The 72,089-nt window shown below is 39.5% G+C and overlaps 1 protein-coding gene across 1 annotated transcript; it reads left to right on the top strand.

Moving 5' to 3' along the window:
• The first annotated feature begins 39,913 nt into the window (after positions 1–39,913).
• LOC121954615 (sprouty-related, EVH1 domain-containing protein 2-like) lies at positions 39,914–68,922 on the top strand. The gene is made up of 6 exons (XM_042502245.1): positions 39,914–40,405; positions 57,714–57,906; positions 57,997–58,165; positions 58,348–58,412; positions 65,465–65,623; positions 65,767–68,922. Exons 1-6 carry the CDS (start codon positions 40,380–40,382, stop codon positions 66,553–66,555), a joined length of 1,401 nt encoding a protein of 466 aa, XP_042358179.1. The 5' UTR covers positions 39,914–40,379; the 3' UTR covers positions 66,556–68,922.
• The last annotated feature ends 3,167 nt before the right edge of the window (positions 68,923–72,089 follow it).

Below are 72,089 nucleotides of genomic sequence, written 5' to 3'. Positions count from 1 at the left end.
AAAGGGATTCAGCTAAACCATCTATCCACTCACTCACTCTCTTCTTCACTCTACTTCCATCTTCTTTCCTCTCCCTCACACACACACACACACACACACACACACACACACACACACACAAGTGATGGCATTGCCCCCAAAGAAAATAGAGTTGTGTGTACCATCCAATTATCTGTCAGGGGTGAATAATGGCCCCAATAATATATTCACATAGCCGTTGCCGATCAATTTTTAATCAAGCTGAGAAATATGGAGGAAGTGAAGCTAAAATGACCCACCAGGAACTCTCCCATAATGCCTCGGCAGAGGAGTCCCTAATTTTGCTCCAATCAAATTACCTTCTCCCCAGACCCCTCCAGCTCCCCCCAACCCACCGCCGTCCTCGGAGCGATAATGGTGCCTCCCAGTGTGGGGCAGACTAATAACTAAAACTCTGCTGTTCTTTTATAAGGGCAGAGGTCAGGGGGCAGTGACCTTATTAAAGACATTTTCACTGATGATAAAGAGATTAGCTGTTACTAACCGGTTACTAACATGTATACAATGGCACAAAATGAAAATAGGAAAGCATGTACCAGCTTTTTATTCCCTTATTATGTCTAAAACCTTTTGGTTCCCTTATTTGTTTTTAAAATGTTACAGAGTTTTGTTCAAGAACAAATTAGTTTTTCAGGAGAGCGCTTAAGTATTTATCTTTTTTTCTCCACCCATCTGTTTTTCTTCCCCATTTCCCCCTGGGGCCTTCACAAAAAATCCTAAATGCAGTGAAAATCCAATTGGACTAAGAAGGTCAAAAGTCTGTAGCAGGTCAAGTGTACCAACATAAATACACAATAGTTATGTTCATTCCTTAATTCTTATGTATAATAAAACAGTAACACATTTAAACCTGCATTTAAAACTGATTCTTTTTTGTGCTATTTAATCGCAGTGCCAAAAAATGTCAACACAACATTGATGCTTAGCAAGCTGATGCCTCTGTACACGTCCAGCAGACGATATTCAATATTCAGGCTCTTTTAGCTCTGTTTTGGTGTCCATCCACTACAAAGCTAAATATCTAAGTCTGTAATTCCAAAATATTCCACTATGTCACGAATTGTTTTGTGTTTGTTGCTGGGTTAGATAACAAAGAGTTGGCTGAAAACTGCTGACTGCCACAGCTACACTTAAAAAGCACTGATGAGAGAGGTGACAGTGAACCAAAACAATTAAGCTGTGAGCCATAAAACCAAAACAACAAGCTGAAAGATGCTAAGAATCTCTACAGCCGTGAGGGGAAGTGCAGAGTTGCGCGAGTTGCGTGATCAATTTTTTCTGGGTTTGTCACCATGAGCTATCCTTATCACATAGTGATTTCATCCTCTGTTCATGGATCGATCAATGAACAGGTATGGCACAAGCCCAGGGCACCAAAATGTAAAGGCCCCGACTGGCCTTCGTCTGCAAGATATCATTCAATCGGTCAGGGAGAGACTCAAAATTACCACATAGAGATGCATAGGACACACAGGCAAAACCACCACAAAGACAGACCAAATGATTAAAAAGGGACACAAAATAACCAACAAAAATTTAAAAAATACAACAACAGAAAAGAGGCAAAACCACCTCAAAGCCTTGCTCTTGTGTTGGAGAGGTGGTGGGTACTTTCGCACATCTGTGCCCTTGGAGCCCATTGTATCACAACCCACCCATGCCTTTGTTAAAATTAAAATATTAACAACAAATGCATCTACAGCGACTCTAATTTTGTTGTTTTTTTTCATATTCTGGTTTTAAATGAGCTGAGTAAAACTCATCCACATCTTGCAAACAATAAAATACTCACATTTGGTTGTTTTAACTTAAAGCAATGGGCTTCAGTTACTATATTATGGGCCATAGAAAATTGTAAAATCAAGCCCCTTTAGCTCTTCCGGTATCTTTGGAGACATGCTCCATGCATGTTCTTGATGTGCAATTATAAAAATGTTGATTAAAACAAAAATGTCTTTGTTACATCAGATAAAAACTCATGCACGCTTAATATAAACCAGCTCATTGGTTACCAAAGTACCGTAGTGAAAGCATATGGATGCATAAACCATTATAAACATATTTCATTGAGCGCTGTACAAACACACTTTTCTCACAAAAGTTTCAACCCACATCATAGCAACTCAAATAAACACATTACTCAAACGTATTTTCCACATGCATACGTCCACAAACACAATCAGCGTCTTGTGCACTCTGTGAGTAAATTCAACCCCTACAGAGCCGACCCCAGATGCCTGAGATGGGTCACGTACCTCTACGCAGCGCTGGGGCAATCTGCAATGAAAGCTTTCCCATTTGTAATAAACTGCAGCCTCTCAGAAGAGCAATCCTTAGGAGAATCCACCGCACTCTCTCCTCACTATAACAACAGCGTCTGTAAAACAAATGAGCGGGGAGGTAATTGCAGACAAACAAAAATTACATTTCCAATAAAGGTTCTTGTCTCTTTGGGCTCCCAGAAGCCCCCAGCCCTCCTCAACTGTTTAACAGCCTTAATATACCCTCTCATCAGCCTTCCTGTTGAGAAGCCGCCTGAGAGAGGTTATCAGAGCACAAACAGAGCTCTTCTAAAGTGAACAGGTTGAGGGTTTAGTGGTTGAAGTGTTTTAGGCAATTAAAAAGGGGAAAGTGATGGTGGGATAGATGGATGAGAGCATTAGACAAAACACTTAAAGTTTACATGACCCATACTTCATACTTGAAGGCGTTTGTGGCACAGTGGTGGAAGTCTCATAATAAGAAGCACTTATGAGAAGATGAGCAATTCAAAATGTTATTATAAACAACCCGAAAACACACACAGTTTCTCCATTGAGCTGAAGAAGTTGTTTTCAGATTATAAAGAAAAGCACTTAGTGGTCGAAAGATATTTGGCATTTTGCCGATTATCTGTATCAGCGTTTTATTTTAATGATCGCTGATAAAATGAATGAATTAAAACAAAAACAAAAGTGTCATCATGGGAGGAGCTTTTACTCTGTAAAACCTCAGGGAGCTATTTTTATTTTTTAATTTAAATTTTCACTTGGCTTTTTTTTTTTTTTTTTTTTTTCAGTGGCTGGGAATTTGCTGTATATAATGTTTAACATTTCAACTTGATTACACATTTGCTAAAGGCACTTAGACTAAGTTTTGTTTTGGAGTTACAAACAAAGATAGCTTTTGTGAGTTTTATTAGTTTCTGATGACTCTGAAGTGTGTTTTATGATGATAAAATTACTGTTTATTTAAATGGAGTTTAAGGAGTTTGACAATAGTGATTTTGGGGCTGTTTCTGATTAAACAAAAAAAATCTTTACTTAAGAAGTCTATCTCAATAGGGATCCTTTACATAAATTGTCAGACACTTAAAATAATAATCTGAGCATATCAGTGGCAAAAACTTTTTGATGGACATAAATTAATGGTGCAAAGATGCCCTGAATTGTTAAATTGAAGCCTATTTTGCCGCTGCCATCTGCGCTGGTCTCACTCAATACTCACTGTTCCCATTAGTCATTCAGACACAAAAACATGGGACATTAGAGTCCAAAACACCAAACTTGCCATTTAACTTTCATATGTGTTTGCATACATACACACACTTTTGCACTGTTAAACTCACCTACAGAGAAACAAACACACGAGCCAACTGTTCATCACACACACACACACACACACACACACACACACACACACTCCCACATAGTAAAAATTCCACTGAGTGCAGCAGCAGTCATCTCCTCCCTGCAGCACTGAGATCAAATCAGTCTGTTTATCTGATGGTGAACCTGACATTAGGCCAAACTAAAGGTCCCTGCTCGGCTTCCTCTTATCAAACCCTGCAAACAGTGAACTCCGTGGCCCGGCCCCCTCACAAGGGGAAATTGATTACAGCCTCGGGCCAAAACGGCAGCAAGTCCACAGCTCTGTTCATTCCATTATGAGTCCCGGAGCCGAGCGGGGCGAGGTGGCTATTAGCTACAGGTTCTGGATCAGATCCTCAGATATTATTTGATCTCCTAACAGTGATGGGTTGAACGAGAGGTGGTGTAATGTGAGCTCCGATTAAGGGTTAAGGGTTCATATGACCTCACTAAAGAGTCGCGGTCAGAGCTTTTAACGAGAGGTCTCCGGAGTTCATATTGGTTAGACATATTTTATTTAAAATGGATGTATTGACTGCAGTGAATGTGAAACAGACCACAGCATGCACGCTCTGTGAAACGCTCTTTTAAAGAGGCCGGGTGTCTGCATGCATGGCTCTACAGTGTATGTGTTTGTGCACACATCTGCCCATGTTTACTACCGTTATATTATTCTGTTTAAATTCGTGTGCAAGACTGAGATGGAAGATGGAAACAAACAGAGCGAGAAAGTGTGTGATGGTGTAAGAAAGACGAAGAGCTAATAGTTTTAGGGCATTCCTGTCAGTGCTGCTGTATGATTGCAGGTCCTGTGTGGCTTCCTGCAAACTTTAACGCTTAGACGGGTTTGATGTAAACACTCAGAGGAGACAAAGATGGGAAAGTCCCTGAGATATTTAACTGACTAATTCCTCCGCCGCTTTTTCTCTCTCTTTGTTCGCCTCTATCATTCCACTGTGGCGGAAGAATCTGGGAATCCGGGACATGCAAAGCAAACATGCCCTTTTTACTTCATCATCAAAACATAAAAGAAAAAAGTGTGAGTATGTGTGCTACAGACATGCAGGCGTGCACACACACACACACACACACACCTCCATCTCACAAACAAACACACCTTTTTGCTAAAACTTTGCTCGAGGCACTTTATTTCTCCAATTAGACTTGTCAAGGGCCTGACAAGTCTCAACTTTGTTCGCTCCTCCAGACAGGAAATTAAAAATTGTATTCAGTTGTCTTCCAACTAAACCAAAAGTATGACTGCTGTTTGGCACAGAAACACACACTTTTTCATCATAGTTCATACTGTAAAATTTAACTGTGCATTTCTAATTCACTTCTGACTTTTGCAGTTTAGTAAAACCTTTAACTTCTCTTACATAAAATAATCGTCTTATTAAATTTTGTAGAATTTGGTCAAGGCTCAGCTGCCAAATGAGTAAGGTTTGCTAATAAATGTTGGGAAAAACATAACTTGGGGCACTGGTTCCCAACCTGGGGGTCCCGACCCCAACTAAGCATCAGTAGTTCGGATTATTATTAAAGTTAAACACTTGCATCACAGGATATGTGCAAAGTAAAGACTTGAACACAAGCCCTAATCACAGGGCCTTCACTTTGTTAAACAGCATCTTGCATAATAAAAAAACAAAGTCAATTAAAAAAAACAAATAGCTTTTCTAGAAATAGCAGAAAACTCATCTCTGATGTAATATTCACTCGAAACAATCTCCTCAAAGCTCATGCATATCACTTCTTTTAGACAAACGTCCTGCAATTACAATTTGGAGTAATTGCACAATTTACCAGTTGTACTTTACTTTAGGGCTCATTTATACTTTCTTTTTACACAAAAATAGATACACGTTGGCATAATCACAGAGGACAGAGTCAAAAGGTCCTGACAAGAAACGAGGCGGTAGAGGAAGTTGTAATAATGTACCGTTTAATAACAGAGACAGCTTTGTAAACAGCTACACTACATTTCCACTATGTTACTGATTTGTTCCATTCTGGCATTTTTGAAATGCCTTTGTCTTTGTCGTGTCCTGTAGTCGTATCTCACAGAAATACGAACAACATGAATGCAGAATAAGGACAGAAGGCTCCATCTGAGTCCGTATCCCACTTGACATGACAAATGATCTCCAACTATTTCTACACATGGGCCTGATTTTGTTTTTAATCATAAATAAAACTGCAGTGATATAGTTTTGTTATAAATTTCTATTTGTTTTACAGTATTTTTTTAGTGCTCATGGAACTGATTCTTTTAATTAATCTGTGCAAGCCGCCAAAAAAAAGTAGTGCTAATGTATTGAAGTATATATTTTTTTAAAAATCTGATCAAAAACATAGATATATTAAAAAACTATTTTTAAGACTTCATTAATAAGAAACAAACAGAAGTAAATGTTATGAATTTACAAGGTCTACAGCTCTAAATGGCAGTAATGTGATTTGTCACCTCCTGAGCAGAGAAATGAGCATACCTGATACTATTTCACTTTAGCAAAAAGTTTTAATATATCTTATTGCAAATCTCTTCACAATCGCAGCCCCTGACAGGTTTATTCATACGTTTCATTTTTCCCGGTTAGAGATTGACGCCTCCTGTCTCTAATCCATCACGCAACATGCTGAGGTGAGAGGGTCCCTCTGTACGTAAAGAATAAACATGTACAGTGGATGCAACTTAAAATCTAATTAAATTTTGAAACCAGATGCGAAATGTACTCTCTCTGAACTGTTTTCGCTTCATCCGGAGAAAAAAACACCGCGCGGTAAATGAAACTGTGACCCACATCATTTGTACATGCAGTCATATCATGCAGTGACAGTGCAAAGTGAGACGTATCGGCCACATATCTGCGTTCCCGTGCGTGCACACCCCCACAGGCCGCTGGCCCCTCCCTCCTTCCTCCTCTCTGATGTGTTTTTCATGTTAACACTTTGCAGTGCCTTAGGTACATCGTGCGGCTTCCCGCCATACACAGCCCGACCAAGCCCACTTAGAATGTTTTTATGGGATAACATCGTTTTTATTTTTCAATTAATTTTTTATACTTTTGTGTTTTTCCCCTTTTCTTCTTTTAAGGGTTGCTATTTTTCCTCATACAGCTTCCTTATGTGTTGTTTCCTCCTCTCTGTTCTCTTTGTCCTGGAAAAAAGCCGGTTGCTTACTCTGCTTTGGTCCCGAGCAGAAACCTTGGTTTTCAACACCAAAAGAAGACAAGAATGAAAGAAACATTTCACAGCAAAAATAATACTGGAAAATTTTATGCAAACTGTTGACCAGAGTTTGAAGCATTATTATGGGCTTCACTCTCCTCATGGTGCTTAACAAATAATAAAATTGCTTTCCAGTGATGGTGGTCAGAAAAAAAAAAGTTAAAAAAGTTTCAAAAAGAGAATGAGAATCAAACACTTCCTTTCCTGCATTCTTGTGAATTTACCTTTTTTCTTTTCTGCATTAATTTATGGTAGAAATGTCTTTTTTTCTGATTCAACCACACAGTTAGTTGCGGTAGTTGCTTCTTTCCATTTTATAGTAGATTGCAACTACTGCTTCTGAGGTTGCACAAATGCACTTGTTTGCAAAGGTCTCTTAACACTTAAGTGACTATTACTGCTAACACTTTTTAGGGTTTAGAAACCCCTTTGATGACTGAGACTGCCACTGTCAAGCGGTCGTTTTTTTGTGGGGGTTTTTTTGCTTGTCAGTGTGCTCTACGGTGTATATCTGTTTTGCTCCCCAGATTTTGCTGCAGAGTGAGCACTCTTCACTTTTATGCTGCTCTTTGGTGCAGACAGCTGCAGACAGGATGCAGCAGGCCAGAGGAAGAGAGGCTTCTCTCTGAAAGGTTGTATATGGGAAAACAATTAGGCATGAATATCTGTATTGAACAGCCAAATCTGATTCAACGTTTCCTATAGCGCCTCCATGAGGTTGGTTTTGAATGTTGGCTGGATTGTGATGAAATGTGGTCCAGATATTCATATTCCCCTCCTTTAATACTAACTCTGAAAGTGTTAGTGTGCTAACATGCTAAACTGAGATAAAAAAATATGGTATATGTGCTAGACAGCAGCATGTTTGCATTTTTACTTTGAGCATGTTTGCATGATTTAGCGCAGAACGTAGCTTTTTCCACGTATAGCAAGAGTCGCTAGTTTCAACAGCGCCATGTCAGCGCTAAAGAAAGATCTGGAAGCACCCATTATCATTCTGATTGTGGGAAAAAAAGCTTTTGGTTGTTGGTATTTCACTTAATCAACAATTATCAATAATATCAATTTTTTATCAACAATAATCAACAATTATCTCAAACGTTAAATCCAAGATGCAGTAACGGTGCCCTTGCAAAATGGAAGCACAGAGAGAGGAAGGGAGTGAGAATGGCAGCTGAAATCGCCGGCCAATGGCAGCGTCACACACACAGTCTACATCCGGTGAGTCAGACTACAGAGCAGCTAGCGCGGCGGATTCATATTTGACCGGTCCCAAACCACAGCACTATTGTAAATATGTTGGTGCTCCCAAATCTCAATAATAGAGTCACTTTTTACTGGTTGCATGCAGGAAGTGTGTTTTATGTTTCCTTACAGCAGCTGTTTCTTTGAAGCAGTTTTTATGAACGCTGACGAACTTTTTCAACAGGAAATCCGGTAAAGTAAAATCACAGAACATTTCACACTGATATGAAGTCCAGTTTAGAAACACCACCGCCTAAAAAAAAAAGGTGGAGACGAAATAAAAAGCACATGCATCACAAACACACTTGACAAATTATCGCCTCACCAAACAAACTCTGTAAGCAACAACAAATCAATGGAAGATGACTGTACCAATCAAACGAGCTTCTGAAAACAAAAGAGAGCAGACAGCTTCAACCCCTCTCATCTCTTTCCCTCTCATCACCTCGCACCAATCTGAATCTGGATTTGAATGGGTCGACTGATGAGGAGAACCGAAAGCTTTGAACCATCAGTCAGGCCGGGCTCCTTTAAACGCCACCCAGCCAAAGTGATGCCATATCACATTTGACACCCCAAAGACTGAGAAATTGATCCCCCTGTATGGCCATTGATCGGGTTGGGGTTTGAACACGCGTTCGGGCCGAGCAGGGAGGGAAGGGTCAGGAGCGAGATGTGTGCCTGGCTCGGGTCTTTTGTTACGGGAATCGATGATCTCCCACCATGGGGGAGATTAGAGCAGTCAGGTCATGCAGAGCACAGCATGAGCTCATATTATCTTCTGTTTTTATATATGTCTGTCCAAAATATGTTAGGTGTGGGTTTTGTTAAGTTATTTGTGTGTCTTCTTGTCATCCCTGTGACAGCAAAATTTAAACCTTTCAGTGAGAACAATATTGTAAAAACAGATCTTTCCGAGGGTCAGACCATGTGACTTTACTTAGATGCAAAAAACATTATATATTATTATTATAATCATTATTTGAATATTAATTCAGTTTTTTGTTTGCTTTTGTTGTTTCTTTTTCCTATGATGTGTATTGGTGACTTAAGTTTTTTGTTTGTTTGTTTGTTTGTCTTGTTTCTATGCAACATGACACAAGTGCTTTTAAGATTTGTTGGTCTCGACAACAAGAGCAGTTATTGTTTTTGAGGGAAAAAAAATAAAAACTGTATTAAGTGTGATATAATATGGATGCTATATGTTCTAAAAATATAACATATTTTATAATACAAATATATTTGTACAAGTAAAACATTAAATGAAATGAAAAATGAATGAAAAAAAAACAGATCAAGCTCCAAAAGGACTAGTTCGACCACACTGGAAGACACAAGTGTTTGGACCATTTTCAACAGTCCAACTCCAAGACAGAGTGAAAAGTCGTCCAACATAAAAGAGACCAAGAGATGCATCTGTTGTTTAAATATGGGGTGACTGAAATGGTGTGTGTAAAGACTGAAAAAAAGAGCGCTTGAGGGAGAAGTAAATCTTGTCTCTTTTCTGGCCTCTGCACAGTTGGTCTATCTCATCGTTAAGTGGGTATGAAAATCAGATCTGGAAAGTTACAGGAATTGTCGGACACAGACCCCCAAATTACGACTTCAAAAAGATTTTTGGAGAGGGGGTTTCCTAAATTATTCCAGGAACTTTTCCGAAACCACCGACAATCAGTTAAGCTGTATGCATGTGTTTGTTTGCGAGATGTTTTCTGGAGGAGAAATGCGTCCCTGAGACAGCTGCTGATTGGCTTTACTAAAAGGTGAGACACACAAACACGTCCACGTGTTCCCTGAGGCCAAATAAAAAAATGTCTGCACCATTTATCTCAACTACAAGTTCACACACTGACACTTAACAGTGCAGGCATTGTTTGAACGGAGAGGGCATAACAGAGCATAAAGTCCAATAATGTGCACGCATCTCTGAAACACAGTCTCGTCTCTCCAAAACAAAGATGTGTTTGTTCCTTATTGCTTAAAATCATTTCCTTTTCTGGGGTGTATTTTCCTCGTTAAAAAAAATATATTACATAAGTTGCGATGTTGACTCATATTCAGTGTTATTGCAACACTCGTGTTTACCAAACAAACTGGGTAGTGATGCTTTAAACCAAAGGAAGTGTTGGGAATTACACACACCGTGCTGTCAGCAGGATGCTGGAGTCAGCCGCAGCCAGTGAGCCCTGCTGTCCAGAGCTTACCGGTTGCTGTTTAGAAGACTGTTTTTATTTCACTCTGCTATTTAGATTTGTGCATTTTTGTGAAGCTTTCCTACCAATGTCCAAACAATAAAAGTTTAATTCAGGCAAATGGTTTGAATTCTAGCTAAACTGGATCATTGAGGTTGATCAGTAATCGCGAGTTGTAGTAATTTTTTAAAAATTTACACAAAAAATAGTTCAGCATGGGGCACCTGGTGGCTCAGTGGATCGAGCAGGTGCCTGATGTATGGAGTCTGGGTCCTCGCCACAGCGGCCGTGGGTTCGACTCCGGCCTCCCCTTTACCGCATGTCATCTCCTCTCTCTCCCCCTTTCACGCTCAACTCGTCCTATGGAATAAAGGCATAAAAAGCCCAAAAAAATATCTTGAAAAGAAAAAATAGTTTAGCATTTGGGGAAGACTCAAGACACAAAATAAGGATATACTATGGAGGATTGTTGGTTACTGTTTGTAAACACACTCACCAAGATTCACTCTGATTTGGTGTTTTGCGTCGCTATACTTGCATTTCTGACCCGACCTCACCTGAGAGCTGTGGGGATACCCACACATAAACGTCCTGACCAAAGAAAATAAGAAATCAAAGAAAAAATAACGGCGCAGGGCAGAGTCTCTGCAGAAAAATACACTGAAAGTGGGTCACAATGACTGAGAGGGATTACCTTCGTATACAATGTTTTTTTTGGGGGGAAATCCTGATTACTATATTTCTAAGATGAGAAAGTTGATAACATTAAGTTTAGCATAAACAGTTAACCGAGCTCTATCTAAAGTAGAGCTGTGCGATATGACGAGATATATCAATAAAAAAACATCTATCGTTTTATATTATGCTATATCTTTTATTTTGTTTCGTTTCGTGTGGTCAAGGGGGCGTCTACACAATACGCTGCACCAAAGGAAACTGGAAAGTGAAACAAAACATTGACACCAACCAGCCGAGTCAAAACCAGGAGGAGCTCATACCCAAAAAGACGGGATACTAAAACCACAGTTACTGTTTAACTGTCTGCTATCGCTAACATCCAACCCGAGATGAGCCAGGTCCTTCAAAATAAAAGCACCATGGGTTCCGCTTTGATTTATTTAATTAGAACAATACTTTAACTTTATACTTTACTTTGTTTAACATTATCACAATATCGTATTACACCTCATTATGACAGTAGTTTATGTAACTTTATTGTATGGCAGTAGCTAATTTTGTATCTTAATAGTTTACAGCAGTTTAGAGGAGATTTTAAAATATTGAGATATGATGTGTGTCACAATATAGCCTAATAACAATGTGATATTATTTAAAGCCAACTGCCAAGCCCTAGAAAGTACCTAAAAATCAATAAGTTTTATGAAACATGCTATATCTACTTTAAATTATCAAAAAAAAACTAAAGTGCAAAAATGACAAGTTGCAGTTACATCTTTCAGAAAGAAAGACCCTAAGACTGAAATGCAACACAGAAAATTATAAGTAAAACAAAAGTGAAAGCCTAAGCAGAATCCTGAAGTAAAAATAATAAAAGCAGGAGGACTGAAGGAGAGTAGAGAGCAGAGGAGGTGAGAGCTGAAGGTTTTGGCAGGGCCAAAGCAGGCCACAAACAGACCAGTGCTAAAGGGCCCAGGACAAGTGTTGCCATGTCCCCCTGAAACCGCGGAGGCCGCTGGGTAATGAATAAATAAACACCCCCTCCAACCATCTAGCCTCTTCCTCTTCCTGCTCTCCACGTTTGGCAGCCAACACACACACATGCATATGCATACACATACACAAACTGGCACATGCACATAAACAACGCACACAAATGCATACATGCATGATTGCCATCGGCCTGACAGACTCACAAACATGCAGTTTTGTGCAGCAGCGTCTCTGTGATTGTGTGTGTGTGTGTGTGTGTGTGTGTGTGTGTGTGTGTGTGTGCCGGTGGTGTTCTATACATCCACCTGTCCATGTGCCAGAATATACTCCCTGCATTGCCGACTTCACACAGTTCATCTGTATGCGTTTCATTTGCCAATCCACATTCATCTGAGGCTGCGTGGAGACATTTTGCTGGCTGAGCCAAAGCCGAACAGCCTCAGTACATTCCCACACTCGTGCCATGTATAACCCAACTGAGAAATCACCCGCACGCCAACGTAGAGGCATGCGGCAACGCCATGTCAGAGCTTAAGAAAACAAGAGACAAGAAGCTGCGAGACTCACAGGGATGGTGCCTCGGCTCCACTTCTCGGGGCCTGACAGTCAGTGAAAATATTTTCAATTATTCAACTTGGCGGATTGAGAAGCCAAAGATGGAGCAAAGGCCTTTTCACATGTAACTTGTTGTGACAACGCTAAACGGCCGCCACCACCGCCTGATGAAATATAGATATTTTGTTTTGTTTTCGAGAGGATTAATTTGTCATTACCAAGTTGTTGCTTTGGAGGAGGCTGAAATCCACTGCTGTTAAATGTCAGCAGGAAAGTGAGAACAAGGAGGATGATGGGCAATGGTAAGCGAAGGACAGAGGCAGCAAACATCAAGATATGATCTAATGAACCCGGAAACAAGGAAGGAGGGACACAGACGTAAAAAAAACACATACAGTTCTCTCGGGTTTGATTGATATGGGTTTTTAAAGGGTAATTTCACAATTATTCAAGTCTATAGCCATTATACTGTTCATCTCTGCCTTTGCACTTTCAAGGTAAGAAGTAGGTAGAAAATAAGAAAAATAATATAAATATATAAATATTATCTGAAGATAATATGAGCCGGGTTATTTTTTATATTTATATATATATATATATATATATATATATATATATATATATATATATATATATATATATATATATATATATATATATATATATATATATATATATATATATATATATATATATATAAATTTTATTTTTTTAGTATTATTATTTTTTTAATTTTGGTAACTATCCTACAGCTCAAAAGGAAGATTGGTTAAATTTGTTCAATTTGACACCAAATTTTTCATGCCATGTTTAGTGTAATTAAAAGGATAATGTTTGGCACCCAGATTTATTAGATTTTGTGACAATAAGCCTCAAAAAAGTAATTTATACCAGCAGAGTTCTCCAAAACACCAGACTACTTGGATGGTTTTAGGTGGAGTGATGTCTCTTTAGGTGAAGGTGAGCCAAATGTCATTACGGGTTTGTTTTTTTTAACTGTCAGTCAAAAGGCTATTAAGTGAAATAACATCCCCTCGTCAATCGTAACAACAGCATTTATATTAAATAGTCAATCAATGTAACTGCACTGTCAATGCCAGCGCCAGAAATTAAGAGTTCTCGTCTAAAACGTTTCCTTTTCAGTTAGAAAAAATGCCTGTGAAATGAAATGTAATGGGATTTGACTTGAACTAAACTTGAAACCTGTTTTGGCTTTTTAGGCAATTCTCACATGGAATTAAACATTATGATAAGATTTGTGTTGTCTATTCCCAGGTGCTGTCTTTTGATGGGAAAAAAATTGCCGTTTCATATCAAAAAGCAAGAGATTGCACAGTTTAAAGCAAAGAGACTTATTCAGACTACTAAAACAGAAATGCTTACTTTCAACAAACGAGCAATCATACTTTTATTTGTAGACACACACACAAAAGCTTGTATTTTTTCAGCCTTGGGGTGTAACCATATCGAACAGGGGTCCCTCCGCCAGAAAATTTTGAGCATTAAACACTTGATTTCTAGCATTCTGTTTTCGTTTTGGAGGGTTTTGCACAAATTTGTGCCTTTTCTGCATCAATTTATGGTGTAAATGTCTCTAATATGGTGAAGATAAAGTCCTCTGCTACTTCCGTGGGATGGCAAATGCACGTCCTAAATAGTGAGGTGGCTGTGTCCCCTGCGTCCTTGCCGAAATCTACACCTATACACACACATGTCCTTACACCATCTACTTACAGTACCACACACACACACTTAATACTCTCCATCAGACAGAAGATTACACGGCAACCTTGACCTGTCTGCCCATCGTAAATTACCACACAGCCTCCGCTGGCACCTCATTCTGGTGTGTCATCAGCTCGCGCCCACAACCGCCATTAAACTACATCAGTGCCTTAGTGGGTCCGTTTGTATGTATTACACCATGTTTTGCAATGTAAGTGACCTCCTGGTGTATCTGCAGCTGGAATATAATTCTGTACTGAGAGACTTTAAATGTTGATCACCAGGAAATCATTGATCAGCCAGAAGAAAGACACTGGCACTGTGCATTTCTGCAAACCATGACTATGTTACGTGTGCACGCTTCATATGTAACAAAACAGCATTTCGAAAGTGCTGACTATGAGCTATGTTTGGTAGAGGGTTTGTAACCTACATGAGACGCCTGCCAAGCTGAGGACCACTGACCCCAACAAACAACAAAACCAGAACAGTTTTAGCAGCCTGTTGTGTTTCCAGCAGCTTTTTAGGCCCCTAATGGAGGTGTTTTCTAGCAACCCACCGGTGTTTTCTAGCCAGGATAGTATCATTTTTTCCCCATTCAAGGGGCTTTTTGGGGGATTTTTTTCTTATCCGCTGTGGTGGTCGAAGGACAGAGAAAGGTCAAATGTTGTAAAGCCCTCAGAAGCAAATTGAGAATTGTGATATTGGGCTTTATAAATTGAATATATATATTGAAATTTAACTGAAATTGAACAAAATGTTTTCTTTACTGAGACGCCACTATCTTTTTCCTGCTGGGAAAGTGGTGCGAATAGAAGTTGATTTTTACCAAGATGTTGCTGCCATTCCAGCTGGGATTGTGCCCCAACAACACGTTTTTTTTTTGTTTTTGTTTTTTTAAGACAAAACATGATCTTTTCCTAACCATTACCAAGTGGGTTTTGTGCCTAAACCCAGGGTTTCCACACATATTTACCAACAAATATGTGTGGAAACCATCTCTCAGAGGGCCAAGATAACTTTTCCATAATAATTCATCCCATTTCCATGACTTATTTTAAAAGGGTAGGGACTAAAAACACCTACCTTTGAGGGATTTGTGAATAAGCAAACTGTTAGCGCTTATTATCTTTACTCACATATTAGACGTTCCCGTCACTATCTAGCTTCATATGCAAAAGACCAGACCAGCAAAGTCAGGTACTTTGGTAAACATCAAGGCCATGCTCTTATTCGGGCGATAGATGGAGAACAGTTTTTCTAATTTCATAACTATTCCAGGAATTTCATGAGTGTGGGAACCATGCTAAACCGAACCACACGTTAACTACAGCACTGTTGAAATGTAAAGTTTCACAGTATCTGCTAAATAATAATGTGCAAATGTAAAACAACATCTGTGGATTGCAGGAAAGTACAATGCCACATTTTTTCTGGTGACAAGGTTGACATGCATTATGCATATGCTCAGGATAAAATGGCAGCAAGTGAGCCTGATATTACTAAAAATAGATTAGACAGAATTCCTATACATGATTTAAACTAGCCAGAGACAACAGAAATGTTAACTTCTGTAACTGATGTCACCTTATAATATTGTTGTACGTGTTTGGAAGTGCTGCAGCTAAAACCACAGCTACATGTTCCCACAGTACTGGGATAGACAGCAAGATGGAAAACAGGCGTTTCCAGGTCATGAAGGAAAGCAGGAGATAATGAGAAAATAAGAGCGTAATGGGAGCCCCACTTTATGATTCAACCCGATAAGACTGGTGCATCTTCACAACAATAAATTGTAACCCCAAGCAGCTTTAATTGAACTCGGCAATTAAAGTGATTCAGATGCTGATCATTAGACCTCAGCACCGGCTACACTCACTCAATCTCAAACATAACGGGTGTGCAGGTACAGTAACAAATATGCACTCACAACTTGATCCAAAAGACAAAACAATTAAGGTGAAAAATACACCCGCGCGCTGCGTCGATGCTCTTTGATGGGTTTATTCGTCAATGTTTTGACCTCCGCTGGCCTTCATTAGGTCATCAGCAGATAATATTATCAACACTTTGGTCAATGTGAGAAGAGCTGTCACTGTAATTGCATGTCAAGTAAACAAAGTAGAGCGTCAAATTTTCCAAAAGAGAGACATGAATCATGAATTAAATGTTTCACTTTAACCTTGAGTGACTGCAAAAGACATGTGAGTGTTTGTCTGTATTCAGTGCATGCATATGTGTCTCTCTGTGTCCTACACTTTATATGGATGTAAATGAGGACCTGACTGTTTATATGGATGCATACAGACATGGAAAAGTGTGTGTGTGTGTGTGTGTGTGTGTGTGTGTGTGATATCAACGTGTGTTCTCTCTGCTCTCCATGCTGCTCTGCTCCCACAGTGCCCCTGGGACCCATCTGCCTCCCTGTTATTAATTCATCAGGCTTAACCATGCAGCGCTTTATGACTCTGTTTGGACTGACGAACTATCACACACCCCTATCTCTCTCTGCCTCACTCTCTCTCAGGAACACGGTATCGAAAAACAATATCTGTCACCGGATGCTGAACCTACACTTGCAGCTTGATATGCCCATTGCGCTGTCTCTTATATGCCCTGCCTTTTGGCCTTGATATGCAGTTCTGTTGTCTCGTCAATATAGTGAGTGCAGATTGGGCTCCGTCTCGGCCACCAAGAGAAATGTCTGTATTGTTTTTTGTGAGTTCCTGAAGCAATTTTCCATCTTTGTGTCAATTTTACAGTGTCAAAATATATCTTAAAGCTGCCCTGTGATTCAGAAAGTACTCTCAAAATCACTAAATCACTCAAAAATGATTAAGCTGAATAAAAACCAACAAAATAGAATATCTTGTTACACTTAAGAGCCCATGAGAGGGCCAAAAATAATTTCTCAAAAAGGCCACAAACCTTCTTTGGGCAGCCCTGAACTCCCGAAACTAAATTCACTCTACTTTGACTGTGGAGCTAATTCCCATCACGGAAACTATTTTGTCTGAAAACACAGCTGATCGTGACCATGTTCAAAAATAAACCCTTTTAAAGAACAAAATCTAAACTTTGCATTGAAAGATAATCTAAGAATCAATCAATGCCCTTCACGTGAATACGTCTTGATTGCCATGTCTAAACCTATTCCCATCAAAGACACAGAGAGGAGATCTGAGATTGCGGTACATCAAAAGAGTTTATCTAGCTAGTATTATGTGGCTGTAAATAGCTGCAGAGAGATACGAGACGCACTCGCTGAGAACTGAGAAAGTAAAAGTGGAGAGGGAGGAAGTGAGGAAAGAGAATAAAGAAGGGAAAGTCTTAAAGTGGAAACTCCAGAAGCTCAAAACTAGAAGATGCATTCCTCAAAAAGATACAAAAATCAACATAACATGACCTTGACCAGGTCTGATCTGTTAGTTTCTCTGAGTTATAAGTTAGTATATGTTGCACCTAGTATTAAAATCTATCTGGCTCTTTTATCTTTCCCCTCACATTTCACTGTCGACTCACTAATAACACTAATAAAAGCGCCATAAAAACAATATTCTGGATAAAATACATCAATAAACTGGACTTGGACTAATCTACAGTGAACAAAACAGACTATTTTACAATTCTCTCCATTTCACAGAACTGCAATAATTTATTTTTTGCAGAATTAATGTAACTTACAGGTCTGATGGCCTTTATTCCTTTATTAGAGCTTTCACTCAGATTTTTTTTTAACAAATAAAAACGTTGACACACTTGGTGTAAGTGACTTTTCCCTCCACTGCGTCCCTCAGAGGTTAACACTAATCCTGAGGGCATCCAGGGGGAGTTCTTGTGGGCTCACCAGTGACTTTCTACTGGGGTTATACTGCCCCCCAGTGGACATGATGTGAACACAACTCTCTGAAACAGGAAGACAATCAGCATCATAGCATCATGCATAAGTTAAAAGCGTGTTCAGTGTCATGTCAGAAGTAATCAGAGGGGAGAGGTGTGCTAACACTGGAGCAGGTTCAGTGTGTTGCTCAAGGAAACTTCAGCACTGAGGAGTCGGTGGGTCGGGTGGAACGAGAGAGACCAATTATCGTTATTACCCACAGGTCACAGAGTTTGTCCAGCATATATCAGGGACAGTAGGGCTTCCAGTACGGCTGGGCAATATGGCTTTAAAATAATATCACAATATTTTTAGGCAATATCACGATACACAATATATATCTCAAGATTTTAAAATCTCCTCTAAACTACTAAAGTACATTATTACATGAACCACTATTGCAAATAAAGTAGCTACTGCCATAACATAAAGTTACATAAACTACTGTTGTAATGAAGTTTAATTAAATACGCACTGTTTGACTGTAAGTTGAAAAGTTTGACGAACGTGTCAACATCGCAAACAAAGGTGCAAATTGGTTCAGCTGACAAATAACCAGATGAACCTGAACAAAAAACAAAAAGGAAATTTGTGGAGTCTCTCTGAAGTCTTGCAGTGACTTTCTGGATTCATTTTTTTAGGAATCTGTGAATAACATAACAGCTGCACTATATCCAAAAACACGAAAATGAGGGTGGACATGAACACTGAAAACACTTAAGATTGTAATTATGTAAAGTATCACATAAAACGCAAAGTATAAAGTATTATGTCATATTCTCATTATTAAGCTGGCCTATAATAGCGTAGTATCTTAATTACTCAAAATATGAGGTGAAATGTCCACATTTCAGAACCCAAAAGCTGATGCCTGGCCACCACTTTTAAACATTAGTGTTGAGCCGTGTATATTTTGGCTGGATTTATCAGTTCAGAGTTTCAGGTAAAAATGCAGGAACTACCTGTTTCCTATATACTGTTATGTTAGAAATATAAACACAGAAGCACAAACAAAACTGAAACTGGATATCCTGAATTATAAATGTAAATATTTAAACTAGTAAACCGTATTTCTGCACATATTTGCACACGTACGCACAGACACCCATGACGCTGCAAGATGTTCTCCTACATACGTGTTGACAAGTTTGATTCTTGAAGCTCTAACATATTTCCCTCCTTACAGCCTCTATGGAACAAAACAACTGACAATGTTTGAAAATGGCCCCGACAACGTGATTACACATATGACACTATGCCAGTTGTCACTTTAAGGAGAAGTCTGGAAGAGGAGAGAAATGGGAACTCAAAGGAGAGACTGAGAATCAAAGATGTTGAGAAAAAACGCTCTCCATGGAGCAAAGAAGCGAGAATAGCTGACAAGAGATGAAAAACAGTTACATGACATGCTCTAAATCAAAGTACAAGAGTTTGGAGAGGTTCAAGGATGAAACAATAGAGGTATGAGGGGTATAATTAACTGGCTAAAATTCAAGCATACAACAAAGATAAAGGGAGACATGGGGATTTTATTCCCTCAGACTGAGATGAAGAAGTAGGAAGGAAGAGGAGGAATGAGGAGTAATTTCAGGAGAAATCTCATTTAGGCGCATCATGAGCACAAAGCAGAGTCACTCCCTGAGGTGTGAAAGTAAATCTTGAGCTCTTATCTGTGAGAACACAAAATGCATGGCGGTGATTCCCCATTCAGCCTCCATATCACACATTTTAAAGGTATTTTAAAATACAAAAATACATATTTTAACTCTTACCTGTACTGCTGTTTATCAGTCTAGCTTGTTTTGGTGTGAGTTGCAGAGTGTTGGAGATGTCAGCCTTCTCTACATTATAATGGAAACAAATGGCACTCGGCTCGTGGTGCTCAAAGCGCCAAAAAATACTTTTGAAAAACTCAACAGCAGTGTCACTTACCAGAAATCATGACCCAATTACTCAAGATAGTATACAGACCTTGTTATGAGCAGTTTCATGTTCATGAACTATTTTCTTTCTATCAAACTACACACGCAAACTGTATCAACAGGAAGCATGCATCTGCTGCTAGCTCAGGAGAAGGACATCATCTCACACCGTCACGAGCACGAGCCTGTCGTCCATGAGCAGATGCACGCCTCCTCCTGCACGGTAATTGATTGGCAGGAGTAGTTCCGAAGAAAAAAAATAGTTTTTACACGAAACTGCTCAAAATAAGCTCTTATTATCTTATTATCTTATCTTATCTTATGATCTTATTATCCTGAGTAACTAGCTTGTGAATTCTGGAAGAAAAAAAACATTGCTACTGAGTTTTTCCAATTTATTTATGTACTTTTTCTTCTTATTTTACTTTTTCAATCTTCTTTTTTGTTCAGTTTTATATTAAAACTACAGCCAATATCTCCAACACTCTACAACTCACACCAAAACAATGTACATCGATAAATAGCACTACACGAGGGATATATGTTTGGTTTTTTTTTATTTAAACAATAGATGTATTAAATGCATCTGAACAGGAGAAGAAATGTTTGAAAGCTCCAGCATCTCTAGATTTTTAGTAATATGTAGCATGATACAGAAAAGTAAAGACTGAAGCTGGAAAATGTAAGCTGGAAAAGGCAAATGGCTGCTGGTGAAGAAAAAATGTTACGGCAACCGTTTTTTGTGCGTCCGCCTGAGCTGTTATGGCAGAGTAAGCGAATCTGTCTCGAAATATCTGTTAGACATTAGACTTCATCCAGTTCAGCTCAGCTGAGTTACACAACATTAACATTAGGTGAAGGTGGTGACAGGGCCGCACAGAGTACCCGAATATCCTTCACAAAACGAGAATTATTGTTATTCAAGTGCACGTACGATTACATGCGATGAAAACTTTTAAAACGACTACCAAGAATAATGTTATTACATACTGTCACTATGAGACGGCCAATTTGGCATCTTGGCAGTGACTTGTGTATTATAAATTCATCCGTCCAACTTATCCCTCAATTCAGTGACGCTCTCTAGAGCAGCGATCATGTTTGGTTTCGCTTTTTTACAAACGTAAATTCAAAATCCTCTTGATTCACGAATATGTTTTATTGGAAACAAGTTGCATGTAATACTTCAGTAAAAATCTACATGAGTAGAAACACTGATTTTTTTTATAAAGAACTAAAATTAGAAAAGAAAGAACCAACAGTTCAAACTGACAGTTAAACACTAAATTCAACTTCAGTCCCAAGAGGACGTCTTCGTAGCTGCCTGGATGTGGACCATCACTGAGTAAATTGATGGCCCCTGGCTAAGTGACATGTTTTATGGATAATTCATAATACAGTTAATGCATTACAATAACAAGACAACTGATAAAACTGTACATAATTAACCTAAATAGTGAGCACAATAAGTGCAGGAAGGTCGTTGAAAATTAAAGATTCGGATGAATTAGTATGAATTAGTATGAGTATATTATTTCCTGTTACATTTAGATCCGAAACGAGTTTTGCTGACATTTTTTGGATTTTTTTTCTGACAATTCTTTGTCTGTATTTTGTTGGTCAAGCCTGTTCAACAGAGAGTGAAGGCTTTGTGTAAATATAGATTGTTCAGGTCTTCTTTGTTGTGTTTAAGATTATATCTTGAAAAACAGTCTAAACTTAAAAAGTATCCATAAAATGTAGTTTTCTTCATGGAAATTAATGAAATGCTACGATATACGTTAAGCTCTGGCAGTAAAACAGTATCACGGTATTACAGTATACCAGGGTATTTCGAAATCTCGCAGGTATTATTTTCAATACCGTTATAAATACAGACGCTCCTCTTTTTATTAATCATTGTATGTAGTGCACAGCATGCACCGCCAGCAGCCAACAGAGAGAGACTATGCAATAACAGCATGCTTTTTACATCTAACTTGTTGAATTAAGGATTTATTTTGACCAATGAGCAGCTGGTGGTTGTTTGAACACTGGACTTACTAACTAGATTACGAGCAAGGGTAACCAAAACAGTTTGGGTGAGATAAAGTTGAATTGAAAAGGTGTACAGGTGTATTTCAGGGAAATTTCTTAAAATTTTGTGGGTTTCTTTACTTTTAGCATTTTAGACTGATAAATTTATTTGTCTAAAATGCTGAAAGAAAGTAGCACACTCACCATCAGGGGGCGGATATAACATACAATATAACATATACCTAGGTCTACTATATTTTTTAAATTGTATATATTTTTTATTTCTTACAACCATTAAAATCAAGAAGACCCCCGTCAGACCCCCTTTGAAGCTCTTGCAACCCCTCATGTGGGTCGGGACCCCCAGGTTGGGAACCACTGATGTAAACAATCAATATAAATACAGTAAAAATACTTAGTAAATTAAATAAGCAGACAATATAGTGTGTTTAGTCTGCACTATAGTATACTGTCAGTCTTCCCTTAAGTGTATTAAAATTACTATTTCATCACACAACTCATCTTTTTTTAGATATTTGTTAATAATGAGACTTCATTAACTCTGAAATCTTGTCCCGTAACTTAAGTATCCAAATATACACAAGGACCTGAACAGTCATGAACCTGACGTACCACTGAGGCAGATGCTTAAAGAAGCTGCTGACACATGATGGTACAGAGACGGAAAAGGTTCTTTAAAACGCCGGTGGCTAAAGAAAGTGTTCCAACGTTTTCTCATTCTCCGGGAAACAAACATGTTTTAGCTCCTCGGGTAAACTGCTGCTATCTTCCCATTTCCTGCCCCAAGCAACCTCACTTAGTGCCTTTCCCCCCAGGGAGCTTTTTCTTGGCAAACAGGGCTGTTTATTTTACTAAAACGGGCCCTCACTTCAGCTGGTTTGTCTAATTAAAATGTTGCGAAAGCGTCGAGGAGTAGGTATTTTATTTAACAGCTAATTGTGCTGACGCCGGGGACTGGGATATTTTATGCATACACTTTCCAGGATCTTGGGGAAAGAACACAATTGTATACACACACATATATACACACACGCACACACACACACACACACAGGAGATCAGTTTCTTGCTCATTGGTGGGATGAATTTTAAACAGTCAGGAGTATCGAGTTAATCAGTGAGAATTCAGTGGGGGAATATCAGGTTGCCTTTTAACAGGGGAGGATGCATGTATGATTAACGCGGCGCTCCCCATTGGACTGAGCAGAATAATTGTCTTGTTTACCAACAGGTGTTTTTAATCTAGACACAAGAATTAACAATCCTTGTTTGTAAGGGCGCTCAGGGGTTGTCATGTTTGAGATGTAATGACTTGCCGTTTTTCTTGTCAACGGCTCGTGTCATCCTAATTGAGTGTTTCAAGTCAATGAATTTTGAAAGGACAAGGAGGATGTACTAAAAATGCTTCATTAGTGTTTCCAGTGGACATTCACACCTTTAATGTTAATTAAGATGTGCACTATGGGTTTGTGCAGATACAATTCTAATACAGCCCTAAAGTTTAACTGTTCACGCTGAAATACAACCACATTTGCAAGTAAAACCAAAGACAGGAGTAGCAACTTCACCTGTGTCTGTAATATGTGCCAAAACTTCTATTAAAAAAAATATTTACAGACTAAAAGGGATTCATACATCACGTAATGTCCTTCAATATTCCAGGTGATTCCAAATAGACATCTTCAAATTGCTTATTTTGCCCAACAAACAGTCCAAAGCCAAAAAGACTTCCTACACAGACCACATTTTTGCTTAAAAATTACTCTAACACTGAATTAATTATCAAAATTGTGGTAATTAATCAATTAGTCGACTGACAGAAAACTCATCCACTACTTTATTAATATTGGATATCAACATTTCCTGCGGGATTATTGTGCTGAATAACATCAGAAGACGTTACTGTTGATGGTCCATCCCGGTAGATTTCCTTCTGCAGACGTGATGCCGGTGGGAAAAAAATTTATCACTTTTAATATTTTTTATTCCCTGTTATTTGGATATTCTGTCATTCTGGCAACCAGACAAACAAGCAAATCACCTTACTCGAGTGTTATCAATAAAAAACTCCTCGCAGGATTTTTTCCCTCTAAAACACTTGGGTTGTGGTCTTTGTGGTTTAGGGTGGTTTGGAGGATGGTGTTGGTGTTGGTGCGGTTATTGATGCAGTAAGAATGGGTTTGAGGGGGGCATCCTCAGCGAGAGTAAAGCCTAGCCTGTATTACCTTTTCACACGTCAGCCTGAAGCTGACAGGTTGCTAAAGCAAAGGTATTTTAACATCCAATTTCAACAGTTTTGTGGCACAATTGTGCGAAACCAGGGGTGAAAATGAAAATGGAGAGAGAGAGAGAGAGAGAAAGGGGGACCTAAAGTTGGAAATGAATTGGAGGTTTTCTTTTTTGTCTATTATCCTGTAAAGGAGAAAAAAATATCTGACACACACACACACACCAATACCTTTAATCGAGTGTGTCTCTCCCTACTGTCATTTCTCACCTATACTGAAAAGAAAAAGGAGTGTTTTTAAAAGTGCTGGATGGTATTGGATCATGAGATTTGAGAGACATGATCGCAAGCTACGACACCTGAAAGACACCAGCAAAACTTTAATCTAGTGTACTAGTCTACTAATGTGAAACTGCAACGGTTGGACACAACACATCTAACAATGTAAATACAGCAACACGACAGCACTGGTTGTTCCTTCAATTACCTTAAAATTAGATGTTCAGTGGCAAAGTAGGACACTTTGACATTGAGAAAGGATGCAAAATCAAAACTGTGGATGGGTGTAGGAGTGTGGCTAAGACACAAAGAGATTTGATTTGCTTTTAACACAATCACAGGCTGATCCTGATCACAATCAAGTACGGTTTCAAGATAAATTCTTGACCTTGAGGTCATGCACAACACGGTAGTTGTGAAAAGCATCTATTTGCCAGTAGGAGTCAGCTGTTACCACCAACTATTCAACAGCTTCAGATCTCTTCTACTACAAGACAATACGAAAAGACTAAAATGTAGTATGAGAGAATAATATATGGCTTCACATACTTTTTAATTTGTTTACAATTCTCCTAACTGCCGAATGATCACCGTGCAGTGCAGAATACACCACCAATGGCTGCACTGTGTAAAGATGATACTAAAATAATAGCAGAAAACTACACAGTAAAAAGCTTTAAAATATTTATTCCATCATGTCCTCATGCCTTGACAAAAGAAAACGCTGAAAATGACTCCCAAAGCGACATACACTGATCAACCAAAACATTAACACCGCTGACAGACGAAGTGAATAATACTGACCATCTCGTTACGATGCATTGTTCTGATGGGACACCTTGGATTCCCAACTTTTACGTAGATGCCACCTGGCACGTTCCAACCACCCAAACACTGTTGCAGACCAAGTACAAACCTCTCATGGCAACAGCACTCCCCAATGACAGTGGCCACCCCAGCAGGACAATGCACCATGCCACACTGTAAAAACGGTTCAGGACTGGCCAAAAGGGCACCAAAAGTACGATGCTGGCTTTGGAATAGGATCATAGTTTGAGTTAAAACAGGTTTGTTTGTTATGTAACTTTTTTGCATGATGTATGTTAAGGTTGACTTTTGGTTACACACTGAACATGAAAAGTGGCCTCCTCTGTGTAAGTCCTGTGTTTGTTTGATACAACAATACTTCATCACCAGATCTCCTCCTTTACTCCCATCATAATAACTACAGCCACTAAGTCACCTCTTAACAATAAATGTTAACTTGGGTCGCAGCAAGCTACTTGCATCAATAACCTATGAGGGCTGCGTCCCTAAAGTCAGATGGAGACCCAACTGAGTCAACTGAGATTATATCAAGTTAAGCAGTCAGATTTTTCCGTGCTGTGTACTTCTGGGGTTGTTTTGGTCTGCAGATTTTGCTGCAGAGTGAGCGCTCTTGACTTCCATACTGCTCTTTGATACATGGAGGTGATGTGTGCTGCAGACATGCGGCAATAGCACAGATGAGGAGAGAGGAGGGACCCTCTGGTCAGAAGAGGTGAATTTACAGCAACCTCATATGATAAAGTCTCTGGCTTTTGTCTGATATTTAGCGTCGGCAAAACATGTTGCACATTTACAACCTGTCGTAACCGCTGTTGTTGTCTATGTTAAATGAAAGCCACTGTGACACTGGCGCCCCATGGAGCCCGTACAAACTTTGTATGGAAACCAAAACAAATTGTTGAGTGTACGTTATGAACAACCACATCCAATTCGACTGGCATAATTCTGAATTGGGTACTTTTTTTTCTAATTAAATCTCTGATTAAACTCTGATATTAAAAGTAAAAACACAAAGCATCTACACTAAATTTTAAGTCTAAGTATCTTGTTTTGACCAGTGTCGATAACCAGCTCCACATGTATTTTCTTTTATTGCCATAAGATACCATATCATGTCTGGACACATGACAATATGGTTAGTTTGGCACAAAAACAGGGACGTTTTTTCTACTTTTCTCTTAAAATAAATCTCAGTATCCAAAGCAGACTGAAGCTAAACTTTGAGCTACTCTTTAAAGCCCTCCTCCCCTCCAGTGAGCCTGGTAGGATCTCGTCCTATTTAGAAAAGGGTTAGCCAGGATTAAAGGGTGTTTCTGTCGCTCTTATCTAGTGTTTGAGCACTTGATCACGGAGGCGTGCCCTAATCCGAACATCGATGCGGTTCCATCAACACGCTCTCCTGGAGCAACTCGCCAACAAAGGGGCTGTTGGGGCTTGTTTAGATGGGGTCCCCGACACACACACACACCCCCACCCTCTCGCACACACAACATACACACCCACATGCACGAAAACACACACAGATCCCTTTTTAAAGAACACTGTTTCTGCTGTTGCTCGCTTTGATAGTTGATGCCAAACGTCTAATCTCATAAACTTCTGCTTGTTCTCTGCTGACGGACTCGAGACTTAAGATCTGTGAAGCGTTTGTGTGTGTGTGTGTGTGTGTGTGTGTGTGGTGGGTTTGTTTGGAAATCTAAGTGGGAGATTAAGTCAGGTTGGTTGATCACCAGTGGATTTGTTTACAGCAGGCTTTAGACAGAGATGATAAGCTGTTTATGTCAGATCTGTCAGGAATAATTGCAAATGTTTGGACCTTCTGATGTGTGTAACGTGATAGCATACATGTGATGGGGGCTTTCCATCATTGTAGATAAGCAATCAACAATCACACATCATTTTTTATAAATTATTTTCAATACCATTTGGGCCCTTAAAATTGACAGTGCAGCAATGTGCATCATCAACATCATTTAAATGTTTTTTTTTAATATCAGGCATTTGGAGAGTGTGTTTTTGTTCTGCTTCCATTTCAGCCTATTAACAGATGCAGGAAAGAAAATGAATTTAGCTCCAGATTTGCAAATGCTTAATTAAAGGCAATGGTTCCCGAGTCAGGGGTCAGGACCTCCCTGTGGGGTCGCAAAATAAGTCTGAAGGTTTGCAAGAGGATTAGAATAGGATACAATAGAAGAAAAAGACATACTTTCCTCTAATTGTTGCTATTTTGGGGTGAATTAAGTCTCTTTCCCCCAGGACAAAAAACTCACTAACACCAACTAATGTCTGGCTTTTGAATTCATGGGATTCTTTCCCCGGACAAATAAATCTGCAGGAGTCACAGGTATTTATAAGCTCCAGCTCCAATCAGCTTCAGGTTGCATTTATGGAAATATGACACCCGTGTGGACCCAGTGCATTGAGGGGCCTTCATAAATTATCACCCATCACCAACATTTTCACTGTCCTCCATGCTGCTTTCTATTGTTTATAATAACGTGTTTTCTGGTCTGTCTGTGACATCAAAGGTGGTATAACAGTAAAGGATGAAAAAAAATAGGGCAAACTCATCTACTGCAGATCCATGTACACAGCTCTGTTATACTAGCCATGGGAAATGAGTCTGCCACCTAATTTTAATGGGTTTTTAACTGTTTAAAAAAAAGGATAAAAGTTCTTAGTGAATTATTATACCTTCTAATGCCTCTAAAAATCAAAAATAAAATAAATCTGACAAGGGAATCACACATTGACTGGACTGGAGTCAACACATTTAAAGGTATACTCTGCAGGACTGTGGGTTACTATTATAAACACGCTCTCCAAACTCAGATTCACTCTTGTTTGACATTTCACTTTGCTATATTTGCATTTTTTCAGCGCTGTCTCTTTGATGCCTGCTGCTTACGGTCTGCCGCCCGGTCGCTACCTTTTATAAAGCCCTGACCTCATCTGAGCGCTGTGGGGACACGCACCCATAAACGTCCTGAGCACTGTCTCCACAGGAAAACACACCTTCCAGTAGATCATAAGTGAGGATTGAGCGGGATTATTTCTGAATGAGTCATACATTGTTTTTTAGGAAAATGCTGCATAGTATATCATTACATTTGCAATAATATTTGGGGCAAGACGTGAAATGGGCTGAGGCAAAAACTGAGCCAAACATTGTTAACAGCAGAGTTTAGCGACAAAATTCATATTTCAAATAATTAAGCTCTTAAATTTACAATTAACAAATTGGTGAATTTTTTGTATTTTTCTCAGAGTTTATATGCATGTATATCTCCAAAATAAGGCAGAGAGACAGACCGAGTCTGGTCAAACAAGAAAAAATGACCCTCTGCTTCCCTTAAGGGCCTGCTGGCTATTTGACAGGACTGTATATCATACTCTTCGATGAGTTGTAATTGCAAGTGACTGTTCTGTGTTTCACTGAAGTGGTTGTGTGTTATGTGTGTTTCTGCATGTGTGTCTGTGTTTGTAGAGGGGGGGGTCGGTGGTGTTTTTGTAAAAATAAAAGGAAAAGTGTTGCGCTTGCTGTGGATTCTTTAGGAAATTGCTGTCGCACACGCAGGGCTGGAGCCGGGGCCTGGCGACGGAGACAGGAGAGTCTGGCTCCCAGAACCATTACTACGCCTGCTGGAGCCACGGAGGCCAAGCTGTGTGTGACAGCCAGTGTGTATTTTGATAGTCCTGCAAGCTGTTGGGGGGACGAGCTGGACACGAGTATGAGGATTTAGGTATTTGTGTTAGTATTCTATTAGGGCTTAAGAAGAAGAAATGTTATTAAAGTTATCTTGACTAAATTAAAATCATCCTTGTTGTTTGTTTGAAGTTTAATCTTTATCTCAAGATTTTTTTCAAAGATTACTTTGATTTACCATAATCTCAGTTCTCTCCAGTTATAATAAAATGATACCAAAATCAATCTCATAATGACACATTAGTGTTTAAAATACCTATTTCTTATTTTATGGTGTGCTTAGGTTTATATTTTGATAGCGAAAAAGGATTACCATTGAAGAAGGAGGTGTATGAACTGTACATACGTGTGTGCATAGAGCAGTTTTTTTGTTTTTTTTACACATCATCACCAAGAAGGTCCTTGTTCAGAAGGTATAGCTATAAATCTCTGCAACACGGACAGAAAGCTGGAGTCGCCACTCTGGAGAAAAACACAGACTAAACACTGATGACCTCAGTGCTGACCCTGTGTAGACACACACACACACACATACACACACACACACACACATACACACACACACACACACACACACACACACACACTCAAAAGTAGCACACTTAAGCATTTTCTGACCTGCTGTCCCACTGCTTAAGTAACAATTTCTTGGTCAACGGCCCAACATGAAGAGGAGAAAGAGAAATGGTACCAAAGAGTTTCTCAGTTTTGATTAATCACAAGTCTAAAACCACAAGAGAAAAAAAGTCAATAAAATGGCCATCACAATTTCCTGCAGCCAAATGTGACCTCTTTAAATTGCTCAATGTGCATCAAACGGTCCAAAATACAAAGACATTAACTTTCCTTTAATTTAAGATTATGAAATAATCACATTTAAGAAGCAGGATCCCTAAGTTGTTTGCCCTTTTTGAGTCATTTTAAAATGACTTACAGGACTAATTGATTATCAAAATGGTTTTCCATCGACTAGCTGATCGATTAATTGGCAAACTTGGCTTTGGGCAGGCCACCATATAAAGGTGATGGATGAACATTCAGCTGCCGTGACGACGACAAAAGCCGAGACAAAGAATGAGAAGTAGCTAAGACCATACACTCAAGTGTTATCTGCATACTTTCTGACATACTGTAATAACAGTATTTTCCATTTGAAGATTCTTGTACTTTTGTACCACAAAAGTAGAGGAAAAGGAGCACCCTGAAGTATACAACAACAGTGCAAAAAACACTTTTCAAAAAAAGTAAGTTCATGGTGCTTCAGGTGGCAGCTGGATTACTCAGGGATGATGGGATGCAAAATAATACTACATCTATACACCACAAAATGGTGGTTGAATATTGCATACAGAGCTTATAATTTTTAGGATATTCAGTGACATGCAGCTAAAAATACACTATGTCGCCCTTCATTTCTCTTGAGGTGAAAGTGCATGTCTTATATTATGGGAAGTAGAGCTGCAATGATTGTTTTCATTATCAGTTAATCTGCCAACTACAAAGCTCAGTTTCTTCCCAAACTGATTGTTAGATAGTTAGATTAGATTGTTTTGTGCAATCGACAGTCTAAAACCCAAAAATAACCAAATTACCATCACTTCTCAAAATTAGGAGCCAACCCTCTTAACTGAGAAGCTGGTATTTTTGTATGAAAACTCTTTATTCAGATAAAATTCCTCAATTAATTAATTAAATTAAATCCTTAAGACAGGACGACCGGGGGATTGCCTCATAGTATTGGTTAAAAATGTCTATTTCAGCACTAAAAGTACGCCCCAAGAACTGAAAAAGTTATTGATAAATATGCATTTGTGATATTACTTCTAAGAGAGCAAACAAAACATATTTTTTTATAAGTTGACATAGTTCAACTGAAAGAGTTTATGCCATGAAATGTGACATTTGCAAATAAACACACATTTCTCACAGAAATACAAAGAAATCCATCACAGTAATCTGTAGGAACCACAGTCATAGTTTGGGAAGAAATGAGCAGTTATGTGATTCTCTGTCTCCCTCTGCTGGTTCTGACTGGTGCTGAGCTGTGGTGGTGACACTGGGAATCGAGGCGGCACTGTGACCAGACCAGTAACCCAAGTCCCAGTGACTTCAGTTTGCCCTCCAAACCCCACAAGAACTGTTAGGACGACCTTTGACCTGATACCACACACTGCGGCGACCTCATTTATCACCTGGATGTGGAGTGTTGTGATAGAGGGGGGTGGAGGGAGGAAGGAGGGTGCATGTGCCAGTGTTGGTTTTTTAAGGGGGAGTGCGGCTTTTGGGGGTTTACGCACTCTTGAAGGGAAAGGAGGCTTTTATGTACATGTACAAAAGTTACAGACAGAGAGACGCTGTCTGGTTTGATTCTGATTGGCCGGGGGGGATGCAGAGAGGTCAGGGAGTCAGGCCTGATGAATGTTTCGTGATACTCAGGAGGGGGGAGCGCAGCGTGGTGTGGTTTGAATTAGAGACAAATTGACCTCCTTAAAAAAAGAAAATTGTATTTACTGTTGTGGCGAGCAGAGAAAATGTTTTAAAGATACAGAAAGAATCATGCTTATAACCAAAAGATCCGGCAACAATTTACATTTTATTTGCGTCTATTTTTGACAGGTGTTTTTACTTTTCTTCCAATTTGGAGGAAAATTTCTCTGTGCACTACATTCTTATCACCCATGCCAAGCCAAGATTTTTAAGACATTTAGGTGAACTCAAGCAGGGGACAAAACGCGAGGTTGTTTAAAGGTTTTAGGGTGGTTGAGTCGAGCAGAGTGAATAAGTATGAAGCTCAGATAATCTATCCGTCCACACTGCCAGTAAGAAAATTATTGCCACAGTTTTGTTTGTTTCTGCATTTGCTGTTGGTGTTTTTTTATTATATTATTATACTGCTCTACAAAATGAATACATAGATATTTAAAAAACATGCAACAGGTTTGAATGTCAGAGCAGCATGCTTTTCCTTTGCACAAGATCTAATATGGATTTTTTGAGGCACAACAGAACAGCAAGATCTAAAGAAAACTCAGACAAATTATGTTTGAATTACTTCTAAGTGAAAAACACACTAAACTAAAATTATTCAGTCAGTGCTACAAAAAATAAAGTAAAAGTTCCTCTAAGCTTTTCTCATCATTCCCCTTTCAGTAGTTCCTCAGTTTGAGCTGATAACCATCCAAATAAAGAGAAACTCTTCTACAAACAACCTTCAATAATTTTTGAAAAATTTCACAAAAATATATTATGTATGGGAACTTCACGTGTTGCATATAACACACATATTGACATAAATACACACAAACATGCCACACTCTTCAGTGAGTGCTATAGGCTACCTAAGGTTTAAGATAATTTTGTTTTTAGAGACTGTTTCACAGACCAAATGCTCACATGCACACGTTACAATACATATTTAAAAGCAGCCACAGCCATTGAACGCAGTAAAAACACTATGCCGAGGAGTGAAAATTACTGCAGAGAGGGAAAAAGTGAGTACGACAGTAAGAGAGAGGTCCTATGACACCCCACCTTATGCAGGATTGGCAGGTAAAGTGACAACTAAGAGGCCTTTTTTTTTTTACAAAATTTGGTATCATAGTGGTCAAAGCATGGGTTAAAAAACTAAAACAAATTGTCAGGGCTTACTGGGGCTCGTGAATAGAGAGCATCTATTGGTAATGTTAGCGTGAATATCTTTGTTTCCATACTATAACAAATGAAAATGTCAGACAGACCCAAACCAACAGACTCCAATAATTACTGCCGATACACAAACCAACAACCAATAACATCTGTTAGAGCAAACATCTGCCTCAGGTTCCACACCTTAGATTGATGTTACAATAAAAACCTTTAGAAACAAGTCACATCTTCTCAAATCAAATGTATAAATAACTTTAAAGTGATCACTGCACGGCGGCAGAAATAACAAGTTCTTATCAGTCGTAGCTTTTGACTTAATCAATCCAACAGTAAACTCAGCGAAGCACATTGTCCAGTATAACCAGCATGTTTCACATAACAGCACAATAGAAAGTAGATAGACATTGAGGTGCAAAAAAAATCCAAAACTGATATATCAGTTGAAATTAAATAAATGCAATTATGCAATGCAACAGGCAGGATATTTTACAGTTTAACAATAAACATTATTGTCAAAAATGACACTGAACCTGTAAACTTTATTGGGAATTTGATTAATGTACTCTTTTTCTGCATTATGTTCTGTTAAATTAAACTTTTCATGTTGCACATATCCGACAACATATAAGCCGATTCTGATATATCTGTGATGGGCCAATATCAGTCGATAAAATCTGCTGACTGATATATCAGTCGGGCTCTAATAGACAACATGAGCACACTGAAAGCAGATACATAGGTCAGCAAAACTGCAGAGCACTGAGCGAGCACTGCAGAGGACAGAGAAAGACATGAAGTCCAATCCAGTTTCCACATATGTGAAAGTCAAAAACAACCAACACAAAACCAGAATACCTCAGTTCATGAAATGCAATGAGAAAACAGTTTTGACAGGTTTGTGTTTTACAAAAGAGCCACAACAAAATCAGCCAAACTTGACAAAAATATACTGTAATCTACATAAAGCTGCAACAAACAACCATTTTCCCCGTTTATCTGTTCATTAGTAGCCTACAAGTGTACTTTTATTGGACCTATAAATGGATTAATCTTTTAGTATATAAAATGTCATCACTGCTTCCCAGACCTTAAAGTTAGCTATATCATAAATTTGTCAAAAAAGGTCCAAATAAGATATTTAATCTGAAGTGATTCAACACAAACAATAGAAGCAAATCGTCACATTTTAAAGCTGTAAAAAGGAGAATATTGAAAAAATAAACACTCATTCAATTATAATCATAGTATTCATGGCTTTAAGTGAACACTGTGACTTATTAAAAACAAAATAATCTTACCTTAAAGTAGACTGTAGCAGTGCACACGTAGACTTCAGCTCGAGCTGGTCCAGCCATTAGCAGGTAGTTAGCGTTAGCTCAGTTAGCTTTCCAAAAACAAAAAAACACCTGTAAAACGGAGGGGAGGGACACTGTTACGTTACAGTGTAGCACATAACAGAGCCTGACGCATTTTATAAACGGCTAATGTGTACAATGTCTGTAAAAACCTCCATGCACCGTCAAAACCCGGTAACAAACACACAAACACCCCGACCGTGGTTGACCAAACCATTGCGCAGATGTTTTAAAAAGTTATATGCACGTGCGGACGCGCGTGCACATCATGGGCGCGTCCCAATATGCTGTTGGAAAACTTTTCCTTGTTTAGGTGAAAGAAAGAGAAAAAGATTTCTTTTCCAATGTGCGTCTGCAGACTTGAGCGCGTAGTCTACGTATGCTACGCCACCAGGTGGTAGACAGGTGTGCTCCAGGTGTGAAATATGCACATTTTGCACGCGCCTGATGCACACTTAGTACCGGGTGTATCTCACAACTTGTCTCGGTCTACAGCGCCACACCAGTTCAGGCCTACAGGCTGATTTTGGACCGATAATAATCAATAAGCAGTCAGATGTTGAAGCCTTATGGAGCGTTTGGCGCATTTGTGTTTATGCATATGGCAGACATTTTGGCAAGATTGTGTATTTTTGTTTCATTTTGTAATTTCCAGCTCAGCTCCTACAATAAGTCGAAAATAAACTGTGTAAACAAAATAGTTACATTCATACTGTTAAGTGTAAAATAAAAATGCGCCATTGAAAGTCATTCAAACTGCAATTTTTGATCCCGCAAAGTATAAAAATTATTATTGTTTTATTTGTGAGTGTATTTTTGGGCTTTTGGCTTGGAATTTTAATTTTTTACTATTTTCCACCCAATTATGTCAATTTTACCATATTTGGCATATAGAGAAAATACATACTTTTTCCACTAGATGCACTGTCACAATCAGTGTTACTACAAATCACCGACATGTCCCAAGCTATAATAAATAATAAAAAAAAATCTACTTAGCATGTAGCATATTGAAAATAATCTATTTTTGTGTTTGTTTTTTAATCTAAAAACATAGTAGCATCATGACAAAACCCTGGCATTTGAAGGGTTAAAATTCTGAAAAGTAATTAATTTTTAATATTTCTGATTAGGACCAATGTTGGTTAAAAAAATAAAAGCGTGATATGAGTGTGTAATATTAAAGTGGGCCCTAAGGGTTAAGTTAAGCTAAACTCAGATTTAAAGTGAGCACAGACCAACTTTATCTTTCAGCAGATTAATGTGAAAACAGTATTCTTGTGCCATATTGCACATAGTAAAACATCAATATAAAACAACTATAGTAATGCACATTTCTGCATAAAGGGGGACTTTTACTTTTTCTGAGAGCCTGATTTAAATTAGTGGGGATATTTTTTATTTCTGTTCATGATTAAATTAATTATTAAACTACACTGATTAGCTGGCTTTTATTGAAGAGCAAGCCCCCAAAACAATAACATACTACAGTGAAATTAGGATATCATGAATATCTGTCTCCTAGAGCTGGGAAACAGGAAAATGAGACTGAGTTTGTGGTGTTTACTCCACTGATGATGAATGAGAGGTGGACTTTGTGTGTGTGTGGACTCATTGGCTGTTTATATACACAAGGGAGTGTTGGATGAATGACCCGTCAATACTCCGAGGGGAAATATCTGTTGCATGAAGTACATACGGAATATAAAGCAAATATTAGAACAGCATAGGGATACAAAAACAACACACACGCACACTGAAAGAAACCAGACATTTAAAAAAAAAAAAGCCACTTAGTCGCACTTTTTATGGTTACAAAGTCAGTTTTCAGAAAATGCTACTTGAGGAAATGCGCCTGGATAATAACATAACATTCACTGTTTTTTTTAGTTCATATACTAAATGCCAAAGTCACTTCCAAGGAAAAAAACATTTAGCTGTCCAACAAGAAACATCTGGATGTTTTGAAATGCAGTAAAGTGAAATGTGTCTTTTCTGAATATACAGTGTATATTTTTAATTTAATTTTTATTTTAAAATAAACTGTCAGAGTTATAATAAATTGACAGTTTACCGCTGAAGGTTCACATGAGATAGTGAAACTATCCTTTTCATCACAAAAAAGTTTGGTTTTATTTTTGGTACATACTAATACAACTGATGATGCAGTGATGCACATGCATATTAATGTTTATCTGTTTCTCTGCATCTACACTAATACAGGTTAGCAGTGTGAGCACAATATTTTCCTTTGAATGGGTCTTCAGCTACAACAGACTATATTCTGAATTTCCACGTTTAAACCACATGGTGGCACTCTACACTTCATATGACTGCTGAGGGTGAATTTCTCAAATTACAAAAAAATTTCTGTCTTATACAGTTGATGATGTGAATGTCTTAGAGTCCGAGTCACCCTGATCGCAGCTGCAGTTTGCAAGGAGGAAAATGATTTTACATTAAAAGTCATTTAAAGCAAGTTTGGGCATTATCACCTGTGTCAAAGTTGTGCTCCAACATCCTGATCCTTGGAAAGGGCCGAGCATCCTCCAAATGTTTCTGCAGACAAAAATTAAACAGTATAAGCCACGTGTAGTTTTGAGGGAATCGTCACAATACTGATATACAGGTTTACATGATGGCACCTCCTATTGAGAGCAAAAATCGTTTAAAACACCTTCATACCCCCAAATCCTCAACATGTAACTTCAGTAATGGCACATAATATACTCATTATGCACATGCAAGAAAAAAAACAGTGAGAGCACATGAGTGGGGCCAGTTTCAAATCCTAACAATCAATGAATCTATTGTGGAAACTTAACAATTAACAAACAGCAGGGTTTTATTTTAATAAATAAAGTGATTCTACAACAGTTAGTGCAAAAAATGAAGCCCCTTTTATGTTTTTTGTTGATAAACTGTATTTTTGATTCAATTTTTTTTAAATTTTTGTTAATTTTTTACATTAGCTTTTTATTTACTTTTGATGTAATTGTTCCATAAATACCCAAAGCAATGTGACAATGCGGTCATTCAAAAAGATTCAAACTGCCAAAGATGCAAATCAAAACTTAAGACAACAATTGTGCCACTGATCAAGAGGCCACAATCACAATGTGAACTTTCCTCTACTGTATTTTCTTATTTTAATGTCTAATAAACAATGCCTGGGTAACTGTGTGTAAACAATAAGCTCTGACGGTCAAAAGATATTTAATATAATATATGAAGTATTGAATACAATTATTGCAACATAAAAAGAGATGATATTGCTGGAAAATGTGTAATCTGTAATTATGAATTTGAAGCTATCTCTCTTTTCTATGTATAGTTATTTTTGAATAAACTGACAATATTTCTTTAAGATGATGATTGGTTCTTTAATTCATTTAGAAAGAAAAGACATTATATGTTTTTATGATGAGAATAATGTTGAGTGCATTAAAAAAAGTTCTTGTTAACCTCTTTCTATATTTATTTATATGGAAACTTCTACATTTACAAATGCAAAATGACTAAAACGATCCACACATACAACTGAAAACAGAAATGCACATTTATACGGATTAAAGAATAGTAAAGCAATGTAAACAGTAGATATTTATAAAGCTTTAAATACTGTTTCTTTAATGTCATTGTTGCATGTTAAATCTGTACTATATGTATATAGTTATTGTCTTGTCCTTTTCAATTTCATTGGTGTATACACCAATTGTATCGATAGAACATGATACAATAATTTTAAAAAAAGCAGTGTTTTAAAAGTAATAATACTGGTGTTGCTTTTATATTTTATTCATTCAATAATAATAATAATAATAATAATAATAATTGTTGTAATAATAGTTATTATTATTATTGTTGTTGTTGTTGTTATTATCATTATTATAGGAGTACTAACATGCTTTCTAAACTTTTACTACGGACATGTAAGGTGTGTAAATTACCACCTGAGGGCGCTACATGACCACAGTTTTAAACTGAAGCGTGTTGGTGTTTCTCTCAGGCATGATCCTGAAAACAATGCTGGCAACTGTTCAGTGCAGGAACACAAATCTGGCAGCACTCAACTGAAAACAAAAGTGGCTAATCATCTAACTTCCTCACACTTTAGGAGATCAATAGGTGTTAAAAAAGACTGATCCGCGGACTAGTTTACTCAACAAAGGCAATACGAGATTACACAGAGCTGCTGTGGATTACCTGAGAGGCTCTCACAGATATGCTGGTTAAAAAGTTAACGAGATTAACCAGGAAATCCCTTTAATCTCTTTTTTTTTCATCAGACGTGCATTTTGGAGAATGAGAACAGTAAACTTTGCTGTTTTTTTCTGGTTATTTAATGAAATTATAATTTAATCTGGTGTTTTATGAGTAAATAGATGAAGACAACGATGTAACAAACATATGCAGTAGTGGAACGTAACTAAGTACCTTTACTCAAGTTTTGTACTTAAGTACAAATTTGAGGTACTTGTACTGTTGCTTGAGTATTTTCTTGTCATACCATAGTATACTTTTACTCTACTAAATTTTAGAGGGAATATTGTACTTCTGTCACCACTACATATATCACGCAGCTTTAGATACTTTACAAAGTGTACTTTGCATAAAAAATAAAATTCAAAATAGTTTATAAAATATGTTTTGTTATAAATAAATGACCAAAAAGTTTATGCTAGTACAACTGAAAGAAGCAGTTGATTAATCAGTTAGCTGACTGATTGAAAATTAAAACTATTATGATGAACATTTATTTGGGTGATTTTTTTTTCTTTCACTTTTTTATTTTTAGGTGTGTTTTTTTTATTTATTTATTTATTTATTTTGAGATCTGTGGAGTGTTTTTCTATTGTTTAAAAAATTGAGCTTTTGGGTGTTATTTATTTATTGACTGATTTAAATAATTCAATGTTTGGGATGGTGTTACTTTAATTTTCTTTTCAACAATATGGAGTTTGGTGTGTGTGTTTTTTTTATTATCATAAATATTATTGAGTTTCGAAGTGGGGTTGTTTTTTTGTTTTTTTTTCTCAAATAAAAATAAATAAGAAATGATCTGAGTTTTGGTGTGTGATTTTTTATTTTTATAATTTAACTTTTATTTATTATTTTTATTTATTTTTATGTATTATATTATTTTTTATTTCATTTATTTTCATTTTCATTTTTTCTTTTTTTTTGCATTAGGTAGTTTTACTTTTCTCTCTTTAAATACATTTTCCTGATCATACTTTTACTTAAGTAAGCATTTTTATTGCAGGACTTTCACTTGTAACAGAGTATTTTCACAGGATGGTATTAGTACTGCCTTTACTTAAGTAAATGAACTGAATACTTATGTGTATATACCTGTAGTAACTAGATTTAAAATCTGTGGTTATTTATTTTCCTATGGACTATCTATAAAATCCCAATCGGAACTTTAAAGACTTCCACTTGAGAACAAAGGTGACATGACCGGATTTGAAATCAAGGATCCGGATAGGGGAAAAAGGGGGGGGGGGGGCATTTATCAAGGGCCCCTACATCTTGCAGCCATCGTGGGCCCTCCACCAAAATGTAGACCGACGTCACCGCTTCCGCCCTGTACCCCCCTCCCCCTCCGCCTCCTCCTCCCGCTCCTCCTCCTCCCCCTCTCTCTCCCTCCTCCCTCCCCCGGCGTCGCTGGAGCTACTCGGGCTGCCTGCAATCCAACATGGAGTAGAGAGAGATGGGGCTCTAGCGGGGCCACCCCTCGGTAACAACAGCGACGACGCGCTTTTTACGCACAACTGGAACCGGAGTCGTCGGTGAAAACATGCGCCTTCGGACTTAAAAGCGGAGTGTGTGCCTTGTGTGTGTCCGTGTGTGCGTGCGTGCGTGCGTGTGTGTGTTTGGGGAGTGTGGTGAGGGAGGGAGGGAGAGGGGGGGACGAAGAGAAGAGAAGAGCTGGATTCGGCTACTAAAATTGTGTGTACGGGCAACCTTCTGAAGGCGATGGGGTGTTAAAGTTATAGGAAAGGGCGCATTAGCGATCCAGGAGAAAGTGTGCGGCTTCTCTGGAGGAAAAGAAGACGGAGGATCAGCCAGTCGAAAGGCAAAGAGCCGACACTCGCACAAAGGCGCAGGGGGGATTTATGCGGAATTGGAGACAGAATCGGAGGTGAAAGAATGACGAGCGAAAAGTATGCAACCGCCGCGGTACATTACCTGAGGTGAAACGAGAAAATGATAGAAGAAACACACCCAAACGAGTAAGTAAAGCTCTCTCTATCCGTGTCTCTTTTCTCGCTTTCTCCCTGCGCTTACAAGTTGGAGATGATTCGCGCAACTTGGAGGAATGTGCAGCGTAAAACTCCTCTCATAATGCTTGTTTTTTGTGTGTTTTGCATTTATTTTATTTGGATAACTCGATGAAATGTGGTGCTCGATGCTGCTGCGGAGTTAATGCATTGACAGTGCTGTGGAAGAGGGCTTTTTTTGGGGCCCCCACCTTGGTTGTAGACTAGTCTCGAGAAGGCAAGAGAGAAAGAAGAGGAGTAGGAGGAGGAGGGGAATAAGCGTGGGTGGATCGGAAACATTTTCTGAAAGGATCTGAAGCGAGAGAGCAGGCCCTGTTGCAGCGTAACTTAGAAACTCAAACACGCCCCGAAGTTATACCTTAATAAACACACAAACAAGCGAGCGAGCTCACGCACCTCTTGTTTGTGCGCTGTTCGGTAAATAATAATGAAAAAAGAAAGACACCGACGGCGTTTACAGAGCCAATTTCGCTTCGTTATTTGGCCACATCTGTGTGTTTGCTTCCAACCGAAGGGGGAAGTCTCACAGGATATGAGATATCCGATATGCCTCATCCGCCATCTCTTTCTCAATCGCCCTCATTTGCATAGCCTACCGCGCTCCATTCATAAAAAATACCGATTGTAAACGACGGCTTGTCCTGAAAAAATACGCGTCTGTGTCTCTTCGGATCGAGCTTCGTGGCTCGTGTCTGACACACAGACAGACTCGCGCTGTTGCGAAATGAAGCTAATATAGAGCCGTGCAATGTGTAGGCCCTCAGACCTGGCCTATATGGAAAGCGCTTGGAGCTTAAAATTAGCTTTACCGAGAATGATCTGCGGCTTAATCTGAATTAGCGCACGTTTAATTCTGGCAGGTGTCGGAGCGCTTATAGCCTTTATGTGCGTGTTATTGTTACACACCACCAGGCGGGTTATAAGGGTGTTTTTTAAATGTTGGCATGCAGAGGTTGCCAAAACAATCCCTTTAACCATTTAAATGATTGGCTCCCAGTTTAAACAACTTCATGTCGATATCTGCTGTCTCTGTGTGACTCCGCGGTAGGACTGCCTGCCTTGCAGATCTCTGTCGGCGGGGTGGAAGGGCGAAGGGCACCGTCGGGGATGTTGCGCTGCTGCGTGACGCCGCTCATTCATAAAAGCCCTCTAACCTTCAGCGCGTCCCCATTCATGCCTGTTGGTCGCACTGTGCTGCACGAAGCCAGCTACACCGACTGTCTGTCCACAGTCCCGCGGACAGACAGGGACAGTTGAAAGGAAACCTATAGTGTGTGCCTGTCATGTGTTGGCAGACGATAATGAGAGGCACCAACCGGCTGCAGCCACCTTTGAACCGACCTGAATTCACTCTTTTATGTGTCTTGTTTTGTCTGAAACTTTATAATCGACCATTTTTTTCTCCCTGATATCTTAATGCCTCATGTATTTCTAAATACACAGTTGAATTTACATTGAATTTATATGTGTGATTCCTCTCTCGTGCTGTGGTGTGCATGGGCCACGCCCACAACGTGACGGTTGATTGACTTCCGGTAACAAAACAAACGCTTTTTGGCCCACTGATTATGTATTTTTTTTTAATTTGGTTTGTAAAAAAAAAAAAACAAATCAAATCTTACCATGGATCCGTCAAACAAGTTTGTTAACATTAAAACAGTATAAAAGTGTCGTTATTCTAACAAAACCAGACTTTTTAAAAAATATTAAACTGTGTAAGAGTGTTATTATTTAAACAAAACCTAAGACCTTTGTTTAAAATTTCATCAATTTCAAGAAAACTAAGATTTATTGTGTGACAGTCATAAAGTTGAAATGGGGAAATGTATGTCATTGATCATTGTTAATCTTATTTCTGAAAGATTAATTTTTTATTCTAATCTTATTCAAAAGCATTTCCAATCAGGGTGGCAACAATATTAGATTAATTCATGGTATTACACTACATGTTTATGGAAGCACGTGTGAAAAGTCTGACAGGCAGTGTTGTTTTTTTTAATACCATAGACAAGCAAACGTACACTATATGATAACAATCAATTTTAATACCATGGTATATAGTTACACATTATACCACTGCAACCCTATTTCCTATCCATATTGATCAGACAACAGTTAATTTGGGCTACTGTATAAATCAAACCTGTTTACCCTTAAATATTTACTCTTCTGCAAATAAATGCCACAGTGGAAATACATTTTAATTAATGCTGATGCTAACACATATAACTCTTTATATCCAGACCAGGCAGACCTAAAACTTCCAATAGCTGCAGATCTGCAGTCAGTGTATTCATTTCTAAATGTGAATGTATTTTACAGACTCACTCCTCGTAGGTCTGCTGCCTCCTGTGTCATGTCACTTAGTTCAGTCAGCTAACAGTTAAATTGTAAAAAAAAAAAAAAAAGTTTGGTGTACTGTTGTTCAACTGTGTCATGGTTGCAGAGGCACACAGCGATTAGTCTGTTTATTTATCGTTAGTCATTTTGCATTGTACCATAAATTTCAACAGTATCTTTCTACAAATGTAAGCTATCCTTGGGTGCACTAAGCAGCGTCATACAAAAGCGATTATTGTTTTATTACCGGAAGGAACTGAATCATTGTGCAGTTATCTGCTGTTTTTTTGTGCTGTTGTGTTCTTATCAGAAATAAATGTGATTAAGACCGGGTCCGAAAATGAAAGACACACCTTTATACCTTTTGTATCATGATAAAAGGTGCAGCAGTGTAGCTTTTCCTGCGATTATGCATCCTGTGTCATAGGCTAAATATTTCACAACCTCGCTAACTTTTTGAAATGTTAACTTAATTTTTTTCTATAAAGATCTGAATGCTTCACTCGCTCAGTGGACTAATCAGATTTGTTGTGTCAGTTTTGTTATCAGCAGGCAATGTGATTACGGGCGCGCACACACGTCCCTAATGTCTGCAATGGCCTTTTGATGACTACATGTCCTGAGCTAAACTATAACCTCAGCCATCAGGTCCTCAGTTGGAGGATGTGTCTCTTTGCCCTGTCCTTCTGAAGACATTTATTACCTTTTATAGAAGTACAACATCTCTCTTACACACATATACACACACCCGTGGAGTCACAACACGAGCAGAGGATGCATTGATCTGGAGTGTACTGCTGCAGGGTCAGCATGTGCGCAGTCAGTATTGGACAGGAGATGCCCGCTGACATTCAGCTAAGGTCAACGTAGCAACGAAATATAATCCATCCCTGAACAAAAAGCACTCATCAACTGGCAAACACAGCAGTGAGGAGTTAGCAGGTCTGCATGTTCCCTCAGCAGGACTGTTCTGTTCCTCACATATATATTTCTCTACGTTAGCAGCATTTGATATTGAGACTATAATAAACTTGGCAGGTGTGGGGTTTCACAGACACAATGCATAATTGGCAGAATGACTTGTAATAAATCGTAGATCCCGGAGAAGAGGTTTCTCCACCAGCAGTTATCAGTGGTTTTAATTCAACACTGCTCTCGGTCACAGAGAAAATGTATCACTTTATAACTCTGAGCTGCATCACGAAATTATGTAACAGTGGCACATTTATTTGAAGGAATAATTCAGCCATTGATACCTCTGACACTGTTATAAAACTTTGTGTGTCAAATCTAATTTCATTTTCCTGTTGTACCCACTTTCCTTTCAGGCAGAAAATCTGGCGATATGATACTAATTATGATACAGGGGTGACGTTTCAATGCACTGTAAGCAAAATTATATATATTGGGCTATATAGATTTTTTAAAAGTCAAATTTTAGGAAAATTGTCAATGCAGGGGTTGCGAGCTTTGTGCCTGCTTGTTTTGTTGACGAGTTCTTTGTGTCTATGCTCGTGATGTGTTGATACATTGGAGTGAAAGAGTCAAAAGGCTGAAGATACTTTACATAAAAGGATAACGCCTGCACACTTACTCCGTGCCACACAAGTTTATTAAAGACAATGTTTCGATCTTTTTCAGATTGTTTTTTGTTTGTTTGTTTTTTTCACCTGATGAACTGATCCAAGCAGGATGAAAAGTTGTCCTTAAACTTGTGTGGCATGGAGTAAATGAGCAGGCGTTACCTTTATCCTCATGTACGCTGTTTTTTGATAGCCTTGCACCTAACTACCCTCTTTCAACTAAAAGGTACTTTACAATCATCGAGTGTAAAAATAATGGACCTAGCTACCACAGTGTCATCCGTTAGTTTGTGGATTCATGTTTTGAAGCTCAGAATTGCCATTTCTGCAGTTTCTCCCTTGTTTGGGTTTTTTTGGAGGTGTGGATCTGACTAAGAGCCGAGGAAACTACCAGCAGGCAGCCTGTCACTCAAAACGGCCTGCACTTAATTATGCACACCTTTAAGCCTAAATAAAACATAAATAGTTGAGTTATATAAAATTCTACCCCCCTTACAGTTGTCATGAACAGCGAAATTAGCGATACAGACCAAACCTGTTTTTTGTACCAGGCTGTAAACATGTTTATTTCTGCCGTTAAGTTCGGCATTTTAATATGGGGGCCGTTTGGGATTGACTTGCCTCTGGAGCCAGCCTCTAGTGGCCACTCAGAGAACTGCAGTTACTTTTTTGGCATTTCTGTGTTGGCCTCTTTTGCAGTCTTGGAAGTTGCTGCCTGATCACAACACTTAAGGATGTAATAGCCTCGGGTTAATGGTGCGTTCCATTTGCACAAGTTCCCCGTCGGAAAATACAACTTGAACAGCCCCCAAGGTCATACTTCTGACTTGAAATGTCAGGGGAACCTCACCAACCCAAAGCTCAAAATTCAACATGGCTGCTCTGTGCATCAACGCCCATGAAAACTGGAGTAATATAGTATTTATTGAGATTAAGATTAAGATTAAGACAATCCTTTATTAGTCCCACAGTGGGGAAATTCACAATGTTACAGCAGCTACAAGGTGCGAAGAAGTATAAGCACCAAAAGAATAATACTATGGTAAAAAAAATAATTACAAATATAAAAATATTAAAATGTTCGATAATAAAAAAACACAGTGCCAAGTATGAAAACAGTAACATAAATAAAATAAAATACCAATGTGCCAACAAAAACGGTCCATGAAAAATATATATATACATACTGTATATAAGAAAATATGTACATTAATTGCACATGAAGATAATTGCACTAGTGACTTCTGTCGCAGTGATTAGCAGTTCAGTCGAACAAACAGCACAATCCAACTATCTGTGGACATGTTGCCACAGTGTTTATATTATACAGTATGTGGTTTGTAGCCGATGTGCAAAATACGTAATGAGCTGTTTTTTAATGGTAGTGCTAACAAAGCCTAACCTGGCTAGAACTGGTATTACTAACAACATCTTGGTTTTCCGACTTGTTGCACTGGAATGAGCTCAACTCGGGTCTGACGTCATTCCCAGCTCTGACTTCCAAAGTAAATGGAACACAGCATTAAACACAAAATGAATCACGGCCACAAATCCTTGCATGTAAACTATCAATTAAACATCAATCGCGTTTCCAAAAATCTATGCAGAGTTGCAAAACACAATATCATGATACTCAGGTGTATCCATATTTTTTTACACCCCTACCCTTATTTTGCTGAAGTGATTTCTCACATTCCCCACAATACAAAAGCAAGCCCGAATGTGTCGCATTCATCTGCTTGTTGTGCATGTATGCGGTGAGAGTGATCACAATATGGGCAAAACAGGGCTGGGTTTTATCTTGTACTCAAAAATTTGGACTTGGCCCCAACATCAGATGCAGCATGTGTTGGAGCTGCAGTGTAATTCTGGTCTGTTGAGGCTGCTCAGTGGTGTATAAAAATCTTTTCTGTAACAGTTCTGAGAGTTTGATCATGAAACCTGACATTTCCTGTTGATGTTTTAGACTGTGCAAATATGTTCTATTTCCAGCTAATGTGCTTTAAGTATACGACATTTGCATGTACTGTAGAAAGACGACTGTGGAAAGACAGGGGTAGTGTATTTAGACCTATTTGCGGCTAGCTAACATGTGCTTTATGTATACGATATTTGCATATACTGTAGAAAGAAGACGTGGAAAGAGACAGATAGTCCTAGAGATTGAGAAAGTGTGAGAGCAAAGACCCCGGGGGGCTTTTTAGCAGCTTTTATCATGACAAGCAAGCTACAAAATAGGCCAGTATTATCTATCTACAGAGACAGTGTCCCAAAGTGTAGATGAATATACAATGCAATGATATATATGGATCCACAGGTAACATAAAACACACACACAAAGCAAATATGGTTACATACTCCATGTCCACAAATGAACCTTCTTTGCATTTTTTGTCTCTCACTCTCTGTACTCCCCCTCCACACACACACACACACACACACACACACACACACACACACACACACACACACACACACACACACACACACACACACACACACACACACATCATGTGGAACAGATCCTTGTTCACAGTGTTTCCTGTGTTTTACAGAGCAGCTCATCACTGGTTGCTATCCGGAGCCTTTATATAATGGCCCGAGCTGTTTATATCTGGAGACCAAACAATGGACCCGGATTGTTTGCCTGTTTTTTTTTTTTTTTGTTTTTTTTTAACTAATCTCAGCTCATCAGCTGACTGGATGACCAAGATTATAATAGCTGAGTTTTTATTCACTTCAGTGTGTTTTTCTCTCCTCTTGTCACACCAAGTATACAACAATCCACTATGCTGGTTACTGAAGATTGTTATCAGCTCTTCAGTGAATGAACTCGATGAACTTTTTTTTTGGTAGCCAGTTCAGATTTATACTTACTTGACATTGTAGGATCGTTCACATACTGTAGGTCAGCAGTTACAGTACAGTTTATGGCATGTAATGTGTGTTCCAATGTAGACAAATACCACACTGTACGTTGTGTGCTCTGTTTTTCTGTCCAATATCTGAGAAAATTGCAGCAACAGCTTTTCTAATTTTTCTCCCACCAACGCTGATTTTCTCCACATGACATTTACCGTTCATCAAGTTCGGTTTGTGACTTTGCCACCCGGGTCTAAAACTATTTTGCTGTGCAGACTATAGTTAATTTCAGTTGCATACAAATCGGTCCTCCCCTGTCTCGGTTTATGTTTAGTCACTCTTACGGCTTCTTTGGTGATCTACACCAAAAGTTTCCCCACTCTTAGACAGTTCTCTCATTTTCAAATTTAATGCACTGTCATTTTAGGTTATTTCAGCCGGATGCCTCTTTGAAAATGAATGTTTTCATGTTTACATGAAACTATTCAGCGCATAATAGAGGCAGCCTGCAGGCTCATTTCAAACTAACCACAAATAGCATCAGGAAGCGTTGCAGCCCATCATGTGTAGTGGTAAATATACCAGCATATTTAGACTAGGGAAGCCCTCAGAGAACAGACTTCCTTGTGTTCATTATGCAAATCTTTTTCAGTTGGTGTGGTGCCCTGGAGCTGGACCACAGGCCGTTCAATTACAAGATAAACCATTGACGTCTGACAGTTTATGTAAACGAACACTACCTGATCAAACACACCAAGGTTGACATTTTGACGAATTCCGATCACACGATGTGGAGAGTGTATTAGAGAGCCCCCTCAACGCTTACATTTGACCCAAAGCAGTGAGCCTAACACAGTATAAGAGGATATGAGGCATTATAGAGGGTCTTGGTTGGCTTTTCATTTGCTTGTAAGAGGTTTAGAAGCAATTAGCTGAGTTGCAGAGTTGCCTCAGGGATGGTTGCTTCCTTTCGGGGTAGTTACAGCCTGTTGGATAACACGCAGAACAAGAGGGCCCTAAACGTTTGCACATAGTTGTTTTTCAACCCAACATTTCGCTGTATCCCAATGCTTTGACGATATAGGATACACTAACAATGCTTTGGAGTCCCACGATAAATTAGACTTGATTCAGTGTGACCTTGAAGCTCTAGTTTGCTCCCAATTTTTGATTAATAACCACTTAAAACGTGTTTTTCTATAATGCAGACTTACTATCTGACTCATCCATTTTAAAATGATTAACTGCACTGACATTATATTGCTCCCAAAGAGACAGATAATCATGAATGAGGTCTGAACTTGTATCGTGATTCGTCAGTTGAGGTTGGGGAGTTATCAGATTATGCTATGACTGGCTATTGGTATTTGATACCATTAAGGCTATCAATCGAAATAACCAAGCACCAAGCAGTATTGAAACTTTATGAAAGTCAAACAATATATCGTGCACTCCATCCTTTTTGTACCCCAATCAAGAAAAACTTACTATTTGTATGGTTTTGCACGCAGCCAATCAATGTAAGTATTTGATTTAACCACTGCAGCATATGTCCTTTAACATTATACTAAAAAACGAAATGTATTTATTTTGGTATCACTTTGAGGATACTACTATTGGTACTGGTATTATAATTTTTCAATCAATACCCAGCCCTAGTTACCGCTCCTGAATATTAGTGAACTCTCAGACACACTCGCTCACACTAGTAGCCCGAGTCTTGTGCTGCCCAGATCGACATGGGAGCGTTCCATTTATCTGCAGCTGATTGACAGAAAGCCGATCAAACTTCCCCTCGGGAACCTTCAGGGTCAATAGTTGTGAATGAACTCGCTTCACCCCACCACTCTCTCTGTTTCTGTCCTATACAGCCTCACAGTGAAATGAAAACATGAATGAAAATGAAATTTAAGAAATGATCTTCAATTCCTCGTGTTGTTTCTAAAAACGTAACAAAAGTGTGCACAAGACATCATACGTATTTGTAGTTCTTTGGGTAGTATATAAAAATCCTACTTGTATATATACTTATACTTATATATCCAATACCCATCATACACACTTTTGGCCGATTAGTTTCTCATCTTTTTTTTCTTCCTAGCAACCCATTTAAATCAGAAATACATTGAAAACCCCCCAAAAAACTCCATATAACTGCAATTTTTATGTGGTCCAGCACCAACTAAAATAAATCTGCAATAATGAATAATTCTAATGCATATATAGCACATGCTGTATATACAAAGTTGTGATTTTTAACCTCAAATCCATCAATTCATAGGTGTTTCTTTAAACTATACTGTTTGTAGGAAGTGCTGGACTTTTTTTAACAGGGGATTATAAAATGGGGGTTTAGAAAATTCATAGTAATATTTAACTTATTTAATAAATTATTTTGTCAATTAAAGGTCAAAAAGATCAAGAAAGGCCTTACACGTGTTAAAAAAGTATGAACAACAGACAAAAAATCCAGAGACATGAAATTAATGATTTGAACCAGAGAAAATTGTCTAAATCTTCACATTTGAGTCGCTATAACTAGAACATAGCTGGTTCTTTTTTGGTATTCTCACTTGATAAACAAAATTCACACGACTATAAGTTTCTGCACTGTAACTGTGACACTGCTGTTGACCCCGTACAGGAGTGCCAGCTGTAAAACACTGATCAGTGCATCAGAAGTACAAACCAATAATCAAATAATCCTGACTGTGGTACCTTTGACTCACTTCCTGATCGCTGCAGATGGGGCATGTGGTTTGTGTGTGTGTGTGTGTGTGTGTGTGTGTGTGTGTGTGAAGCTCTACAGAGGCGGACCCTGTGCGTGTGTGTGTGGTTCTGTTGATCAGGCAGAGGTGCGGCCAGTCATTCCTTATCAGAGGAAGTATAGCCGCCCTTATCACACATGGCTGGGCTGCCCTCACTGGCCCTTTTTATCTGTCACACATGAGCTGGATTCCAGACCTGATAACCAGCCTGCTCCCCAGCCCCCTTTACTGTTTTATTGCAATATTGTTAGACACAGACCATGTCAGGTATTTGCAAGCTCCAGCTCACTAAGTAGCACTCTAAAAGAATGTGTGTATAAAAGTTATTTGTTCCAGCTCTAATTTGGTGGTATTTTCAAGTAAATGCGTGCAGAATGTGGCTTACAGACAAATAAATTTAACAAATTGAACTCGAGAGTTCATTGACGGTGCACTAATGCGGCTTGGCAGCGAATCTACAGGTGTGCACTCCACCCACAGCTCATTTCCTGCATTATAATGCAGACTTGTTTGCAAGGTGTGGAGCGGGCATAGAAATAGACAGCACAGAATGGTTGCTTCAAACACAGTACTGCTGCACTAACTGAATGAAATGCAGAAATAGAGGGGACCTCTGTTACGAGTTTGTGTAATATAGAATTGGTTGCATGTCATTCACAGAGCAAATGCTATGCCTGCCTGAATCAAATAACACACCTTCAAAGTCTTTAAGTGGATTTCCATTAACCCTCAAATTGTGCAGACTGAAATTGCAAATATAAAATTTGCCTTAAAATAGTACACAAAGTAATTGCGCTGACTTGTATAGAGCTAGAAGTATCTTTTACTCCCTAGAAAAAGAGCACTATTGAACATGTTAGCAGGACAACCTGTCTATACTGTTTTACATCTGTGGCTGCAGTTTGCTCAATGAAATTATTGGCATTTTGCATACCAGTTTGTTGAATTTAGTGCTGTGAGTGATTGTCACGATGCTCACTGCACTGTAACTCAAACTTTGTATCGTTATATCGAATGCCGCCTACGCTAGCTGGAGTAGACTGTGAGTCAGGTTGGGAGGAAGTCAGCGGGCACTAAACCAGAAACATGGCCTAAAGGCACATTAAAAAAACATTCACAACACACTGACCACCAACGGGCAACAGTGTATTGTGGAAAAGTGAAAGACGTTGAGCAGCTACAGTGCAGTGCCGGTCTTAAGAAATAGGAGCCAGACACACCCTGAACCTTCGACCTGATGGCAGCAGCTTGTATCAAATTAGAAGAGGATGTGGTACATAAATTGCCGGCTCTTTCCTTATCAGTGAGGTGCTGAGTTCCCCTCAATCTTCCTTCTGATCTGAGTCATCACTCAACTTCTGACGCAAACTTTATGGTCCTCATCCTACCCAACTGTAAAAGGTGCTTGCATTTTTAAACCCTTGAAACCTTGACCAAATTGGCTTGATTTCTTACAAAAAATATGGGAAGAAGGAAATGAGCAACTTAGAAAGAAATGACCCAGAAATTTTGAAAAAGAAAAGAAATTGTAAGAAGTACAAGAATTATACATAAAATAAGCACAAAATATAAAATAAAGTAAGATATTTTTTTTTAAAAATCAAAATAAATAAATAATTTAAAAAATGCAAAACAAAAAATACCTAAAAAATGTCTTTAAGTAATAATAATCATGTACATTTATTTTAGATATATAATTAAGATAATTATATTTAGACATTGTATCCTGTCTTTATAAAAAAAAATCTAAATTTACTTATTTATTACAATTTCCGTAATACTTATTGCCAAGTTGCTCATTGCTTTTTTCCCCATTTAAAAAAACAAACAAGCCAATTTTCTCAGGGTTTGAAAGGTTCTGAATGCAGTTTGAGAAAAATCATGTGGATACAAAACACACCTGCAGCACTCCTTCTTTGGTCAAATATTAGGCATCTGTAATGTCTGGAAAAACGTGTGCATAAAGTAAAAGACTGTTTATGCTCAAATAGTTGATTATAAATAGTGTTTCAACCATCTTTCTTAAGGTGGGCGTCACAGTCCTTTTTTCAGCATCTGCACCTCGTGCCGCATTAGTGTGGACAGAATTAGATTCACAGTTCCCAAATGTATGTGTGTTTATTTGTGCCAGAATGAGTGGTCACTCCCAAGTGTATTAAAGTAGCGCGTTGCTGCTGGTTTTGTGGCCGTCTGTGTGCTCCAACCACAGATTACAGGGCCTGTCGGCAGACGGGGGCTCTAAACACGGGTCACAAGACGGCCAAAAATGTGACAAGTTCATCTCAGAGAGCTGATAGCTGGTGTCGTGTATCTTAAAGCACATGTGCTTATATAGCACAGAATTTGGTGTTATTTCTGTATGTGGGTAGACTGGATGTGTGGTTCTGTCTGTGAATGGTGTCGTACATGTGTCTGAGTCATGTTTAAACCGCTGTAGTGCTTTGATATAAAAGCAGCAGAGTGGATTTTCACACTAGACATTTTTTTCAGTGTCACAAAATCTACATACAAACTATGACTGCCCACAGGAATACAACTAGGCCTGTCACAACAATACACTGTCCCATAAGTAATTGCAATAAATGATATAACTGTCAGTTTAAAGGTCCAGTGTGAAGGGTTTAGGGGGATCCATTGGCAGAACTTGAACATAATATTAATAACTCTTTTCTTTAGTGTATAATCACCTAAAACTACGAATAATTGTGTTTTCCTTTCCCTAGAATGAGCTGTTTACATTTACATACAGAGCTGCTTCTCTCCCTCAGATCCCGCCATAGTAGGACCATTCACGTTTTTGTGTCAATCGCCACAGTTCTCCAATACACTTGGCCCAAGTATCATAAATGTGTTTCCAAAATCCATTGGAAAAATCCAATAGGCTTTTTGATGATGGAACCAGGGCGATCATTCGATCATTTTTGGGGCACTTTATAAAGATAATGTAATAGCATAATAATGCAAAAACACCCTTTCAACGAGCAAAAAGCTCTAATATGACAAGAAATGGCAGAAAAATGTGTCTAAGTATAGTTTTTTTCTGTTCATTCGATTAACACGCTTTACCCAAATCATATATTAGTAGTGGGAACCCTGCTGTTTATTCTTCTGTGTGTTTATATGTGTGTTTGTTTAAACAAACACACATATAAACACACTGGCAATACTGAATTAAATATGGGCATGACCTCAATCATTTCTGCTGACCTAGATAAGTCGATAAGAGTGGTGACAGGCCTAAATACACTTTACTGGTTTCTGGTCACGATATCTGTTACATCAGGCAGAGAGGTTAGAAAACCTCCCTAACGCCAACATCCTCCTAACACAACATGTACACACACGACTCGCGTGTTTATTTGAAAATGAAGGTTATTTATCTGAATAACAATTTTCATCAGTCATTTTGAATTACTTTTATAAATCCCTTGTACCCCTTAGATTTTATTCACAAAATAAAGAGAGAAAACTAACATATTTTGCAACAATGTTAGAGCTTTAAAACTGTCGCAATGCATGAAAAAGCATGTTGGCACCTAAATCTGTTCAATAATCTTCATAATAAGCAGGCTTTTGGTTAGAGACCATCTTCAAGCCTTTTTATATTCACTCCTTTAGATGTTTACAGTGGCGTAGTGGGTGGGATCTGCATGTGGAGTGTATTGGTTGTATCCACCTCTTTTCCTGACTGTTTACACCCAAAAATTCAATGGACTACATAGGAATCTTATCTCACTAATGGTACATCCACCTCATGAACCACCACTACTCCACTGGATGTTTCCACCATGCAAAGACCTTTTGAAGCACTACAGAAAATGACACAAATGCATGGCTCACCATACAGGTAGCATGCTGCCACCCAGAGCAATCCTAATCCAATATCACCAACAATTCAAGTCAAATGTGCCAGTCAAACATATAACCTCAGTAGGTTGTGAAGACGTGAAATGACATTAATAAGTTCTTAGAAAAAGCCAGTTACCAGAAGCCTTGTTGCACTTTCATATTCAGTACCCTGCACGGTAGTCTCTGGGCAGGAACTGTAAAGAACATTTGATTGCTTCCTCTCAAGATATGAAATAATGGAATTATAAATAGATCATTGACGTTACTATATTCAGTCAATTTCCTTTGTTGCCATTCGAGTTTCCCACGTGGCTCAGCAGAACCTGAATGACTGTTTGCCTCCGCCGATTGTGGCTTGACATGTCAAGTGAAATGACACCTGCCTGCAAACTTCACCACTGAAGTTCCAGTCTGCCAACAACAATTTTACACTTCCAGTTATGTTTTTAGGTCAACACTGAATGTCTTTATTTAATGTTGCAAAATACTTGCAAATATAAGTTTGGGCTTGTGTGTCTATAAAGCCCAAACACAACAAACCTTTATATATCTGAATGGAAAAGTCTAATTTGATGAAGTGGTTTCAGAAGAAGCTTTTTATTGTAAGCATGTGTGAATGTGTGTGTGTGTGTGTGTGTGTGTGTGTGTTTACAGAAAAGTGCAGACCTTGTGGGAGAATCTGTAGCTGGTTTTCTGTGCAGGCTGTTTGTCTGCTGTCACCCAGTCAGTCTGTCATTCAGTCAGTTTTATGAATGTGTGTGGGCGGGAGCTGGTGAACCAGTTTTGCCACCTGTGTGCGTGCGTGCGTGCATTCGTGCATGTGTGCGTGCGTGCATGTGTGTGTGTGTGTGTTTGTGCACGCGTGCGCACCAAATCCCCGGGACTGTCTGTAAGCTAATTATATAACAACACCTCTCTCATTCACTCCCACTCTCGTTCTCTTTCTCTTTCTCTCTTCATCCCTCTGCCACCCGCACGCACGCGCACACACACACACACACACACACACACACACCCTCACAGGGACACAATGAACACGGCCACAATCCACATGAATGATCTGACAATAACAGGATGTACCTCTGTGTATTCTGTCGATGTGTGTGTGTGTGTGTTTGTGTGTGTGTGTGTGTGTGTGTGTGTGTGTGTGTGTGTGTGTGTGCGTGCGTGCACGTGGCTGTCCTACTGATGCTTGAGAATGTCTTGTGCTTTACTGTTCAGTCTCCATTGTGTTGTCTCACGTTAGAGTCACTGATGACTCCATTGACTGCAGGGAGTTTTTGTCATGTATTGTTTCGTGCTGCTGTATAGAATAAACTGTAGCTGTGTTATCAGTCAGTTTGTGTGACGCGTGATCAGTCCAATGGATTTAAATCGGCTGAAAGTGCACAAATTAACTAAACTCTATTTTAGGCTTACAGGGCTGCAACTTATAATATTCATTTATCAATATATTTTGGATTAAGTGATTAAAATGATTAGAAAATAGTAACAAATGCCAATCAGAGTCCAAGGTGACAGGTTTAAATTTCTTGTTTTTATGGCTGCATCCCACCCAGAATTGGGTTTGTTTTGTTCTCCATAGTAAGTTTTTAAGTTTGAACAGAGATGTTCAGTGTGACAGCAGCATTCACGTCATAGTAAACGAGCTAACAGCGCTAACGACATATCATGAATGCATAACATTTTTTTGGCAACATTAGTCATCAACAAAAGCCAGAGCCTGTATCCTATTAACTTGCTGTAAGCTGTAAATTCACCATTTCTTCACCTTACTGTGCAATCTTTTCTCCCTTCGTGTCACTGTCTGCATATCAGCAGCTGCAAAGAGCAGCGTGAAAAATAGCACTCACTTTGCAGCAAAATCTGGGGACCAAAACCTCCCCAGAAGTGCACTGCACAGAAAAAACAACTGTTCGATTTGAAGTGATCTCAGTCAACAGAGGGTCACCGACTCATGATTCGAGCCTCTAACTTTCAAGGTACAGCCCTACTTGTTTTGTCTGACCAACAGTCCAAAGATATCTACAACAAAATTAAACAATGAAAATGAGCAAATCCCCACATTTGGCATGTCTGAGGGGCAGGAATCACCAGACGCCCCACGAAACAATACTATCATGATACGATATTATCACAGTACTTAAGTCATGATACAATATTATCATGATTGTAAATGCATTGCTATAGGAGTATTATGAACACATATTGCGATTTATTACTTTTTCTCAATTGCAAATTATGTCCCCAAAGGAAAATTTTGTCAACATCTGTTTGATCTAATAAGAAATTAGGATTTTAGTCTGTTCATCTAGAGTTAGTCAGTTTTATTGCAGCCAACTGTTCTGAGCGAACTGTAAAAGAAATGTATTTTATTATTTATAGTAGGCTACCAAAAGTTAAATTTGCATTTGCAAGATTGATTTATATAATTAAAACAAGGGGAAAAAAAGAGATTTGGTGTCCGTGTATTGATCCCCACTCTTACACTGTATACAAAATCTCTTAAATTAATGACAAATAATAATCCAAATTGCATTATTTCTGTTATCTATTTTAGCAATCGTGAGAATTTGAAGTGGAGAGACTTTGCATCTTCACAAATCTTTACATTTTCTGTAATTTTGCCTAATAAGGGACTTTTTTTTAGTATTTTTCTGACATTTTGCCTATAGAAGTATTTCATAGTGACTATAGAGTTACAGACAGGAAACTGAGGAAGAGAGAAAATGGGTAACATTCAACAAATGTCCCTGGCATTATTATATTATATTATATCATATTATAGTAGGCCACTGGACACTCAAATAAGGAACATTTTTATAAATAATGACAGGAAAATGTTTGGCCAAGATGGTATGCCGTGCAGACTGTGACTCCTCTTGTCTAATGATATTTAGTTAGTAGTATTGAAAACCTAAACAACGGCCAGCTTGTGAAATGGCATTGGCATATCCAAATTTGTTGAGGATTGTGATTAAAACCAAAATGCTATTTGTGGATTTTTGCACTTAACAGAGCAACAGTGTGCAGACCTTTGTTTATATTTTTATTACATTGAATTTAAAAGTTGAGGTGGCCACCCCTGCTAATATTCACAGTATTTGATGAATTAAACAATCATATCATGTCTAGTTTTTCTCGCCAATGAAGTTATGATTACCAACAAAGAAAATGCAGCACTGAGCTACATTTACATTAAAGTGTGAATGTGTGTGTGTTCATGCTGGCTGCTCCCGGTGTGACATCTCCCACCTCGGCACGGCAAGGACCAGGCGAAGTCGTGACTTAAGAGACGCCCTCAAACATTCTGCCACTGTGTGAAACCAGCTCTATAATAAACTGTTGTGCCATTAACACTCTTCACTCAAAAAATAAAAACAAGTTTAAGTTTATGGTTGATTTTTGTTGGTTAGGACCAGGATGAACCAGTCTTTGCTGCATGGGGAAGAGTCTTTGTTGCCTGAAGTTTTTTTATTTTATGTAAAATATGCATAGGTGGTGCATAGTGAAGATTTTGAGGTTGTTGCGCTCTTAAATATTGATTGAAACCTCCTGTATTCTTCTCTTATTGTCTGCTGACATGTTAACTGGCTTCAATTATAATCTTCATGAAGTTTAGATAATAGGTAGATAATGCAAAGTGTTTTGAAGTTGGATGGAAATGAAATAAAGTATCTAGCACAGTAAAAAAATAAGTAAACAGGAAATACTGTGGGTGGCATTTTAGATATGGCAACACCCTACAAGATTTTATCGTGTGTACTTATTAGTTTGACGATAACGGAGGCGGGCACAAAAACATACATTTCAGTAATCATGCTAATAATCTTACCTCTGTCTCTTTTGTCTCTGCAGTGACAGCTACATCGTGCGTGTGAAAGCGGTGGTGATGACGCGGGACGACTCGAGCGGTGGCTGGCTGGCCCAGGACGGGGGAGCTCTGAGCAGGGTGGGTGTGTGCCGCCTCCTGCCTCCAGAGCTGGCGCCCGTGCCGACCTCCAGCAGCTCCCAGTTCCTCATCCGTGGTGAGCGGCTGCGGGACAAACAGGTAAACACAAACAGAGACGTCAACTACAGTGTGTCAAAGTTCATTTAAGGATAAGATATGGAAATTGATGTGGAAATTCTCATTAAACAGGTAATCCTGGACTGTCCGCTGAGGAAGGACCTTGTGTACACCATAGCAACGCCCACATTTCATCATTGGAAGGTGGAGGACAGGAAGTGTGGCCTGTCCTTTCAGAGTCCAGCTGATGCCAGAGCGTTTGACAGAGGGGTACGGAAAGCCATCGAGGACCTGGCTGAAGGTAGGAGGACCAACTATATAGGTGCATGAAGTGACCCAGGTGTTCCTGTATCACGGATACCTCCTTGGATTCTGTTTATTTTCCCATGTTGACAGTCAATGCATGAACATTGATGCTATCATGAATGAACCATCCAGTAAAGTGTTGGACTCTTGAATTAAAGAATGTTTTCTTCTCTGTAGGCTCCACAACCTCCTCTACAGCACTCCAGAATGAGGGCGAACTTGGTGACGACGATGTCTTTACTGTAAGTTTCCTACATTCATGTACTACGCAAGTGGGATTTATGGGTAAAAGAGGGTCCAGAGTCATGATGCACCTGTGACATTTTTTAAAAATGTGTATCAGCCCTTAAATGTTGTCCATGGGACAGCTCTGGAAAGTCCTGCACTAAAAAGACCAACTTCTCCATATTTATTAAAGACTGATTTTGAAGAGGGGAAAGTTATCTGCTGGCTGTGATTGGTTGTTTTTCATGACGTGACATACATTGTGCGTTGGTTTATCTCAGGGTGCAGCCATCACACCCTGAAAGTAGGCTTGCATGCTATGCTGGCATCACTCTCGCTTTTAAGCATGCATTTTTCACTATATATAAATTTGAGGGCACAAAAAACATGGCCTGTGAATGCCCTGTAAAGGTGGATGCCCATAATACATCAATACATGTGACCAGAAATTGGCTTCCATTCATTGATTTGATGCAAAAAGTATGCTGGAAATCTGGGATGTGGACCAAGCTGCCCGCTCGATGAGATAGCGTGACAAACAATCAATCGAGCTGGAGCCACAAGCGAATGGGAGGATAGGGTGGACGCAAGTTTAGGCGAATTGGTCGCATATAGTGAGGATGCACCTTAAGGTGTCATGGTGCAATAACTCGGATGTCACATCTGAACAAAATACACTTGCTGGAAATAAGGACATTGACATAATCTGTCAATATCAAATTTAGCTAATTTTGCATATGATGTGTCTCCACACAAGTCTGAGTAGATCAATAAAGTAAGAGAGAAGCTGTTTAAGGTGACAGACACCCTCAGGATTCATCATTGAAGTTAAACTATTTCTACACACTGATTAAAAATGTAGCCAAAACCCCACAGGAGTCTTGTACAGCCAAAAAAAAATTAAAACCTTGCTTCGTCCCAGTAGCATAAAGTATTTCAACTTCACTTAGGATTCCCCCTGTGTCACATATACCTGCCACCACTCATGAAGTGTGTGTGTGTGTGTGTGTGTGTGTCTACCTTAAGCTAGAATGAAGGGCCCCCTCCCCCCACTCTGTAACCTGACACCAGGAGCAGCAGGCCGGGTCACAAGGTCACTTCCTGTATCCCACCACCTCGCTCTCTCCTGGCGACCCCCTCCTCTCTCCTTCCTCCTTCCTCACCCACTCTCTCCACCCTCCCAGTTGAAAAAAAGAGAGCCGCCCGCCACCAAACTAGCAGCTAGCAGCTGTTTCCCAGCTTAGCGCAGGGCCGGTGATTTACGAGAGGAAGTGCCTCGTGGTTCATCTTTGACTCGAGCTGTCTGTAAGGGCCAAGACTAATAGGTGCTCTGCTGGGAGTGTACAGCCACCACAGAGACGCATACAAACACATGAGGAGGGGCGGAGGGGAGGCTGCAGCGCTGTCAGAGGGGTGGAGCAACCCCTGAAATGGAGCGCTGGGTTTTTAGGAAAGTTAAAGCTTTCTGTGCAACAAATTCTTGACAGTTTGTTGGTTTATTGTTGATTAAAAAGCCGTTGTATTTACCCCAAAAATATGACTCAGCTGCTCACTTCTATTTCAGTTAAAGCTCTGTAGAAAACAACAACCTTCTTTCAAACTAGTGAGTCCAATATTACAAATTACAGTTTAATATTTGAAGCACAGGGATGGTTCATCCTGTGTGCCCTCGACCACGGGCCCTTTTTCATGCCACCTTTGCATTTTTACTCAGAAACAAACAACAGCGACATTGTGACGTTCCAGTGTGTGATTTGAGACAGCATCGTGGACTCAAACAAGGAGTGATGGGTGTGAAAATGTAACACAACAGCATTTGCCTCTAGCATGACATATGTGTCTGCAGCACTTTCTAAACAACAACAATGGCACAACGTGGCAATAATGATCATCTCTGTTATACCCGTCTCCCACCAATATTAGTGTGTGCACACAGGTTTTTCAAACACGGGTAAACCCGCTAAAAGTAGGCTATAGACTCCTTTCCCATTTCCAGTAGAGCAGAGTTGTGTACACAGGTGTGCCTTCCTGTATGTGTGTGGTTTTGGTGTTTGGTGTTTCTTTCTGTGTCTCTTAATGATTCAGTCTATCTTTCACACTCAGTGCAGACAAATCTGGACTAATGTTTAAGTGCTAAGAAGCTTAAATTAGTGCGTTCATTTAGCGTGTTGTGTTTCAATCAATGCCAACCAGAGTTGGAGGCGATAAATATCCGTGACTACTGCAGAGCCATTTGACGGGGATATGAATGTGGTGTGTACACTTGTCCATTGCATTAAAAAGCCAGGTGTTGGGGCCAGGTGTTGAGCAGATTGAGGCTTTATATGGCTGCTGATCTTGTCCTCTGCTTGGGTAGAAAGGTCTCGGATCTCATTTTTTCCAAATTTATTTTCAGCCACTGCCCACGGCCACTCCCATTGCGACCTAAAAGGTGGGACAACGCTGTCCCCCTATTCTGCAATCATACCTTATATCCAGAACAGCATGCTGCATAATGGCACAATATTCCTGCCTAGAACAAGTTGTGTAACAGGGGATACAAAAGACCTTGCACCAATAAAGGCTGTCTAGAGAAATATTTAGCATATCAGCTGAAAAACGTTTTTCTTGAACACACCATAAAGATTGCAGGTAATAACTAGCAGACTTACACATGCATTCGTCGCCTGAATGAGAGGAACTACAAGCCTGTAGTCTGAACAAAAAACATGTAATTGAAAGCACAGAGTATTGGTCAGCATTTTGGAAAACAACAATGGCACAAAAAATGTTTTGGCTTCTTGAAATGACACAAAAATGCAGTGTTTCATTTATATGAGTCATTTTCCTACTGGGGCTTCAACAAGCTTGATGTTGTCTTGTGAATAACCACCACATTGTCAAATTTAGAATTAACATTGAAAATCACAAGTTAAAGGGACACGCTGATGGGTTCAGTTCTGCTTGTGCTCCTCTCAGTCTGTGCTAATGACCTTTCCTAAAGTTAGCGGTGGCGGCAGGGTTTGTGAGGCGGGCAGTCGTGGACAGGGGGAAATGCTGCAGCAGATTTACAGCCTTCAGGGGGGGACGGGGGAGGACGGTGCGGAGGGGTGGGAGAGTGAGGATGGACATACTTCCCTAAATTATTCCTCGTTCGCCAAACCTAAACTTAACCCAACCCTTCCTCTGTCCCTCCCTTCAGCACGTCTCCCTCTCTCTCTGTCTCTATTTTGGCTCATTCACAACAGGGGGAGTGAGAGCTATTGAAGCAATTCTGGGCTCATCCCAGGAGAGCGAGACGGGCCTGTTGAAGGATGAATCCTCCCGAGCTTTGAGTCGGGGCATGTTTTGTGTCAGAAAATAACTTGAAATGCCCTCTGTCCAGCCTTGGGCCAGAATATATAGAGAGAGGATGTCCAGAAATATAAACTCTCCCCCTCAACTCCTCTCTGTCTCTCTTTTCTCGTATGCAGCTTGCAGCAGAAAGTCTGTGTCTGTGTTTTGAATTAGTTGCAGCCGTGGAGGCCAGCGTCGGACTGGTTTTAAACCGTATCGGCTCCTCCCCCCGGTAATGTCTTCTCCAGGGGGGCGGGGCCCGGAGCGGAGGCAGCATGTTATGTTATTTTTGGCCGGCTGCTCTGAGGGCTTTGTAAGAAAGCTGGGGGAAATTCTCAGCATGGCGGTATCCATGTGGGGAGCAGGATATAATCAGGGATAGCTTCAGCAGACAGACAGACAGACACACACCAGATCTGGGTCATATAACTCTGGCAAATAATTCAGAGGGTTGGTTGTAAGCGTGTTGGAGTTTGTCATTTTCATAAAGTTTGAGAATAAGTTTGTTGGGATTTCCGGGGGTGATAAGTTGCCTTGCAATGGACCGTGTTAATGCTGCAAGAGTTCCTGCTGTTTTGACACCCGTAGCATAGCACCGACCGGACGATGGAGCGATGAAGATGTCAAATCATTTGGAAGTAGTTAAAAAAATAAAAAATGCCAAGCTTTCTGCTGACCGCAATGACGGATGTAACCATTATTTGGGGTGTTGTTTTTGTTATATTAGATTTATTTTGGCAGCTTTTTTTCCAAAGAGACTTGTCATTTTTAGGGTAGGGCTGCAAAAAAACGATTTTTATTATCAGCTAATTTGATGATTAGTTAATTGTTTTGTCTATAAAATATTTTTTAAAAAATAAAAAAATGCTTACCACAATTTTTCCAGAGCACAAGGTCACTTCTTTTAATTTGCCTCTTTGGTCCAACCAGTAATCCAAAACCCACTGACTCTTCATTTCCTGTGATAAATGACAAAGAAAAGCAGCAAATTGTCATTTAAAAAGTTGGAACCAGCAAATGTTTGACAGCATTGCTTGAAAAACGTCTGATCATCAAATTGATTATCAAAATGGTTGGTGAGAAGGTTGAGGTTTTGATTATGTTGGACAAGTTGTGTGAAAGTTTGTAAGCATATGTTTTGATATAGTTTTGCTGTTGTTAAATCCAGACCCTGATCACTTTAATTCAATAAGAATGTGCGCCTTTTTTGGATTCTTTGTTCACAATGGAGGTGTTTTAAAAAAAAAACGTTTTCTGCAGGAATTTAAGGAAACACAGAGAGAGTAATTAATATACAAATGGTCATTTTGCAGGTGTAATATTCTTTTGTCCATTACTTTTGTTAATGACCAAATACCTGCAAAACTTTCCCATCATCTTTCGGTTGTGCTTAGTGTTTACTGCCACTTAGTGAACGTTTGCATGCTAACAGGCTCGACTAAGACAAAAAAAAAAGGTAAACACGTTATCATGCTTCCATCAAAGTGTTAGCATTTATCTCAAAGCGCAGCCTCACAGAGCAGCGAGCATGGCTGTGGACTCTAGTTTCATCAAAATGTACATGGTGAGCAATCTGAGCTTCAGTGTCTTGCTCAAGGACACTTCAGCATTTGGACAGGATCAAGTCAGATACAACCACAGCCGTTTATTTCTTTCCGTCTTTCCAGTAAAAGTTGAAGAGAAATAGGAACATTTCAACAGCTGGAATCAAACTTCAAATCTTTTTTGTGCTTGTCAGGTGGAATTTTTTTTTTTTTTCTTCGTGGAATTAAATCACATCGGCTTCGGAAAAACGGAAGCACGGAAATCTCATAGCTGCTGTGAGCTGCTGGCACAAGATCATCATGTAAAACTCAGCCACGGCCAAACTTTTTTTAGCTTGTTGATCATTGATAGGAGTTTCTGCTGCTCTTTTGACTCATGGTGATTATCCAAGTGATACTCAAATCAACACAAAACAAATGCAGAGAGGGATTTTAAAACAGAACAAGCCACCTTTGAGTAAAGAAATCTCATGAAGAAAGTCGTCTAAGCTTTCTCTCACTCAGACACCTGCACCCTTTCTGCTGGGTCAAACACATCTTGAATATCTCGCTCCTATCAGCTGGGACACTGCGACGCCCCACAGAGGCTGACCCCCAGTGTGCCTGTCTGAAATCTGTCTGTCTGAGCGCTACACGGCAGCGGCTCCACTGTCTAGTGTCTGGCCAAGGTTTGAGTTGGAGTGGAGCCCTGACAGCCTTTAACAGAAAGGGGACAGGATACTGTTCACACACACACACACACACACACACAAAAACACACACACAGTGGTGGAAAGAGACGGGAAGGTGAAATGTGTAGAAAGTGAGATTGAGGGAAAGAGGACAGGTTGCTGGGGGAGAAGACTCAGGGGAGAGGACAAAAAAGGTGATACTGCAAAATATTGAATGCTGGTTTCCGAATATCAACTCGCACCATCAACTTTATATCGAGCATCGCTAACCGTTAAACAATATTGTCTGTTAAAGTGGATTTAACAGCTGTGGGACTTTATGGTTGTTTTTGTTAGTGCTGAAACGATCAGTCAGATTAAAGAAGCAGGGTGTTGGATTTAGGGGTATAAATATTAGCAGAAGTGAATTATAATATAATAGGTATGTTTTCTTTAGCGTACAATCACCTGAAAAAAGAATCATGTTTTTGTTGCCTTAGAATCAGCCGTTTACATCTACGTAGGGAGCGGGTCGTCATGTTGCACCGCCATGTTTCTACGGTAGCCCAAACAAATTAACCAAACACTGGCTCTAGATTTTTGCAACAGCCGCTGGAAAAACGTGATTTTTTTAAACATAAAACTGCAATATTCTGTGTTTTTATTGGTTTAAATCACCAGGTCCAGTTGTTTTGGAGAGAAAGAAACTTCTGCAGGTAATTCAGCACCTGGTGAAAACCTCCTAAACATCTGGATCTTAAGGTCTGAAAGAAAAATCCTGAGCACCGATTAGGAGGTGTAAGGCTAACAGCCCGTCTGCGACATGCCAAACTGCGTTGTAGAAACACTGATTTGTGGCACGAAACTGCTTTATTCAGTGTTTTTACCGGTTTTTAAGAACCTGTTTGGTTTGTTTTTTAGATCAGGAGATCTTAGGGGATTTTTCAGCTCCTGGTAAAAATTGGATTCCACTAAATCACCCTAAATCTTACACACTGCACCTTTTACGATTAGCCAAAGGTTTATGTAATTTTTGGGGGGTTTTCTTGACTTGAGTTTTCTCTTAACTTAAACTAATGCAATCTAAATACATCAGTCCTGCAATAAATGTTACCTTCATAAAGGTTGTAATATTTCATTTTTGTCTAAACTGTTGTAGAGCAGTGTGGATTTAACTGTATTTTTAATTTGGAGGTTGCAGTTTGAGCTGAGGTGTTTCTAATATTGTGTCCATCCTATTTATTTATTTATTTTAACGCGGGTAGATCTAATTTAGATTTTATATTTGATGATTACGAAGATGTTTTCTCCGTGCATGTTGCAGATGTTTCATGGCAGATGTTGTTTATAAAAGTTTTGACTCACACACACTGATCCAAATGTGGATCAAGTGTCTCGAGAAGTAGAGCTCACGCTTCCTGTTTTCGCAATCAGAGCTGCGCCGACGCTTCCTGTTTTTGTTTGTCCAATGGTGGCGTCCTCTCACAGCAACTATTTGTTTGGCGTATCCAATCAGAGCGCAGCTTACAGCCGGCATCCTGTGTTTGTTTGTGTCCTCAGAACACCACAGACAGCTCATCCAACTCCTCCCAGAAACTGGAGAGCTCTCTGCAGCCGCTCGAGTCCTCGCCCCTTCCGCAGAGACACAAGTGCATGCTGGGACATCGCCACGACCTCCACGACCCTTACCGGCTCTCAGACCACTACTTCTTGGACCAGGTGAGACAAAGAGCAGACTGTGGAAAAGACATTTGTTTGGCTGTTTATTTCCCCTGATTTTGTTTAAATAAAGTTGTTGTTATTTTTTGTTTACTCGTCACCTGAACAAACGTAACGTGTTTTTATTCAATCTTTCTCATCAGCCGCTGTCTCGGCTTCCCCGCCATGTCACCTTCCAGGAGGACGAGGAAATCGTCCGTATCAACCCTCGGGAGCGCAGCTGGGAGCGAACCACCGAGCGTCACTACGGACGCCAGTCAGACCGCGCCTGGCTCACGGGCTATGAGGACTACCGCCACGCCACCGTGCGTGACAAGTTCATTCAAATGGACGACTCTGAGCCCTACGTCCACTTTGCCAAGACGGAGGCGCAGAAGCACGACTACACCTATCCTCTGGCCCCAGCCCTGTCACCCTCAGACTCTGACCCCGCCCTCGGACCCTTGGTCAGTAAGGGCCACGGCGGCTCATATCGCCAGGGCTTCTCCTCTGTGGTCTCTAACCAGCCCCGCTCCTTCCTCCCGAGCTCCTCGCCATCCACAAATGGCGGAAAGGGGCGGAAGGAGGACGGGTTAGAGCGCGCTCAGTGTGAGCACTGCGGCGAGGCCTTTTACATCTCTGACAACCGGAGAGGCCGGTGTCACGATGCGCCGGACCCTGTGCGGGCGTGCATCCGGCGGGTCAGCTGCATGTGGCTGGCAGACACCATGCTCTACCACTGCATGTCCGACCCCGAGGGGGACTACTCGGACCCCTGCTCCTGTGACGGAGGCGAGGGCAGCGGGGGAGGCCGACTCGGCTCACGCTGGTTAGCGCTGCTCGGTTTGTCCGTGGTGGCGCCCTGCCTCTGCCTCTACCCGCCTCTCCACGCTTGCCACCGGGCGGGGCTCAGGTGCGGCTGCTGCGGGGGCCGACACAAGGCCCTGAGCTGAGCCGCCGCGCTCGGAAATTACCCAACGCAAGCACAGGGAAAGGGAAGTACGGGGACAAACAGAGGGGACAAGTGGTCGTGGCTGCTCACTCTCTTGCCTTGGTTTCTCTGGGATTCTCTACAAATTCCAGACACTGAAATAAGCCAAAAAAAAACATTGGTGCATTTTCTGAACGGCCTGGGAAGATAAGCTCCCCCTTACGGCAGACAGTTCTCTCAGCTCTCCACGTGGCCATTTCATGCTCTGTTTCTAGTGAGAGAGCACTCTTTTTCAGGGGGCCTTTTTTTTATAGCTGACCTATATGTCATGTATCACATATGCAGGTACTTTATACTTTGTACACTGACTCGGCGTCAAAGAACTTGAATTGTTTCTTTTCTTTTTTTTTCTCCTTTTATGTACGCGTGGCCATTTTGTTTATATTCCAATATCAGGCCCGCTCAGCTCAACTCCAGCTACAAGAGAAATCAGACACTACACCTCTTTGCGTGTGTGAGTGTGTGTATGCGTGTGCGGATGCTTACAATGTGCGCCGAGGCCTTTTTGTTGTCTGTACTGCAGCTCATAGTAAAGCTCGTGTATATAGTCGACATAGCTCTCAACCATCGACATCTTCTTTGTTCACTGAGACAAACGTGGTACTCATTTTAATCTTCTAATATCCCAAAGATTCGTGTTTTTATTCTATTTATTTTCTCACTGAATTGACCTACCAGCAAAAAGGGTGCTGGGTTGTGATTCACTCACTGAACGAGACGGTGCTCAAAGTCACGGTTCTCTCCGTCTCCCTGCTCCTTACTTCAAACAGTGCCTAAACCACCACCTGAACCAGGAACCCATCCAGTCTTATAATTCCAGTCAGTTTTTGGCTCATTTTCCCAAACATACACTCGAAGCAGTGGGAGATTTTAAGGCTCTGATTTCCTCATCCTCTGCAGAACCTCAGTCAGCAGTCCGTGTCACGTCAAAGGACTGAAAAATCAATTAAGAGATACCGTTAAACTTGGTGCCCGTTATGCCTTAAAATGTGGAGTCTGGCTCCAGACTTCGCCCCCGTCCCTCGGAAGATGTCTGCCACGATGAAAAACCAGGAGCACAGTTACGGCTCCGAGCAATCAGCCTCACCGCGTACTCTTTTTAAACTTGGTTTAAAGTATTTTTGTAATGAAAAGGAACTCTTTAAAAAAAAAAAAAGGTTCTCATGTGAACTAAGGCCTCCAGTTTGCTTGCGATGTACAATCAGCTCCCCCTTTTAAAGCCTCTGATGGACCCACCAGTCACATGTGGACCAGCAAAGTCCTAACTGATGGTAATCGAAATGATTCAATTAAATAAGTTAAAAACTGTGTTTAAAATGACTTAAAACATAATATCCCTGCTCAAAATGTACATCTGAAAAGCACATTTAGATACTAAAACAGTCATTCAAGTTAAAATTAGTATAAATATAATTACAAATAACACAGATGAGAATACTTGTCATTCTTCAGTTGTAAAAGGAGTAATCTGACACTTTGAAAACGCTTTTCTTTTTGCCGAGAGTTTGATAAAAAGATCATCAGCACGGACATGTCTGTGATGCAGTTAGCTTAGCTTAGCATAAACACTGGAAACGGGGGGAAACAGCTAGCCTGGCTCTGTGCAAAGGTAACAAAATCCACCCACAAGCACCTCTAAACCTCACAACTTAACACGTTATATTTAGTTTGTTGTGGTCCGTACTAAATTGGAAGTTGGAAAACACAATTTGTGGTTTAAAGAGGGTTTGTGTGCGCATCTGTTTATGGACTATGTCTTTACCAGGTGCAGTAACTCTGCGAGTTAGAAGCCGCCAAATACAGTACAAATGAAATATGACGTGAAATACAGTGAGAACAGGCTGGCTGCTTCCTCAGTCTTCACGCTAAGCTTAATGTATTTTGGCTGCCTAAAGAGTATTTTCAAAAATGTACAAAGTATTCCTTTAAAGTTTCAGTAGGTAACGTTCATCTTTTTTAAAAAATACTTTTTGTCATACTTGCTCAAACACTACATCCTAACAGTAGCACATGAGACAGATGATCTGTGGAAACATCCTGTTTGTCTGGCTCCTCCTGATGCTCCTAAAGACATCTGCATAAAAACAACCAATCAGAGCCCGGAGAGGTGAAACTAAAACAAAGCTTTTCATTGTCGTCTTCTCTTTACGTGTCTCTGCCGTGTACACTGGTGTTGGCAAAGCGGTGTGTGCGTGCCTGAGAGACTTCTTACTGGTTGTTTTCAGACGCTGTGGATTTAATGTCATCAGGAGCACAAGAAGAAGAAGAAGAAACATGATTTTTTTACAGGTTATTTGTCTCATGTACTACTGTCATGTACTAAGATAGTTTCAGCAAATATGACAGTCATTTTTATTAAAGCTACTGCAGCTTTAAGGCCCAAATATTTTTATTGTAGACAACTAACTGAAACCACAGTTACATGTGACTGACGGGCACTATCGCTCTGTCCTACAGCGTATTTTTCCCCTCTATTCCAGATTTGGTACATCATAACGCCCACTCAGCAACGTCAGATTAATCAGACATCTGTGTCGATGTACAAACTCGGGCATTAGAGGAAATCAAAAACGCCAACAAACCTGCCTGTGTCACCCGCTGTGTGAGTGATGCTGCAGTCGGCCAATCACACTGACAGCACAACACTAAACTGACAACCGCCTGGGTGCTTTATGCTTCGTCGAAGCCCGGTTGATGGCAGCATGAGGGGATGTGACCGGGAAAACAATAAGCTTTTTATAATTTAAAAAAAGAAAAAAAAAAAAAGGAAAGAAGCAGGACATCAGTAGGGTCCCATTGGAAAAGAACGGGAGTCCGAAAAACAGCTGAAAGGCTGGAAACAAACATCCACCCCTGATTGTTTTGCCAAGGAAATGTCACTTACTGTAGTTAAAATACAGAATGTCTGAGGATGTCCTTTTCCCTTCCCTGGTTGTGTCTGTTTCTTACATCCTGTCCTGTGTACCAGTATGTAGGTCGTTTGTGTGTGTGTGTGTGTGTGTGTGTGTGTGTTTATCCCACATCCCTTTCCCCTCTCCTGCTCCTTGATCCAAAGCTACTGGGATCAGCTGAATACGCTATCACGTATTAACACCTATCCAGTGTAATCACATCCTTGGATGATGTGATGAATCAGGGACGGGGCCAATCAGATTGGAAAGAGCGCGTGTGAGTGTGTTTAATCTTTTTTCTCCGTCTCGTCTGGTGTTTGAGTGTGTTCTCACATGTCAGAGCCATTTACAAGTGCCTGAACGCATCCTCTTTTATCTCCTTGTGTATTTAAATTGAAAAATTAAAGAAACGACACCCTGTAATGAATTAGACCCATTTTTTACGCTTAGTATTTTTACCTCTGTAAAAAAAGAGCAAAAATTATATTATATATATCAAGTGTATGTTGTACATTTTTATTTCTATTTTTGTTTTTTTTTTAAATAACTGTTTCTAACATGTACGATGGATGTAGCTCTTGCTTTCGAGAAGGAACAGGAAGTACTTTGTAGATACTGAAGGGTGGCCAGGTCTGTGAGAAAACTAAAGTGAAATGTGTGTCTTACCTTCCGCCTCCAATAAAATGAGAGAAAACAGTGAAACCACACGCGAGTCTGCTGCTTAATTTTAGACTCAGACTGACGGTATTTCCCCGTTAATGGCTATTGCAACAAACCGCAGCTTTTCTGCTGTATGCATTATCATTTACCTCAGTGCTCCTCCTGTTTTAGTAACTCTATCAGTGCGTCTCATCAGCTCATAAAGGGGAAAAAATGCGTCAAACGACTTTCTGGACATGGACGCTAATAGTAATAAAAACATGGAAATATAAAGATAAGGAATCATAAAGGAATTTGCGTGAGAAAAATTGTGGAGACACTAAAAACAAGACGAGGAGTCAACTCTTATTATGTTTACATGACGTTAGAAAGAGTCAAATTACTGTGTTAATCCGATCCAAACTGGACCATTTTTATGATTAATTTTTTGGCTTTTTGCATTTATCTGATAGGAAAGCCAAAGCATGAAAGTCGGACGTACTTCCGTAAAAACATCGATTTTCCCCCAGTGCTTGTATACTGGGACAAGGACAGTACTCCAATTAAATGGCCTAATTGAACGACGACTGTAGCTCCACGGTACTGTGGATGTAAACGTACTGGCTCGTGCTGGCCCCTCTGTGCCGCTGTACCTGTAACAACAGTGCTTTTGGACCTATTTTCTCAGCTCAACGTCCTCTAAATGTGACACATCAAGGAGATCTCTCAAAGGATTTTATGTTCTCAGCAACGTTTTTGCTCTTTGTCAAATGTTCATTGTTAGTTAACCTGGTGAATATGTATAAAAATATATAAAATCACTTACCTACAGCATATGACCTTCTGATGTTATTGCAGCATCCTCGGCTGTATGATGGTCTGCTCTCAGACTGACGGCTCCCCAAAACTTTATTCACCAAACAGCAGCTCCAAAACACACCGTGAACACACCGTCAGAGCTAGGATGAAAAACAAAAACAAAATATTACAACACTGTAGCCTTTCAGTCTTCTAATGACGTTTAACCACATTTCAAATATCTTGTAAGACACAGTTTATATTGAAAATAAATAAGAATTACTATTTAGACAGTTTAGACAAGCATGAAATTACACCGTTTAACCCTTTTTAACTCAATGACAATTTCCAATTGGGTGCTTTAATTTTTAAGCTATATTTAACCTGCAATATTTATTCACTTTCCCACCTACAATCAGTATAAATCAGTGATACTCAACTAAAGGCCTACGGGTCAAATCTGGTCCCCAACAGGGTGCAGAGTGGCCCACTGACAATTTTCTAATTCACAATAAAATACAGTGATTCACACTGGGAATTGTTTTTGTACATTTAGTTTACATAAGGTGTCAAAAGACACAAAACAGCACCAAAACAGAGCTTGTTTGTCCAAAAAAAAAGTGCCAGCGGAGGATCAACGCACCTCCGACAGAGGTCCTAGTTAAGCCCCTAATGTCTTAAAATCTTAGAAATGTCCTAAATTCCTGAAAATGTCCTAAAATCTTAGAAATGTCCTAAATTCCTGAAAATGTCCTAAAATCCTAGAAATGTCTTCAAATCCTAGAAATATCCAAAAATCCAAGAAATGTCCTAAAATCCAAGAAATGTTCTGAAATCTTAAAAATATCATAAAATCCCAAAATTTCCTAAAATCTTAAAAATGTTCTAAATTCCTAAAAATATCCGAAAATCCAAGAAATTTCCTAAAATCCTAAAAAAAAAGTTATAAAATCCAAGATATGTTCTAAAATCCTAGAAACATCCTTAAATCCTAGAAATGGACTAAATCCTAAAAACGTCCCCAAATCCTAGCAATGTACTTAAATCAAAGAAATGTCCTAAAATCGGAGAGATGCCTTTAAATCCCAGAAATGTCCTAAAATCCTAGAAACATGTATGGGGCCCCTGGCCTTTGCAAAAGTGGCCCCTGAATAACTGAAGTTGAGAC

Source organism: Plectropomus leopardus, chromosome 15, assembly GCF_008729295.1.
Source record: "Plectropomus leopardus isolate mb chromosome 15, YSFRI_Pleo_2.0, whole genome shotgun sequence".
Taxonomy (NCBI): Eukaryota; Metazoa; Chordata; class Actinopteri; order Perciformes; family Serranidae; genus Plectropomus; species Plectropomus leopardus.
The sequence above is the reverse complement of the archived record's forward strand: the minus strand, read 5'-3'. Positions and strand labels throughout refer to the sequence as shown.

Coding starts and splice junctions, on each gene's coding strand:
- LOC121954615 (XM_042502245.1), top strand. CDS start 40,380: ATGATAGAAGAAACACACCCAAACGA. Junction 57,907..57,996: donor AGCGGCTGCGGGACAAACAG/GTAAACACAAAC, acceptor CTCATTAAACAG/GTAATCCTGGACTGTCCGCT. Junction 58,413..65,464: donor GTGACGACGATGTCTTTACT/GTAAGTTTCCTA, acceptor TTGTGTCCTCAG/AACACCACAGACAGCTCATC.